Source organism: Populus trichocarpa, chromosome 19 (assembly GCF_000002775.5).
Source record: "Populus trichocarpa isolate Nisqually-1 chromosome 19, P.trichocarpa_v4.1, whole genome shotgun sequence".
Classification (NCBI taxonomy): domain Eukaryota; kingdom Viridiplantae; phylum Streptophyta; class Magnoliopsida; order Malpighiales; family Salicaceae; genus Populus; species Populus trichocarpa.
The window spans coordinates 6822369-6894457 of record NC_037303.2 but is presented as its reverse complement, the minus strand read 5'-3'; the positions used below and the strand labels follow the sequence as shown (position 1 = coordinate 6894457).

The following is a 72089-nucleotide window of genomic DNA, read 5'->3' as shown; positions in this document are numbered from 1 at the left end:
GATGTTTACTTGCAACCAAGGTTTGTTCTCTTGATAATTTTCTGATTTTATTTAATTTTGCTTCATAGTTTTCTATTTTCTTTTGTTTTAGTCTAGATAACATCCAACCCCCCCCAAATTGCATATCATCTAGCATAAAAATTTGACTTGAACCTTCCTCGTGGGATCGACCCCTTGCTTGCTCTATACTATCTTGTGTGTTGTGTTTTAAGCTAGGGTAATTAATTTGGTGAGTACAACAATAGCCACCCTCTCCAAGGAGAAGACACACCTACACCAGCTGCATGTCCCCTGCCTTGAGTGTTTGAAGAAGAAGAAAGCTAGGGAGTAACGTTGATGACTGAAACCATGAGAGGAGAGGGAGTGTGACAAACTTGTTGTACAACAGAGATGGAAGAGAAGGAAAACCGAGATTGAGGAAAGAACCATGTCACTAAAACTTGCTCTAAAGTTGTCCAAAAACATGAGGTAAGAGAAGTATTTTTCCTTGGCTGGTTGCTGCCTCACGATTTCAGAACAAGGAGGGGATGAAAACCCTAAAGTAGAAGGTTTAGTGTTCATGCACTCATAGTTTCAGAAATAATTAAATGGAAGATCTAAGGGGAATGAGATGAAGAAATGTAGAGATTATGAGCTCAAATTTTAACATGAGTTTTCGGAGGCCGTTTTCCTTGAAGTAGCCATGGAATCGCTACTCGATGACAAGGATGTCCGGTCGGACTAGACTAGAGTAACGGCTCAAAAGGGCCATAACTTTTGATCCGACTGTTGGATTGAGCTCAAATTTTTACAGTACTTTCGGGGGCCATTTTCCTTGGAGTAGCTATAGAATCGTTACTCGGTGACAAGGAGGTCTTGTCAGCAAGACCTGAGTAACGACTCGAAAGAGCCATAACTTTTGATCCGGTCGTTGGATCACCCTCAAATTTTTACAGGAGTTTTCGGAGGCTGTTTTCCTTGGAGTAGGTTTGGAATTGCTACTCGATGACGAGGAGGTCTGGTGGGGCCATACCTGAGTAATGGCTCAAAAGGGCTATAACTTTTGATCTGACCTTTGGATCGCGCTCAATGTTTTATAGTAGTTTTCGGAGCCCGTTTTCCTTGGAGTAGCTATGGAATCGCTACTTTGTGACGAGTAGGTCTTGTCAGCGAGACTTGAGTAACGGGTCAAAAGGACCAAAACTTTTGATCCGACCGTTGGATTGCTCAACATTTTTTACAGGAGTTTTCAAAGGTTGTTTTTTGGTGTACCTATGGAATCAGTACTTATTGACGAGGAGGTGTGGTTGAGCCATACAAGAATAATGGCTCAGATGGGCCAGAACTTTTGAACCGACCGTTGGATCGACCTTAAATTTTTATAGGAGTTTTCGGAGGCTATTTTCTGTTGAGTAACTATGGAATCGCAACTCGGTGACAAAGACGTCTAGTCGGGCCAAACTAGAGTAACGACTAAAAAGGGCCATAACTTTTCATCCGACCGTTTGATTGCGCTCAAATTTTAAGAGTTTCTGCAGGCCATTTTTTTTGGAGTAGCTATTGAAACGCTACTTGATAACAAGGAGGTCCGGTTGGGCCAGACAAGAGTGACTACTCCAAAGGACCATACCTTTTGATCCGTCCGTTGGATCGCGCAAAAATATTTACAGTAGTTTTTGGAGGCCATTTGCCTTGTAGTAGTTGTGGAATAGCTGCTCGGTGACGAGGAGGCTGGTCTAGCCAAACTTGAATAACAGCTCAAAGGGGCCATAACTTTTGATCTGACTGTTGGATCGCTCTCAAATTTTTACAGGAGTTTCCGGAGGCTGTTTTCCTTGGAGTACCTATGGAATCGCTACTCGATGACGAGGATGTAACATCCCCATATCCAGGATAAAGCAACGATTTCATGTTAACTGATGAACATAGTGATTAAATTTTTTTTTCTATATCTATTCATGGTGTTTGTATTAAAGTCTAGAAAATTTCGACGAAGTCTCCCCTATACCAGAGGTCCCAAGTTATTGACATACGACCTGTTTACACTTCTAATATACCGCATCTCCTAACTCAATTCAACCCAATCATCCTGGGTCTCAATCCCACAAACATCATCATTCATATCAACCATAATGTTTATGATATACATTGTACAACAATTATCATTGTCGCACATCACCCGCGCGACGTCATTTCATGATTTTCTGTTTCGTTGATTGATTTCTTCTTGGGAGTCGCCACCTAGTATTTCATTAAAGGGTTACTAGGAAACCCGAGTATACTGGTCTTGTCAAAGATTCATGGGTAAGGGACTGGTTGTGGTTAGGAAAGGCATTAGCACCCCTAACGCACCCTGCCTAAGGTAAGCTGCTTCATGGCTTTGATGTGTTAAAGAATTTTTTAAATTTTTGTATTTTCATCGAATATTAGAAATAGGACTTACGTATAAGTTCGTAATCCTTTATCGTGAACAAATCAAAATATTAAATTCTTCTTTTTGCCTTTGCGATTTTATCATAAAATAAAATAAAAATAAATAAAAAAATCCATAAAACAAATACAAACACACACATTCACTTTTACAATATTTTTTTCTTTTTTTACATACACACTACAAATTATAAAAATTCAAAAACTAAACAAAAATTACATTAAACAATTTTAAAATTACAAAAACAGCTCCTAAAAAATCCTGGAATTGTCGGGGGAACGGTTCTGTGAAACCTTAGGGACAACAGGAATAGTGGCGCCACGTCGCGAGAAATGCCGGAAAATGGGTTGGTCTGGCTCAACTTCTTGTCCCTTTCCCTTCCCTGCCAGTGGTGACACCCACCGTCACCTACAAAAGAAGAATAAAAACACAGGCAGTCGATTTTATTTGGTTATTTTTTTAGATCTGTTCAAAACCTTTTGTTCTTTTTTCCTCCCGGTTTGTTTTTCTTTTGCCGATGGCAAATCTAGCGGTGGCGGTCTTCTGCGGACGCTGCTGGGTTGTTGTTGACGGGCGGATCTGTGGTGTGCAGAGGGCGACGGTGAATCTATGGCCAGGTGTGGACGGCGCTGTTGTGGATGACGGTGTGGACAACGCTGATGGCTTTGTGGGCGTGCTGCTAGATGGTCTTCACTCTTGTTGGTGTCTGCGGTGGTTGGCCTTGCTGCTATTGTCCGGCTGCCTCTAGAAGGCTGGTCGATGGAGACGGGGAAAACGGTTCTGTGGTGTGTTGGTGTCGTGGGGAACGATTGGTGATGGAAGGGAACGACTGGGATGTTGTGGTTCTGTGAGGGGGAATTTGGTGATGGTTGCGGGACTGTTGGATGGAGGAGCTGGGTCTGCTCGGGTTAAATGAAGGGGAGAGGTTTGGCTGGTTTTGGGGGATGGGGGAAGGAGAAGAGTGAGACGCGGCTGGGAAAGGGCAGCCTGGTGAGGGGGATGGCTGTGTTTGGGCTGATGGTTGAGGGGAAATGGCGCTGGGCAGGGGGAAATGTGGGAGGAGAGAGATGGTCGGGGCTAGCTTTGTTTCTCTGGTTTCGGCTGGGGAAGGGAGCGGCTGCTTGGGTGAGAGTTGAGGGGGCGGCTGAAAGGGAAGAAGAGGAACAGGCTGCTGGATGGGTGGGGGGCGGCTGGTTGGGTAGTGATGGATTTAGGTTTAGGGTTTTGTTTGTGTTGCCTCCCCAAATGTGCAAAATTGCCCCCCCTTTTTGTGTGTATTGAAGGTTACTATTTATAGGCAAAAATATTGCTAGGTTTCCAAACTTGTCCCTCAACTTCTTTCTTTTTTTATAAATTTAATTTTTCTTATTTTTTTGGATTTTTCTTATCAACATCGACTCGAATGAGGAAAATCAGTGATTTTAAAAATAACGCGTTAAAAGTCGAACGCGTTCTAAAAACCTTTGAAAATTTAAATTCTTTTGAGACGATGCTAAAAATGATGCAAATATATTAAAAAACATATTTTTTGGATTTTCGTTGTTTTTCGCTATTTTTGGATTTTTTTGAAAATTTATCAAAACATGAGTCAAAAATTGGGTAGCAACAGATGCCCCCTCTTTACAATGCTTACGAAGCAAAACTCCTCAATGTTTTGCATAGGAAGCTTTGTAAAGAAAACTTGTCTTCTTGTCTTCCTAACTTGCTGAATAACCACTCATCTAAAGACCTTACTTTTTTTTTGTTTCTTTATCTTTTCCTTCTCTTTTCTTTCTCTTCTTTCTCTCTCTTTTTTTTTCTCGTTTTCTTTTTTCTCTCTTTTTCTTTTCCGTTAACCTGAGATCCCATCTAGCGACCTCCTTTAACCAAAACCAAAGAATGTGTGTAGCTCGGTCAACCTGAAATCCCATATGGCGATTCCCTTTAACCAAAGCCACCTGAGATCCCATCTGGCGATCTCTTTTAACCACAACCAAAACCAAAGAAAATGTGTAACTCGGTCAACCTGAAATCCCATCTGGCGATTCCCTTTAACCAAAGCTACCTGAGATCCCTTCTGGCGACCTCTTTTAACCAAAACCAAAGAATGTGTGTAAATCCCATCTGGCGATTCCCTTTAACCAAAGCTACCTGAGATCCCTTCTGGCGACCTCTTTTAACCAAAACCAAAGAATGTGTGTCGCTTGGTCAACCTGAAATCCCATCTGGCAATTCCCTTTAACCCAAGCTACCTGTAACAACCTCAAAAAAAATTTCAATCAATATATATATTCGTTTAACTCCTACATAAAGGGCAAATGGAGCAATTTTTTTTTGGTTAAATTCACCGAAATTTCTAATGAAATTTCGGCAGAGTCTCCCCTATACCGGGAGATCCCAAGTTATCGACAATTTTTCCTGCACACAATTATAATCACATCCCACCCATAATCACATCCATGATTGGTACATTCAATCATTTTATTCATTCGAGAATATACTTAGGACAAATCTTCATTCTCAATCTCCATCTCATATCACATGCATAAATTATTAATTAAGAGGACCATCCAAGCACTGAAATTTCATATATAAGCACAACACAGTTTAACATTCTGAACATAAGCTATTACGCTATAATTTTTCCAAGTATAGATTAATACATTAATATTCCAAAAACAAAATAATATAAGGAGTATACTATTCTGTTCAGGTTACATGTTTGCTGCATAACAAAATTACATGAAAATCCCTAAGCTCCTATCTTATACAAAAGGGATAAGGAACCTAAATTCTACTCCTGACGTGAATGGGAGGGACCTGCAAAACATAAATTTTCCATACAATTAAAAATAACTAAAATACAAACAATTCACGGAAGAAAATTTATACAGCACGTCCACCTACTTAAGTCATATGCAATTTCAATACACCACCACCATCCCTTTTGAGGATTATCCAGTTTATTTCCTTTAACTACTTCTCCCCGCATTAGGAAGACTATACCGGCACTAACGACCTCCATTAGTGTCTTTAGTTGTCCATCCTGGGGTCAACTAATCAGATTCATGAAAATGCCGACACTAACACGACCGTTGGTGTCATTAAATATTTTTTTTTAACCGAAATAGTTAATCACTGTTCTATGCTACGTTAGGAGGTCCTCGGGTATGCCTATGCTGCTCAACTCATTTAGTTCCAATCAATTCCACATTTCCCCAAATTTTACTCAAGGACCCTAATCTTTCAAACTTCAAATTAATGCACAATTCTTGCATGAATTTAATTTGGCTTTCCCAATTGGTTTAGAACTTCATACCTGGAGGAAAATTTAGGTTTGATTTCTGATTTGATTAAAGTTTCCTAACCCCTTTCTTCTCTACAAGCAGCCGGCCTCCCACTCCCTCTTCTCTTAGAAATTCTATCACTTTTTCTTCTTGCAAATCTCCTGCCCCAGTTTGTCTCCCCACGTAGAAAATCTAAGGTTTGTGTAGATAGAAATTTAGGTGTTTTCTCTTAGGCTTGGTGAAGGAAAATCTGAAAATTTTCCCTCCCCTTTTCCTTTTGTTACCTCCCCGGTCATGAATGAGAGAAGGGATGGGTATTTATAGTCCCATCTCTTCTTAATTCATTTTGGTCCCATCTTTCTCCCTTTTTCTTATTTTAGCCCCTTCTATATATATATATATATATATATATATAACCACATTTTTTAAAAAATTATTATAAACTCCCCCCTTTTTTTGCATACTTTATTCTTAGGCTTCACACTACCTGAGATTCCTTCTGGCGACCTCCTTTAACCAAAACCAAAGAAAATGTGTAAAAAGTGGTCTCATTGTAATGGGTGACCTACCCAGGTGGAAAGAATGTGAAAAGCGGTCTCTTTGTAATGGGTGACCTACCTAGATGGAAAAAATGTGAAGTGCGGTCTCATTGTAATGGGTGACCTACCCAGGTGGCAAGAATGTGAAGTATGGTTTCATTGTAATGGGTGACCTACCCAGATGAAAAGAATGTGAAGTGGCAAGTGTGAAAAAAAATAGGACTTACCTAGCGAAGTCCTGAAGAGATGACAGGAGAAGGGCTGGAAAACTTGGTGCTTCTTGATAATTCCCGATCGCAGGGTTTGAAAACTCAGGGCTTCCTGATTGGAAGGTTGATCTTTTCATTTCTTTGAGATTTTCCTAATGGTAGGGTTCATCTCATCTTCTTTTTATTCCATGATCAAAACCGATTCTTTGTTATCATCAACGCAATGCTTCTTTCTTTTTCCACAATCTTGCTGGACCTCATTGAGGATTTTTCTTGTAACAATTCAAAAACAATTGTGCAATGTTTTGAGGTTAAATGACATGCATGCATTCTTACCTAATTTGGAATATAGGTCCCCCTTCTTTGATGTTCCATCGTCATAAGGTGCCTTTGTTTGCATTTCAAAGCCTTATTTGTCCTTCTGATTTACCGGCTTATCCGTGTGCTAGCCATCCACTCAGCTGTAAGTGTCGTGCCTATCCTGAGCTCTCTGCGATGATTACTCCTCTCGTTGTTTATCAAACATGAGTGTGCCCCCAAGTGCGGTGTTGCTTGATTCATTATGAATGAGCTTAACTGATCTTCTGGATTATCCTGACAATTGTTCTCTCATTGATTGTGCGCATCGTGCCAACACCCATCAAGATTGTCAATCAGTCCTGAACTTGCCTCAAGTTGAAACAATACTCTTCAAGTATATGTTATCACTAGTCTTCTTGGAAACTATCTAGTTGTCCAGACATGCATCTCATAGCTTGTAATACAAGGCTCTTTGTTGAATACTCAATGTTCTTCTCAAGGGATTCCTCTCAGCTTGTCAAATCATATCATGAAAAGAAATGCATTGGCATAATCAATGATGTTCAATTTATCACTCATATTCATGCAGTGAAGTGCGCCTTTGATCTTCAAAACAGATGGTCTCACAGTCAATCTTGATGGTGTGCATCCTTTCAATGTTCATTCAAATGCACTCACACGATAACATCTGTCAGGAGTCATAGCCATGTTTCAGAGGGTAACCCAAGATGAAGATATAAAGATGTCCTTCAAGTGCAACATTGTTCCACAATCAGTATTGGTGGTATGCATCTTTTCAACATTCATTTACATTCAATCGTGTGTCCACATCGGTCGACAATCATGTTTAAAAGGTTAAACCCAGATACAGATGTCCTTCAAGTGCAGCACCACTCTCATTTGCTGCTAGAGTTCACTAGATCTTGACTATCTTTGAACAATATTGCCCCTGGTGTGATCTGAATGTGCTCGTTTATTGATTATCTTTCTTTGAACTACATTGTCCTCCGTTCACCGATTCTTTATTTAATCATCTTTTTTTGCCCCCCACTGATATGAATATTGTTTGTTTTCCTTCTCGGGGTCCACTGTATTGCCCCAAGGTGTCTCAACTTTTCAAGGAGTGTTGAGAAGAGTTGATGTCATTTCTGTCGAGGATTTCACAGACTCAATCGATGTTCTTCTTTGTTCGACAATCTTTCTTGTTTTGGAATCAAATCTCATATTTCAAAGGTCATGTCTATTCAAGTCTAATTGTTGAAATGAAATGAGAGAGGTATCAGTTTTGGAAAAGATCTTTTGAAAATCAAGCTTTTTGGTCAAAGACCCAACACACGTCATTTAAAAAATGTAATCCTTTCATTGTCTTGTATTTTGAAAACAGAACTTGACCCGTTGCAAGATTAAAATGGCTTTTTTTTCATGGTTCTTTGTATCCATTTTAAACTCTAATTTTGGGTATATCTTTTTGATGGTTTGTGATGAGGTGATATTTTTATGAATTTCAAAAACAAGATGCTCAGGCTTTATCAAGAAAGGTTGCTTCTTTTCTTAGCATTTATTTTATCAACATGCATAATAACCAGTAGCTTAATTCATGAAGTCACGACCCTTATAGAAAAGCTCTTCCAGTTTTGAGAGTGCCATTTATCAGTTCAGATTACTTACTTGATCGAAAAGGGCTTTTAAAAGCACGTAATGCAGGCTATGGTTCATGGCTATGAAAGAAAGGGAAATTCACAAGCTCAAAAAGGTGTTTGAGGGTTTCAAAGACTTAGGATCAACATTAACTATTCATCAATTCTCTTTCTCTTGTTGTCTTTGTAGAGAAAGTGACATATAACCTTGTTAACCTCAAATATCAGAATTCTCTTAACATAGGTCATAAAGAAAATCCAACTTCTTCCTTGATGAATAACCAATCTAATCATTAGAGGCTTTATCATTGATACCAAAAGACAATGTTTGTAAATCGGTATTTTTTCTGGTATTGACTTTTGGCGTTTGCTATCTCTTTCCTTTATTGAAACTTCTTTTGCCTTTCCTAGGCTTGATAGGCGTTCTCCTTCCTTAATCTTGTGGATTTTATTGTCTTGGACACACAACCTGTTGAAGCATGTAATTCATTTCCTGTTATTTTAGGACGTCCGTTTCTTGCAACTTCTAATGCATTGATTAATTGTAGGAATGGACTGATGAAGCTATCATTTGGAAACATGACATTGGAGATGAATATTTTCAACATTTGCAACCAACCTGGAAATGATAATGATTCAAAAGAAGTAGATTTTATTGAAGAATTAGTTTATGATCAATTTGAATCTACCTTGAGTAAAACTGAGTTTGATGAATCTGAAGAATTGCAAATGATTTATTCTCAAGAAGAAATCGAGGACAAGAAAGGCACCGAAAATGTTGATACGGATCATTTGTCAAGATTGATAATAGATTCGACATCTGAGATCACACCAATCTATGCTTACTTCCTGACGAATCCTTACTTTCTCTTAGTTCAATGCCTTGGTTTGCTAAAAATATCAATTTTCTTGCTTCAGAAGATTTGCCAGCTCATTGGAGTACCCAAGACAAAAAAAAGTTTTTGAACGAAGTGAAGAACTTTTATTGGGATGACCCCTACTTATTCAAATATTGTCCTGATCAAATATTTCAAAGATGCATTGCAGACAATGAGGTAAGTAGTGACATTAAACTTTGTCATTCTGAGACATGTGGGAGTCATTTCTCGTCAAAAAAGACGACTGCAAAATCTTACAAAATAGATTTTATTGGCCTACCATGTTCAAGGACACGCGTGCATTCTGCAAAACTTGTGAAAATTGTCAAAAAGTTGATACTGGTAAAAAAGTTTTGCTTTATAATTCTCGACTCCATTTATTTCCTGAAAAGCTAAGATCAAGATGGAGTGGTCCATTTATTGTGAAACATGTGTATCCTTATAGGGCCTTTGATATTGAGAATCCAAAGAATGACAGTGTTTTTAAGGTAAATGGACATCGCTTGAAAGCTTACTTTGATAATTTTCCTAATGAAAATGAATCCATTGGTTTGAATGATCCTGTAGATAAAGGTTGATTATTTTGTTTTTCTCACATTGTTTTTGTGTTTCTTTTTTGTGTGACTCTTCTTTTGCTAATCTCTCTCACCCCGGTCAAATGGCGGATAACGGTACTCTGTGACTCTCAAGTCAGTTCTTTCAGTTTCGCATGATAACTGATATCTATGTATATATTTGTTCAATTTCTTGCTCCTTCTCTTTGCATCTCTTTCCACTTCTCATTAAAAAAAATGGACACCACTCTTGAAAAATTAAAAAAGTATTTTCCCGCTCTCAAAATGAGATTACAAAAATTTACCGAGCTAGGTGTGCAAGATTGAGGTTGTAAATGAATCATGGAATTCTTGAAGATATTCGCTGGATGATTGAGGCAAAGGTCCGATTATCAGGTGAGTCTTTTAATTCTTTTATTTCATACATGCCTGGGACAGGTAAAAGCACTTTTGCAAAGAAACATCATGCAAAACAACTGAAAGTCTGTCATCGATGTGCCAGATGGACTTGTAATGCACAATGTCATTCTTTAGGAATGGTATCTATAAACCATGAAGATAAAATACAATTCATTAAGGATGGCCTGAGTAAGGGGTCTTTAGATAATCTTCTATTGACTCTTGAGACACATCCTTGTGGAGATATACATCATGCAATTCATGATTTATGGCCCCATTTTCATAAAGAACATGATCAACTTAGTCTTGGGAATCTGACTATAAAAGACCCTGTTTGCCAGTTTTTAAGAAAACTGGATGGGAAGCCTATCCTGGACCCATAGAGGGCGTTTAAGCCGTTCTTGAACGTAAAACCAAGGAAAGATGTGAGCCACAATCACAACTACGATTTGAGTCTTAGTTTGTAAAAATTTGTGTCTTTTGGTTTTATTAATAGCATAATATTTTTCTATTTTGTTATCTCTTATATTTGTTTTAGTGTGTTTCAGGATTGTCAGTGTTCGCTGCTTCAGGTGATGACTTCTATACTCTATCTTTCTACCTTAGGACATTGAGGACAATGTCTCGTTTTGGTTGGGGGGAAAGGGTAGTAGTTGACATTAAAAAAAAACTAAGCAACTAACTACTTTTATTTTTAATAAAACCATTTGACAAAACTGTTATTAGGATGGCAGAGTAAGGAGGAATTTTATTGACTCTTGAGACGCATCTTAGTAAATATTCTTAGCAAGGTCTATTAGAATACTTCTTGAAAATTCAAGTTTACAAAATCTCGCATTATTATCACTTAATTCTGCTCATATACTCATTTAACAAGTATTCTTAAACCTTCATTTTCACAGACACACTTTAATATATGATATGATTGTGAGTTGCACATTGGATTATTACAGTATTTATGTTCTTTTGTTAAAGGTAACAACTAAGGGAAATGGACAGTATATAATTTGCAAAAACAAACCAATAAAAAAACAAAAAACAAAAAAATGATGATAATAAAAACATAGATAAGTTTGGTTTCGTAGCCTCCCTAATCTAAGCAATTAAGCCCGAAGGGGTGTTTTAACACCTAATACCCTAAAGTCAACTGACTTGGGAGCTATAGGTCAGTGCTTGTTACATGGGTTGAGGAGAAAAGCTTAAGGGAATCAAACATTGCACTATCTATGTATCAGTATCTACAACCCGAGTTACTAAGCTCGTAGGGATGTCTCAACACCTAATGCCCTAAGATCAACTGGTCTAGGAGTCATTAGCCGAAAGCTCGTTACATGAGTTAAAGATGCATTGTATTTTAAGTTATATGTATATATATTCAGAAAAAAAAAAGAAAAAAAAAGATAATAATCCCAATCCAAGGAAGTTAACCTTAAACATTAGAATAAAATGGTGTTTTTGTCCAAGTACAGCCCCATAATTATGTGTTGATATATTGAGCACAAAAGAAAGGTTTATTAATATCTTGGTAAAGAGGTATTGAGCAGATATATAAATTTAATGAGAGTTTGTTTATCTGGATAGATTAATGGAAGTTGAATGATGAATGCCTTGATTTGTGGAATTTGCAAATTGTTTTTCTATTTTAACGCTTTGATTACTAGGGACTAGTAATAAGCTTGTTGGGGGGTGTGATTAGTACTTAAAAGTGCATTTTTATCAAGGTTTTATATCATCATTTTGCACTTGAAGTATCAATAACTCCTTAACCTGAGCATGTTTTATAATAACAAGTCTGGTAAATGTTCATCTTAAATGCATGCCTATCACATAAAATGAAAGGATTGATTGATGAGTTTAACTACTGAAATTGAGAAGACAAAGAGAGGGCCAAACTTAGAAAAGAGATGTTGGTTCAGTCCAAACTGGAACACTGTTCAGTCATTGGGTCATATCTGGAGCTGTAGATCTTGGATTTAGGTCTGCTCTATATGGATGGAAAGCTAAGACATAGGCCTAAAACTTTCATGATTTAATTCTGTTCAAATTCTGACATTATCAATGATGTTTTCTTCAGACAAGAAGATAAGGATTGTCACCAAGTCAAGATGTGGCCACCCACTCAACAATTATTCATCAAATCAATAGTTCCAAATTTTGGCCTATAAAAGGAGGCATTTGCCATGCATTTACGCATCTTGCTTTTCATATCAAGATTATGTTCTTGCTCTCTCTCTTTATATTTTTGTATTGCTTAAATTTTGTTTATATTATTCTCTTGTTTATGCTTTTCATTTCCTTTCCTTTACTTAGTTAATTTATATCTTATTTATGTTCTTATCTTGTTTATTTATGTTTCTCTTTTTTATTATGTTTAGCTAAGTTTATTATGTCAAGGTGAAAAGGTTACACTAATGGTGTAAGAATAAGTATAGTATAAACTCAACATGGACTTTAATGTTTGATACTAACATGTTTTGTATTTGTTATCTTGTTCACTCTTAATACTTTGCTTGTTAAATGGTTAATCTAGATTTATGTTGTATAACCCTTGCTACAACAAATACTTGGCACTTTCATAGCCCAACCGTATGGTATAACCGACATCTGTGCTATGAAAGGAACTTGATTTGTTGTTAACATAAGTTATAATCATGAATACCTGACAACATTTACAAGTATTAGCATTATTCGAATAAGATAACTAATGTAATCATGTTAGCAATTTATAATCCGATTGGAACCTCCTTTGTGTGTCGTTTCCAGTTGAGTAATAAAAATAGTTTATACTATACTTGTTTGAAATACCATTAGCGGATCCTCTAACCTTGATAATTATTTTATCATTGTTTAATCCTTATATCAATATCACATCTCGAAGCTCTCTTTAACTCCTTTTCTGTTATTATCTATTTTTTTATATGTAGTTTATACAGTTAACCTCCCTGTGGTTCGACCCTGGTCTTGTCGGGTTATTTATTACTTCGACACTCCTACACTTGGGAGAAGACATCAACTCTTTGGTCGTGTCAGTTGACAATTTCCACTTTTTTTTTGTGCTTTCTCATAGCCTTCCTCAAAGTTTTCTTAAATGCCCCCAGTCCATGTCTTTTTTCTTTTAGCCTTTTCTCAATTATTGGACTTTTGTTCTTAGCCTTCCCCTTATCCATTGATTCTAACATTGTCTTCATCTTTGCTAATAAAAATCTCTTATTTGCCCCCAGTGTGGGGTGTGATCCTGGTCAAGGTTTCTTTTGAAAAGAAATATTATATCAGACTCAAAATGGGTTTGCAAAGGATAAGTATCTTTAGAAAGTGAGGGGATATCAAAGATGGCCTTTTCTCACTTCAAGCAAGGTCGATTAGAACCGATAAATTTTGACCTCATCCAGTGTAATGATTTGGACTTGTAAGAATCATGATTCGCGGTCCATAACTACTAAATCTACTACATGTCATTATGCACATACTAAAATTTAGTTACACGGTGTGTGGTTCAATTTCATGTGTGAGTTCAAAATTGTTTGGTCGCCTCATATTGCTTATCTTGCCATGTTAACAAATATCGAGTCATTTCTGCAATCAAAACACTTTTAATCTTTTAGGATTGACTAGCCTTAATTTTGCATGTTGGAGTTTGATCAAAATATTTTGTCAAAATACCCTTTGAAAGAAGCATCTTTTGATTTCAAAACAACATGAAGACAAAGGAAAGACATGTTTCGTTCAAGGATGAGATGTGACCCCAAAACAAAATGCAAAATGGTAAAATCCACAACAAAATGATTGACAATTCAGCACCATTCTTGGATAAGCTTTTCTGGCAATATTTGTGCTTGGCCAAGCATTTTTTATCTTTTGTCAATATGAGGATGTTCTAGTGACAATGTGGTTGATGATATCATCTTTCACAAACTCAACTTGCTTATTGCACACCATTATCCGGTCTCGATTCTTGAAAATTTTGCAGCTATTTAAATGAATGGCCCAAGACCCCACCATGATATTCACATCTCTTGTCTGGATCATACCACCTAGAAATAGTGGTTGTATGGGATTTAACGGAGTTGAGGCAACAAGTTTGGAGTCTGACATATGCTGGTAGACAAAGTCGAGTGGCGGAGGTATGTCAATATTAGCAAAGACATTTGAGTAGTTGATGCTACAGTGAGACATGGCTAGACCACATAAATAAGGTTTTCCAACTTCAAAGTAATCTTCCGATTCATCTCTCATCATTGTTCTGGAATCCATGGTAGAACCTTCAATCTTTCCCATCATTATAGCTTGTTCAACTCTTATAGCAATCCTCACAATCTCATGTCAATCTTTTATGCTTGTTGTGGTTGTTTGAAGATTGGTGGAAACCTTTCAAGGTTGTTAGGTATCCTTGGTAGCGCGCAGCACCGCCACTGCCAACGCGTGGAATCATGTATTGTCTCTACTAGAAGAGAAACTGATGAATATGAAACTCTCATGTCTCCTTCTTTGATTCCTTACTGGTGGTGCAGCAAACAAGCACCAATAGAAGGAGTTATGCTCTGTTGAAGTTTTAGTCTTCTTCATGTTTTTCAGTCTAGGCATGTCTCTTCTCTTTACTTCTGCGTTTTAATTCTGACACTGGTAGGAGAAATTATAGATGATCTAAAACTACTGTATTCCTTCTTGGATTCTCCACTGGCAGATCCACAAACAGATCTCTGCAAAGAGAGCTCTACTACATTGAAGTTTAATGCCAAATCATGTTTTCCAGATCAACATCATGTGTTGTTGGACTGGAAAATGGAGTTCACAACAGATGTGACTGGAAAGAAGGCCTCTACTCATGGCCTGAAAGGTTGACAGCTATTGGGTGCCATTGAAAAATATAGAGGCAGTGAACAATTAACAGTGTGGCTGAACCAGAAAGGAGATTATCTTCCATTGATGACTGAAGGCGTTGTTGTTGTTCATGATTGAAATGATGGAGAGGTGGTGCCACTTCAGTGTTTATGGTCACTACTGGTGGAGTGCTGAGAAAAAGAGTTCATTATTTTTCCTTGTGTGGGACATGGACTGACAGTGCTTCCACAAAAGGCTGTACAGATATTCCCTTTCCACTCTTGAAGTTCAACATTTGTTCAAGCAGATCGAGTTTAGCTACTTCACATTTGATGCTCTCAATTTCCTTTTGACAAAGAGCCTTATCGGACCCCATTCTTTATTTTCCAACTTTTCTTAGTCCAATATAGTAGATCTCGAGTGAGGGAACCTACTTTTCATCCCGGTACATGCATGACAAATGTATGAACATGTAATCTATATGATGAACTCGCCTTTCGAGGGGTGACATATGATCGTAACTCTTGCATGATGAAACAAGAATCTTGATTCTTGCCCAAACTCTATAATGAAAATTTTCTGAGTGACGGTCATTGTGTCACCCACAATTCTTGAGTTCAAGATGCTTTAAGAAGGGTTTGCCCTGATGCAAATAACGATAGCACATACAACCTAAGGACAAGATCTATTCATTATGTGAACATGGGTAGGCTTTCTACTTTGTCTCAAAAGGGTCTCATATCTGCCTAGTGACGATCTTCGTAAAGACAGTATAGGGGCATTGCAAGAACTGGTTAAGGTACGTATACCCACCATTACCAAGAAGGCACTCGGATATGAGTTGGGTGTTTCACGCATCTGAACCCTGACCAATAGTCATAGAGTAGATCATTAATTCCCCACCTAACTTAGAAGCTTGTGTGTGCTTTCACAAATAAATACATGTGATGCATGAGACAGTTCTATAAAATGCATAGATAAAACAAAAATAAAATAAGACAAAAATACAAAAACTTAAACACATCAAAAACACAAAGCTTAGTCCAATATTGTTAGAAACAGTACCTTCTCCAGTAGAGTCGCCATTCTGTCGCAAGTCACCCGCGCGGCGTCGTTTGGTGATTTTTCGTTTCGTTGATTGATTTGTTCTTGGGAGTCGCCACCTAGTATTTCATTGAAGGGTTACTAGGAAACCTGAGTATACTGGTCTTGTCAGAGATTCACGGGTAAAGTACTGGTTATGGTTAGGGAGGGTATTAGCACCCTAACGCATCCTACCTGAAGTAAGCTGCTTCGTGGCTTTGATGTGTTAAAGAAGTTTTAAAATTTTTGTAATTTCATCGAATATTAGAAATACGACTTACGTATAAGTTCGTAATCCTCTATCGTGAACAATTCAAAATATTAAATTCTTCTTTTTGCCTTTGCGATTTTATCATAAAATAAAATAAAAAAAAACATCCATAAAACAAATACAAACACACACATTCACTTTTACTATATTTTTTTTCTTTTTTTTACATACACACTACAAATTATAAAAATTCAAAAACTAAACAAAAATTACATTAAACAATTTAAAAATTACAAAAACAGCTCCTAAAAAATCCTGGAATTGCCGGGAACGGTTCTGTGAAGCCTCAGGGAAAGCAGGAACAGTGGTGACGTGTCTTCTCCACGCGCCGCTGGAGAACGTCGTTTCCCTTCAGGAAACAAAAGACCGATTCCTAATTCCACCAAAAAATTGTTTTGAACAGTACCGCTGCCGTAATGAACAGTTCCGCAGCAAGAAAAAATTCTGTTTTTTTTTTCAGAAAAAGAAATAACAATCACAGCAAATAAAAATAATAGCACAAGAATCAACTAAAATTACTTCCCCGGCAACGGCGCCAAAATTTGTTGCGATGTCGCGGTCGCACAAATTAATTACCCTAACTTCAAACACAACACACAAGATAGTATAGAGCAAGCAAGGGATCGATCCCACGAGGAAGGTTCAAGTCAGATTTTTATGCTAGATGTTATGCAATTTGGGGGGGTTTGGACGTTATCTAGGCTAAAGCAAAAGAAAATAGAAAACTATCAAACGAAATTTAATAAGATCAGAAAATTATCAAGAGAACAAACCTTGGTCGCAAGCACACATTCACCTACAGAAATCAGAACTGATCATGGAAACAAAACATCAATTTATATTCTGAATATTTATCTCTTCTTAACATTGGTTAGTTAACGGATCCGCCGTATAACTAACCCTAACCATCAAACAACCACAGTGTCCGCACTAGTAATTTAATTCAATGGCAGCCTTAAGAACTAGATAAGTTTATTAATCAAGAGAACATAACTGTCCGCAGTCTATGTTTGATTTGATTGAATGTTCTCCCTAAGATTAATAACGTAGATCCACCACAATTATTAAACTCAGTTGCTTCACAAGTTCATATACCACAACTCCGGTTTTGATATCAAACTTAGCAATAGATTGTCTACAATAATAACTTAGAGTCCGCTCTAGCAATTAAAATAAACAATCATAGGAAAATAAGCATAGGAGAACAAACATAGTCATCATATAAACTGAAAAGAAAAGGTAAAATAAATCTCACAGTTCTTGAAATCCGAAGGTTTCCGTGTCCTTGCAACCAAGAAAAAGTGTTTAGCCTTGCATGTTTGTTGAACAACTAATCAAAAAGAAGGAAGAATGCATAATTTAGGGTTTCTTAGAGGAAGGGGGCGTTTTTCTCTTCTTGGATGGCTGCCCCCCTTCTCTTCTCTCATTCTTTTTATATCCTAGGAAACCCTAGGTCTCTATTTTACAAAATAGTCCTCCATTAAGTAGACTGTTTACATTTAAGTACTTCAGTAACTATTTTCCTAAAAAAAGAGAAATAGCCTTGCATGAAATCTTCAATCTTTGACTTAGAGGAGCTAAATTGCTGAAATAAAAACTTGGATATCGGTTTAGATGCTTCGGAACGTAATTTGGAATCGTTTCTTCACGAAACCTGTTTGCTGGCAGAATTCAGATGTCATCTTTGAAAAATCATATCTCCCTCATATGACATCTTTTTTGGCTGAAATTTGGAGCTTTTATATAAATTTGAGTCATGAATCCAAAACAATTGAGTTTGCATGAATTGAACTTCTGTAGCGCCATATATACAAGTTGGAATGGCCAAAGGTCAACACTAGCAGATTGCGAGATTTGACTTTGAAGGCTGTGATTTCCATGCTCTTCCTTATTTTATTTTCTTGCCTTAGATTTCCAGAAAGGTATGGATGTTACCTTTTTAATGCCACTGGAATCACTTCATTTAGACCTCTAGAGCTCACGCTCTGCACAAAACATCGACTGAAGGTCAAATCTGCCAATTATCTCCAATTTACTCCTTTTTGCATCTTTCATCCAAAAGTGCCTTCAAAACATAAAACAAAGAATATCAAGGCATTTTATATATAAAACATAGGCAAAACACTAGTTAAATGTGGGTGAAACTATTGAATAATATAGTTGCATCAGGGGATCACCCTGTATTGGCTAGCATACATTTAGTGTATGTTAGGATCCCGGGTAAGGGGATCGACACAAATGGACTAGCATACATTTAGTGTATGTTAGGATCCCGGGTAAGGGGATCACCATGTATTGGCCAGCATACATTTAGTGTATGTTAGGATCCCGGGTAAAGGGATCGCCTTATATCGACTCCTATGGGGTGGTGATGACGATACCAGTGAAATTGGTATCGGTAATGTGATAAGCAAAAGTAATCACGTTGATCTTATAAGGTATGGAATGAAGGTTGATAGTGGCAGAGGGAACGGTTATTAATAGTTTGAATAAGGAAGAGATTTTAATATAAAAAAAACTAGAAGGGAGAAGTAAAAGAAATATGAATGCATGTTACCCTGTTGAAATTATTAGATATTCATATTGTTATATTTATTGTGATATTCACCTTGCAATAATATGTATTTTGTTTCAGGGTCATCACATGCACGACAGGAGTAGATCCTAGCTTATGTTCCCTTCTTGAAATCTAGGTTCTAGGGAGTATACCCTTGTATTTTGTAAACATGAAAATGTTTGTATAACTTAATTTGTATAATAAATGTTTAAACTTGATTGGATGAATTTAACGCTGTAGTTTATATAACCATATTTCATGTCTATGTATTTATATTTATTTAAATTATCCATCCATAATGATATTTTTGTTATATAATGCATATCATAAATATTATGGTTGATAGGTGTGAGTATAATTGTGGAATTGAAACCCAGGATGATTGGGTCAGGAATTAAGTTATGAGATGCGAACTGTTAGAAGTGTAAACAGGTTACATGTCGGTAACTTGGGACCTTCCGGTATAGGGGGGACTTCGTCGAAATTCCGGTAGATGTTAATACGAAGACCATGAATATGTATATACAAAAAAAAAAATTACTCTGTTTTTCTATTGACATGAGATTGTTGTTTTATCCCAGAAATGGGGGATGTTACATGAACGGTTGGTGATGGAAGGGAACGGCTGGGATGTTGTGGTTCTGTGAGGAGGAATTTGGTTATGGCTACAGGGCTGTTGGATGGAGGAGCTGGGTCTGCTCGGGTTAGATGGAAGAGCAGAGTGAGTCGCGGCTAGGAGAGGGCAGCCTGGTGAGGGGGACGATTGTGTTTGGGCTGAGGGTTGAGGGGAAATGGCGTTGGGCAGGGGGAAATGTGGGAGGAGAGAGATGGTCAGGGCTGGCTTTGTTTCTCTGGTTTCGGCTGGGGAAGGGAGCGGCTGCTTGGGTGAGAGTTGAGGGGACGGCTGAAAGGGAAGAAGAGGAACAGGCCGTCGGATGGGTGGGGGGTGGCTGGTTGGGTTTTGTTTGTGTTGTCTCCCCAAATGTGCAAAATTGCCCCCCTTTTTGTGTGTGTTGAAGGCTCTATTTATAGGCAAAAATATTGCTAGGTTTCCAAACTTGGTCCCTCAACTTCTTTCTTTTTTTGTAAATTTAATTTTTCTTATTTTTTTGGATTTTTTTTATTAACATCGACTCGAATAAGGAAAATCGGTGATTTTAAAAATAACGCGTTAAAAGTCAAACGCGTTCTAAAAACCTTTGAAAATTTAAATTCTTTTGAGACAATGCTAAAAATGATGCAAATATATCAAAAAACATATTTTTTGGATTTTCGTTGTTTTTCGCTATAATTGGATTTTTTTTGAAAATTTATAAAAACATGGGTCAAAAATTGGGTAGCAACAATCATTATGGATGGATAAAGATATAAACATGCATGCATGGAACATGGTTATACAAAGTACATAATTAAATTCATCTATTCCAGTTTAAACATCAATTATACAAATTGAGTTATAAAAAAGTTGTCATATTACCAAAATACAAGGGTATACTCCCTAGGACCTAAATTACAAAAAGTGAACTTAAGCTAGAATCTACTTCTGTCGTGCATGTGATGGTCCTGAAAACAAAATACATATTATTGAAATATGAATATCACAATAATAAAGCAATACAAATAACCAGCAATTTAAAAAAAAAGCAAACATGCATTCATATTTTATTCACTTCTCCCTTTTGGTTGTCATTGGAAATTCTTTCTCCTTCAACTACTAAAAACCAATTCCTCTTCCATTATCAACCTCCATTCAAGATCTCATAAGACCATCCATGATTATTTTTGCTTAACACATTACCGATACCAATTTCACTGTTATCATCATCACCCTGTAGGAGTCGATGCAAGGTGATGCCCTTACCTAGGATCCTAACATACACTAAATGTATATTAGTCAATACATGGTGATCCCCTTACCCGGGATCCTAACATACATTAAATGTATGCTAGTCAATACATGGCGATCCCCTTACCCGGGATCCTAACATACACTAAATGTATGCTAGTTCATGCCCCAAATCACACTTCTCATATTTCCTTTGTCAACGGTAATTTCATCACTTGGAAAATCACACAACAACCATTTACCTTGAATACACATACATTCAGAATACTATCCAAAATATTGACATCATTAAGCAAACTTTCCTCATTTCTCCTAATATCCAACGTTCGGTACTTCACATCTCACATCAATAACATATTAAATCATAGAATTTAAGTAAAAAGTATAGGTGCGGATCACCTACCTACAATAGATGCTCTACTCGTGCTCCCTTCTGCAAATCACTGGTTTATCTCATAAATTTTCCTCACCCAAGGATATGTTTTATAATAACCATATCAACAACCAATAAGTCTTTCTTTCAGTCATTTCTTAATATTTTATGTTTTTCTCATTTCACCCATTAATATTGTCGTTTCTTTGTCCAACCACAATTATCATTCCTTTCTTTATATTTGGATTGTTACAGTCCAACTGTTACTGTCTCGTTTTTTAACTGTTACTGTCTGACCTCTCCTCAGATTTTTAACAATATCTGGAGTTATATAACTCCGATTCAAGCGAGATTAGTCTCCTTGGAAAGCTAAGACATGAGGCTACAAGTTCTCTATAGAAAGGAGAACCCAGTTCTGCCTCTAAGACAGTCAAAATTGCTCATCAACAAACATTTGGATTGTTACTGTCTCGTTTTTGAACTGTTACTGTTTGCCTCTTCTCATATTTTTAACTATATCTGGAGTTATAGAACTCCGATTCAAGCGAGATTAGTCTCGTTGGAAAGCTAAGACATGAGGCTACAAGTTCTCTAAAGAAAGGAGAACCCAGTTCTGCCTCTAAGACAGTCAAAATTGCTTATCAACAAACATTTAGACTGTTACTGTCTGACCTTTCCTAAGATTTTTAACTATATCTGGAGTTATAGAACTCCGATTCAAGCGAGATTAGTCTCGTTGGAAAGCTAAGACATGAGGCTACAAGTTCTCTAAAGAAAGGAGAACCCAGTTCTGCCTCTAAGACAGTCAAAATTGCTTATCAACAAACATTTAGACTGTTACTGTCTGACCTTTCCTAAGATTTTTAACTATATCTGGAGTTATAGAACTCCGATTCAAGTGAGATTAGTCTCATTGGAAAGCTAAGACATGAAGCTACAAGTTCTATATAGAAAGGAGAACCCAGTTCTGCCTCTAAGATAGTCAAAATTGCTCATCAACAAACATTTAGACTGTTACTGTCCAATTGTTACTGTCTCGTTTTTGAACTGTTACTGTCTGACATCTCCTCAAATTTTTAACTATATCTGGTGTTATAGAACTTTAATTCAAGCGAGATTAGTCTCGTTGGAAAGCTAAGACATGAGGCTACAAGTTCTCTGAAGAAAGGAGAACTCAGTTCTACCTCTAAGACGGTCAAAATTGCTTATCAACAAATCAGAGTTACACCCAAAACTACAATTTCTATGAAGGAACCTGATTCTAATTCCCTCATCCTCCTATCCAAAATCTTATCGAAAGTCAAGAGACGAGTCTGTCCAGATTCGTTACCCCCCTTTCCTTCACACATAACTTTCACAAACTACATTTTCTAGGTAAATTATCATGGTTTCACGTCCCCAATCACATACCATACATGAATTACCTTAATTTTAACAACAAATATTCCCCCCCCCAATTCAAGTCTAAGAACTCTAATCTATAATTCACATCAAGGCATTAATTCATTATCGAATTTGAAATAACTTATAAGCTCATTTTTAGAACACCTTACCCCGGTAAGAATAAAGGTTTCGATCTTTAACCAGTTGAAGATTTTTGAATCTCTTCTTCTTCTTTTTCTAATGACAACCGGCCCTTCTTCTTCTCTTCTTGTTCAAATTTTCTTTTTAATCCCTTGCCCACAAGTGTTTATTCCATCTATAAACCCTTAATCTTGGATGGGTTCTTGAAATTTTTGTGTTTCTCTCTTGATTTTGCAAGAATGGATACAAAAACTCCCTCTTTTCTTTCCTTACGATTGCTGCAGATTTTTTATGAGAAAAGGAGTATTCATGCTCTATATTTTTTCTTATTTGCATTTAGCCCCCCACATCTTCTTCTTATCTTTTTTTTCTTCTTATAATTAAGTTATACCTCTTTCCATTTCTTATAATTTCACCCCACATCTTTTAGTTTAGTTTATTTTCTTTAATTTAATTTAATCCAACCCTCAACATTTTCGGGTTGATTTATAATGTCTCGAAATATTTCGTCCATAAACTTTTATCCAAAAAATTCTGAATTCCTGTTTTTATTTAACCATATGCATTAATTTCTTCACTTTTATATCTCATTTAGTTAGTTTGCAATCTAAGCAACCTTTATTTTTCCCCGGGGTTTACAGAGGATGTCTGGTTGATCCGACAGTTGGGTCGAGCTTAAAGTTTTACAAAAGTTTCGGGAGGTTGTTTTCCTTAGAGTGGCTATGGAATCGATACTCGGTGACGAGGAGGTCTTGTCGACCTGACTTGAGTAATGGCTCAAAAGGACCAATACTTTAGATCAGATGGTTGGATCGTGCAAAAAGTGTTACAAGAGTTTCCGGAGGCCGTTTTCCTTGGTGTAGCTATGGAATCGCTACTTAGTGACGAGGAGGTCTTGTCGGCAAATGAGACTAACAGCTCAAAAGGGCCAGAACTTTTGATCCGACCGTTGGATAGCCCTCACATTTTTACAGATATTTCCAGAGACCGTTTTCCTTACTGTACCTTTGGAATCGCTACTCAGTGACGAGGATGTCTTGGTGGCCAAACTTGAGTAACAACTCAACATGGCCATAACTTTTTATCCGACCGTTGGATCGCCCTCAAATTTTTACAGGGTCATAATCTTTTGGTCGTGGACGAGGAGGTCTTGTCGGCGAGTGACACGACCAAAAGATTGATGTCTTCTCCCAAGTGCAAGAGTGTCGAAGTAATAAATATCCCGGCAAGACTAGGGTCGAACCACAAGGAGGTTAACTATATAAATTATAAACAACAACAACAACAATAATAATAACAAGAAGAAGAAGAAGAAGTTGATGAGAATTTTGAGATGAAAGATTAATGTGAGGATTAAACAATAATAAAAGCAATTGTCAAGGTTAGAGGATCCACTAATGGTATTTCAAACAAGTATAGTATAAACTTTTATTATTCAACTGGAAACCACACACAAAAGAGGTTCCAATCGGATTATAAATTGTTAACATGATTACATTAGTTATCTTATTCGAATAATGCTAATACTTGTAAATGTTGTCAGGTTTCATGATTATAACTTATGTTAACAACAAATCAAGTTCCTTTCATAGCACAGGTGTCGGTTATACCATACGATTTGGGCTATGAAAGTACCAAGTATTTGTTGTACCAAGGGTTATACAACATAAATCTAGATTAACCATTTAACAAGCAAAGTATTAAAAGTGAACAAGATAACAAATATAAAACATGTTAGTATCAAACATTAAGGTCCATATTGAGTTTATACTATACTTATTCTTACACCTTTAATGTAACCTTTTCACCTTGACATAATAAACTTAGCTAAACATAATGAAGAAGAGAAACATAAATAAACAAGATAAGAACATAAATAAGATATAAGTTAACTAAGTAAAGGAAAGGAAACGAAATGAAAAGCATAAACAAGAGATTAATATAAACAAAACTTCAGTATTAAAAAAACTATAAAGAAAAAGAGCAAGAACATGATCTTGATCTGAAAACCAAGATGCCTAAATGCATGGCAAATGCTTCCTTTTATAGGCCAAAATTTGAAACTATTGATTTGATGACTAATTGTTGAGTGGGTGACCACATCTTGACTTGGTGACAATCCTTATCTTCTTGTCTGAACAAAACGTCATTGCTAATGTCAGAATTTGAACAGAATTTCCTCATGGAAGTTCTAGGAAATTGTCTCAGCTTTCCAACAAAAAATGAATCAGTGCATTTAGACTTCTAGAACTCGAGATATGGGCTGAACACTGAACAGTGTCTGGGTTGTAGGACAGATTCTGACTTCTCCGTTGTTGCTAAGATTTGGACCTCCAAATAGTAGAATTGAGTCTTTCACTCCTCATGAATGTTTTAGGCTTATATCTTAGCTTTCTAGCCATATAAACCAAATTGAAATCCAAGATCTACAGCTTCATATATGACCCAATGACTGAACAGTGTTCCAGTTTGGACTGAACCAACATCTCTTTTCTAAGCTTAACCCTCTTTTTGTCTCCTCAATTTCAGTAGTTAAACTCATCAATCAATCCTTTGATTTATGTGACAGACCTACATTTAAGATGAACATTTACCATAAATTAAAGGTATCTTATAGTATCAGACTTGTTATTATAAAACATGCTTTAGTTAAGGAGTTATTGATGCTTTAAGTGCAAAATGATGATATAAAACCTTGATAAAAATGTACTTTTAAGTACTAATCAGCGAGACTTGAGTAACGGCTCAAAAGGGCATAAATTGTTATCCGACCGTTGGATCACCTTCAAATTTTTACAGGAGTTTCTGGAGGCTGTTTTCCTTGAAGTAGCAATGGAATCGCTACTCGGTGACGAGGAGGTCTTGTTGGCCAGACTTTGAGTAACGGCTCAAAAGGGTCATAAATTTTGACCCTATCGTTGGATTGCCCTCAAATTTTTACAGGAGTTTCTGGCGGATGTTTTCCTTGGACTAGGTATGGAATTGCTACTCGGTGACGATGAGATATGGGCGGGCCAGACCAAATTAACGGCTAAAAAAGGCCATAACTTTTGATCCGACCGTTGGATCGCGCTCAAATTTTAACAGGAATTTCCGGAGGTCATTTTCCTTGGAGAAACCATGGAATCGGTACTCGGTGATGAGGAGATGTGGTCGCCAGACAAAAGTAACAACTCAAACGGGTCATAACTTTTGATCCGACCATTTAATCGTTCCAATTTTTTTACAAGACTTTCTAAAGACCGTTCTCCTTGGAGTAGTTATAGAATCGCTACTCGGTGACGAAAAGGCCTTGTCGGCTAGACCTGAGTAACGACTCAAAATGACCATTACTTTTGATCCGATCGTTGGATCACGCAAAAGTTTTTACAAGAGTTTTCAGAGGTCGTTTACCTTGTTGTAGCTATGGAATCGCTACTTGATGATGAGGAGGTCTGGTCGGCAGACGAGAGTAATGACTCAAAAGGGTCATAACTTTTGATCCGACTGTTGGATCGTCCTCAAATTTTTACAGAAGTTTTTGGTGGCCAATTTCTTTTGAGTAGCTATGAAATTGCTATTTGGTGACAAGAATGTCTTGGTAATGCTATTTCACAATATAGTAAAAAAACAAAGTTGTATATCTAAAAGTACAATGAAAGCAGAATATACAACGTTTATAGCACTTCAACATCAAAGGGTGTCTAGATAAAAAAAAATCATTGAAAAAAGAAGTAATGAGCCTCTTGAAATCTAATGTGACAATCAAGAACATACAATTAAAAATGGTGAAATTGGTTTATAGTAAACATATATATACCGCTAATATCATTATAGTTTTGATTTATTTCAAAAGAAATCAAGGTGGATGAAGATCAAGGGGTGTTAATGATAAGTAATTTCAGCCCTAATTGGACAAGTGGGAGATGTTAGAATAGTGGCCAAAAGAGTCATCAATTAATTGCAATGGTCAAATAACCTTACATGTGATGTGTAGTTTAGCGCAAAGGTCAAATAACCTTGCAAGTATAATATGGCAAAGGTGATAACTTTACCTAGCAATTGTCAAATAACCTTTTTATTTTTTATTAATGAATTTTATTATTTTAATATATCAAGTGACAATAAAAGTGTTTAAATATGTTGGCTAAATGGGGTTTGACATGGTCAACTCACTAATAAGATATAACTAATTTATTATGAATAAAAGTTTAGCTCTTTATTAAAAATACCATAACCGGACAAAAATCCACTACATGGCACCATAGCCTTTTGCAATTATAATCATTATATTCATATTTAAAATCCCACAAAAAATTCTAAGACAAGAAAGCTATATGATTTTGAATCATCCCATTGAAGAACAAAGCAGTCTCAGTCTCGTCTCGCCATGCGACCATGTATATATATGCTCCGTCTGTCCAACATCTATATCTGCTCAGTTCTCTGATTCAGCATCCTGCTTACAATTCTCTCATGAGGCAGTGTGTCTGGGCCAGTCTTGTCCTGTTGTTGAACATTTAACAATGGACATGGCCCCACATAAGCACGAATGGTAGGCGAGCTTGAAAATTCTTGAAAAATAAATAAATTAGGAGAGAACCTTTGTGTCATTATATTCTCCACTGTACTTGTTGTTGGCTATCTGTAGTTTTTCTCTCATCATCTTCCTCAGCTGCCTTAGGCTTAATTCATCCGATATCTTCTCATCAATGGTCTTATTATATGCATTTTCTTTCTTAGGTTCCACTTTTTTTCCATTGTCGTCAATGCTCTCCTTGTTAATTTCTGATGCATAAGATTTCCTTGGTGTCAACTCACTTGGACGAGGAAACTGACCTTGAAGAGTGTCAGCTGCGAAGGGTAATAAGCATGTTGTTTGACCTGACATTGCGCCACCAGCAACCCAGGGTTGATAAATTTCCCTTTTGGAAGTTGGAGAGCCCACTGCTGGAGCTGCCGCCAGGGCGAATTTTTCTGGTGACATTACAGTAATATGAATCGAAGTCTCTGAACTGCTATGCTCGTGAACCTTATGCAAAGGGATTTCACTTGAGGCATTATCAGATGCCAGAGTACAGGAAGAAGTAATCTGATTTATGGATCCTGGAGTCTCACGTGAAACCCAAGATGGGTGGCATTCGTGGGATATCAAGTCAAGTTCTCCAGCTTCCATCACATCGATTTCAACAAGTGCTTCATCATTATACTCAACTGAGATATCCTTGGAGGGTGCCACAAGATTACCAGTGACAAAGTGATTGGTTGAAAAAGACCCGATTAATGACTGGAGACTTTCAGTTTCATGTATGCTTTCTGACATCTGGTTGCTAGCATCTTCAAGAACTCTTTCTGCATTTCCATTTTCTTTAGCTTCATCTGATTGATTGCTAACAGACTCACCCACAATTGCAAAGTTTGATTGGAGGTCATTATTGTCATGCCGCTTATCTTCCACAAATTCAGATACTACGGTTGGTGAATCTGACAATAAATTAACAAAACATTTAGTCGTCCTGCAAGACTCTTACCATTTAAGAAAGTTCAAAGAAGCATAGAACAAAAAAATGACCATCAACATCAAAATTGTTAATAAGAGATGAACGGATGTTTTTATATTGAAGAAATATAAAGTCAGATTACCGTTGTTGTAAATCAGTTCCTGAGTCGCCGGTAATGCCTTCTCTGATCTTTCAACTATAATAGGATTTGATTCATCCTGTCCATTTAAGCCTTCCGATTTTGGATTGTAACGATCCATTTCATAGTCATTTCTCATGTCATTCTCTTCAAGTTCGTTGTTCATTTCACTTTCATTATCCAATGAAACGACTTCAGAATAAACACCTTTCTGGCCTATTTCCTGTTTTGCATTGCAATCTTCCACTTCATACTCGTCATTGTTGCTCTCTTCTTGAATTTCACGCTTGATTTCCCTTCTCTCCTCCGGTAAATGATCAAGGTTTTGGCATGCCACCGCTTCTGCATCAATGGTTTTCTTAAAACTCTTTTCGGATTTTGTAAGCAAATCATCTCCTGTATCACATGATGACTGATGTTAAGGCTCAAAGGAAACCAAAATCCAGCAAAATAGTTTCTAGTCGAAGTTCAGTTCTAACTCCTTGTTTCTTGTTTTTGTATTGCATTCAATTTGTTCAGTTCTAACTCTGACCAGACCACCACAGATTCAAATGAACAGCTTTTAACTTATATATATATATATATATATATAGTGCAATCACACACGTAAAACAAAAGTACTTACCAGTCTCATCCTTCGTTTCAACATCCTCAATTTCCCAGCACAATCCATCCATCTTCAATGGCCTAACCCTCTCTTTCTCCTTTAAGCCCAATCCTTCCATACCCTTCTCCAACAACCTCACTGAATGCCTCGTGCTGTACACCCTCTGAACAGATTTTTCTTCGTTCTGAGCCTCTAATTTCCCCCGAGCTGAAACTGCTGGAGCCCTCCTCCGGCTACTCCGTGCTGCTGGTGTCTTCGGCACATTGTTTTTCTCTTGATTCTCAACACTTTCCATCGATTTACTCTCCATTTTGTGGCGAGCAGAAGCTGTTGAAGTCCTTATTCGCCTGGCTAGCATTATTGGAGTCTCTGAGAGATTTGCAGTTTTATTCTCTTGATCACCCTCCCCGACAACTGTTCCTCTTGTTGTGCATCGAGTACGAGTCAAGGGTTTTGAGCTTTCAGGCTCAATACGAAGGGGCTTTCTTCGAGTCAAGGTTCTAACAGAAGTTTGAGGAACTTCTGGTGATCCACTTATAGCTTTCTCTGGGGATTGCTGTGGATCGGGTTCGGGCACATTGGTGAACTCCTCACGTCCTTCCACCTGAAAAAATTAAGTAAATTTTTTGGAGACAGAAAAACTATTTAAAGGTTTGAATTCCTACAGTTTCCTTTCAATTTGTGAACTAATAATAAGATTAAAGGGGTTGTGGACTAAAGGAAAAATTACATGATAATTCAACTGGGTACTGGGCTTGATAAAAAAATTAATTTGTTAAAGCATTCTTTGATTTCTGTGAAATATAAATGGCATCATTTTACTAAATATTTGATTAGATTTCTTCTGTGTGGTCGCTAGAAACCAATATATATATATATATATATTGAAATGCAGTATTCAAAATTATTTGACAACCAAAATAATTGCACAAATATCTAATAGTATAACATAATATTTTTTTTCAATGGTTCACTCAAAGTGGCCAATCGGTCTGCATGAGACTAATCCATGGCAATAAAATCAAGAAAATATCAACGGATTTTATTGAATATTTCAAGAAAGGCTGCTCGTTCATTGATAGAAAATTGGATCCGGAAGATTAAATCTTAATTTCATTGAATACAGGCAAGAATATTAAATGGTTGGTTAATCATTTCAAAGAAAAGATTATATTTCGTTCGTACCTTGTCAAGAACTTTGAGGGCATCGGCCATGGCGATATTGGTCATGTTAGCAGGGATCTTGTTCTTCTTGCATAGATCTTGGAGCTCTTTCCTCGAAAGACTGTGGAAATCCATCTTTGAATTGATAATGAAAACGAAAAACAAGATGTTTTTGCTTTGCTTTGGCTGCGAAAGCTGGAGCAGGTGCTGGTGCAGTTTCTGTGGTTGCTTTTGAGAGTGAAGAGCTGTGGCTATATAGTTGTCTTGAGGGGTTCGGGTGAAAAAACCCTAAAGCATATGACCGTTGGAGCATGAATTTGAAATTTGAATTATGTCTCTTTCTTTTCTTCTTTTCTTTTCTTTTTTTTTTAAATTTTGTTAAGATAATTTATCCCAAATTAAAAATTATACTAAAAAAGTTTTTTTATAATAAAACATGGTATCATTCCATAATAATTTCATTTTTGTTTTAATTTTCATCCTTGTAATTTTTTCAATTGCAACTTTTTATGCCAGATTAATTGTAAATTTCTTAAAATTATTAAAAATAAAAAAAATCAACAAAAAAATATGAAATAAATTTGAATTATGTCTCTTTCTTTTCTTCTTTTCTTTTCTTTTTTTTTAAATTTTGTTAAGATAATTTATCCCAAATTAAAAATTATACTAAAAAAGTTTTTTTATAATAAAACATGGTATCATTCCATAATAATTTCATTTTTGTTTTAATTTTCATCCTTGTAATTTTTTCAATTGCAACTTTTTATGCCAGATTAATTGTAAATTTCTTAAAATTATTAAAAATGAAAAAAATCAACAAAAAAAGATGAAAGTATATATGTATAAAAAATACATATATACTGGCTCAGGTTAGAAACCAAACAAGGAATGGATCTCAATAATTTATAAAGCATCGTGAAAACCATGCAAAGACCTATATGCTGGCTCAAGTAGGTTAGAAACCAAATAAACAAAAGGGTTCAAGAAGTTGACAAAAAAGAGGAGATCTATATTTCAAAACAAGAAAAATGTATATATACATAAATATCATAAACATATTTTTAGAAATTTTCAAGGAAGATTTTTAAAAGCAACCTGAAAGGTTCAAGAAATGTTGATGCGAACCTCTTGAACACGCGGTCAAGCAACCTATGCGCAAAGATACCAATTTCTAGAAAGCCAAGTAAATCAGGTTTGATAGGAGTGTAAAACAAAGATAACTTATACCTAGGCACTAACACTATTGGAAATGGAAACCCCCACCCAATGAATATTGATTCACGAATGAGAAGTATAAGGATGACGCCATGAAGTCAGTTATTCTTTGATAAGTCGTTTTTCAGTTTTTTAGAGAACTAAAGAAGGGAGATTATCCCACCAAGACATAACAAGTGCGGCAAAAGAAGTTTATTGATCTGAAAATTGCGTAACCCTTACATGTCTAATTATACCTTTATTTATATTGACTCTAAACTAAAACAAACCCTAATGAATCCTTTATGTGGACTTATATGATGCCCACTTACAATTAAACCCAAATAATATAAAAAAACCCTAAACTAAGGAGAAAATAATAATAACAATAATAAATCCAAATTTAATATCCTAAATATAATAGTATCAGATTTGTTGCCCTTTAGAAATCTCATATAAGCTAGGAGAATCAAATCTCAAGTTGCCTCCTCTTTAGTTTCCTTATTTGCAAAGTATTCTTAGCTGAGTTGAAAACTTATTTAATGATAGATTTCTACTATAATAATGATAGAATAATTGTTTCCATACACCATAAGGATTCCACATTAATATGGAGTCCATACCACATATGAAAACTATGTTGTTTCCCATTAAATATCCTTGCAAGACTAGGAAATTCCCAAAACTAGCTGCCACATCCTTGTAGGAAACGAATCATAGCCAAATAGGAAGTCCACAAGTTAAAAGGAAGTAAATAACAAAATTTGTACAGCCTATGTTGACCAGTATTGTGATGCCTTCCCAAACTCCGATTGACCTGAAATTTTAACCCAAGGTAGGACAACATGTCAGGAGACTCCACATACATTTCAGCTTGATCCAACAGTCGGATTGAGAATTATGACTGTTGCTGTGAAACTGGACAGTTGCGCATTTTACGTCAAAATCTGAATCTGATTGTTTTTTCGTTACCCAGACCGTATCATTCCCTCTCTCTTCAAGATGATTCGTCCTCGAATCATTAATAAGGATAAGGGACAAATTTTTAGCCTCTTTTTAAAGCATTTGGAGTCCTTTTCTTGTCAACAATTGTCGCCAACAACTTTGGATGAAGGTAGCAGCCCTTCTCTTTTGTCTATCATCATTGCAGCATTTTTGCTCCTCTCTTTCTTAAGCTTGCTGGGCATCGACTAATGTCGTTAACACATCAAGTTGTTGGGCATCTCCCCTAGAATACGGGATAGACTCTTGGTTTCTTTTTTGAGAACACTAATCTCTTTATTTCTCTCCCTTTGATACCACCTCTTCTTTTGAATCCTCCTCTTCTTTTGCCATAATACCTCATCAGAATACATGAAATCATAATGGTAATACTCCCTTTGCATTTTTTTTATATCAGAAACTAAAACAAAAGCTAATGATAGTAAAGAAAGTAAGAAGACACTGAGGACTGAAAACTGACCCAAAATTACATGGACTTTTAATTGACGACATAACAAATCCCTTAAAAGTTTAGACCCAAATCTAGACCCTAAACCAAACGACTTCCAAATGGTCTGAAATTTGATATTTAGAGCAAATTCATCCTAAACAACCAGAATATCAAGTTTGATTTAATTCCGAATGGATTTGATATATGGACGCGAAACTGATGCGAATCAGCCCCTTTAAAACCCGAATTTGGAACCTAAACCAAACGATGTCCAAATGAGTTGAAAATGGATATATTGTGCGATTTCACCCTAAATAACCAGAATATCAATTTTGACACAATTACAATATGGTTTGATAAGTGGATGCAAAACAGAAGCAAAACAAACCCCTTTGTTCTAAATAACATTTTTTGAAATTATTATTTTTTTACTCTAAAAAGAAATTCTGGATAGAAAGAATAATATGACACCTTTTGTTTTTAATCCCAAAAGACTCAATTCAACGCAACTAATCAAGAATAACGTAGGAAGAAGACAATCTGATCGAAATTGATTTGAAACAAGATCAGACCCGAAACAAAGACAACACAAAGAAAAACTGATGTGGAAGATAAAAAAAAATACAAGAAATAAAAAGATATAACATGATTGATGGACCCAAGCTCTGATACCAAATGATGCGAACCTCTTGAACACGTGGTCAAGTAACCCACACGCAAAGACACCAATTCCTGGAAAGCCAAGTAAATTAGGTTTGATAGGAGTGTGACACAAAGATAACTTGTACCTAGGCATGAACACTATTAGAAATGAAAAACCCCACCTAATGAATTTTGTTTCGCAAATGAGAAGTATAAGGATGACGCCACGAAGTCAGTTGTTCTATGATAAGTTGTTTTTCAGTTCTTTAGATAACCAAGAAAGAGAATTTATCCCACCAACACACAACAAGTGCGGCAAAAGAAGTTTACTAATTTGAAACTTGCATAACCCTTATATGTCTAGTTATACCTTTATTTATACTGACTCTAAACTGAAACAAACCCTAATGAACCCCTTATGTGGACTTATATGATGCCCACTTACAATTAAACCCAAATAATATAAATAAACCCTAAACTAAGAAGAAAATAATAATAACAATAACAAATCCGAATTTAATATCCTAAATATGATAGTATCAGATTTGATGCCCTTTAGAACTCCCATATAAGCTAGGAGAATCAAATCTCAAGTTGCCTCCTCTTTAGTTTCCTTGTTTGCAAAGTATTCTTAGTTGAGTTGGAAACTTATTTAATGATAGATTACTACTATAATAAGGATAGAATAATTGTTTCCATACACCATAAGGATACCACATTAATATGGAGTCCATACCACACATGGAAAATATGTTGTTGCCCATTGGTGTGTTTGGGATTATGATAATGGTGGCGGTTCAAAGTGCTTTTCATTTAAAAATGCATCAAAATAAAGTTTTTTCATTTTTTTAAAAATCATTTTTGACATCAGCACATCAAAATGATCTGAAAACATAAAAAAAATTATTTGAAGAAAAAAAAATCAAAATTTGAGGGAACGAGGTTTGCACCGCGTTCCTAAACACACCCTAAATATCCTTGCAAGACTAGGGAATTCCCAAAATCAGCTACCACATCCTTGCAGGAAAAGAATCCTAGCCAAATAGGAAGCCTACAAGTCAAAAGGAAGTAAATAACAAAATTCATATAGCCTTTGTTGACCAGTATTGCGATGCCTTCCCGAACTCCGATTGACTTAAAAGTTTAACCCAAGGTAGTAAAACATGTCAGAAGACACTACGTCAAATTTCATCCCGATCCAACGGTCAGAGTGAGAATTATGACTATTGCCGTAAAACTGGACAGTTGCGCATTTTACAACTGAATCTGAATCTAATTGTTCACTATGTAAACACCTAAAATAAACAACTCCACCGTCGCTGCTGATTTTTTAATCGGAGCGACACAGTTTTTGCTGTTGATTTCTGAATAGGCAGCGACGCAGTTTTATTAAAAGTTAGGGAAACAAATCGGATTGTCTTAAGAAGCTGGGACGGAGGGGTTAAACCGATTTTGGAGAGACCAAAACAAGGATAAGAACACATCTAAACCAACCCCAAACACCTCATCTCATTTAATGGGGAGTTTAAATACAAGGAGGAGAGTGAAGATGACCCTTCCTCTTCCCAAAGTTGTTTGCAACAACTGCATGTTGCTCTTCTCTTCCTCCTTCCCAACGAAAACCTCAACCAAACCAGCAGAGAGTGCCTTGTGAACGTGTGAGGGAGAGTTGAGATCTTAAGAGAAGATTGAACAACTGCCTAGAGGGAAGGGAAAGGGGGCTAGAAAACGTGAGAGGAAGAAGGAGGAGGAGAACCAGCAGGAGAAGAGAAAGAATATTGTCAAACCTTCCCTAAACTTACTTAGATTCGAAAGGTATGGGTCATGAAACTCCCTTCCTCTTGTTATTAAGACCCAAAACCAAAAATGAAGAAGAGGACCCTAAGAAAATTAACCTAAAACCTAAGCTAGCTGTAAAGGAAACTGAAATTAAGTAAAAGGACAAGGAAACAGAAATGAAATGAGGCCAATTTCAAGAACATCTAACAAAGAAAATTGAATAAAATGGAAAGAAGAAGTCATGGTAGAGTGTAAACCCCGGGAAAAATAAAGGTTGCTTAAATTGCAAACTAACTACATGGGAAATAAAAGTGAAGAAATTCATGCATAGGGTTAAATAAAAACAGGAATTTAGAAATTTCTAGATATAAATTTCCGGGCGAAATAATTCGAGACATTATAAATTAACCCGGTAATATTGAGAGTTGGATTTAATTGAACAAAATAAACTAAACAGAAAGTTCTGGGGTGGAGTTATAAGAAATGAAAAGAGGTATAACTTGATTATAAGAAGAAAAAGATGTGGGGGCAAAAATAATACACTTAAAGGAAATGAGGCATAAGTACAAATAAGAGAAATTATAGAGCATAAATACTCTCCTCACCAAAAATCTGCAGCAACCAAAAAGAAAGAAAAGAGAGTTTTTGTATCCATTCTTGCAAAATCAAGAGAGAAACACCAAAATTTCAAGAACCCATCCAAGATTAAGGGTTTATAGATGGAATAAACACTTGTGGGCAAGGGATTAAAAAGAAAATTTGAACAAGAAGAGAAGAAGGAGGGCCGGTTGTCATTAGAAAAAGAAGAAGAAGAAAGTCAAAAATCTTCAACTGGTTAAAGATCGAAACCTTTATTCTTACCGGGTAAGGTGTTCTAAACATGATCTTATAATTCATTTCAAATTTGATTATGAATTGATGCTTTGATGTTGAATTATAGATTAGGGTTCTTAGACTTGAATTGGGGAAAAAGTAATAGATGTTAAAATTAAGTTAATTCATGTGTTGTATATGATTGGGGGCATGAAACCATGATAATGTACCCAGAAAATGTAATTTGTGAATGTTATGTGTGAATAGAAGGGGTGACGAATCTGGACAGCCTCATCTCCTAACTTTCGGTGAGATTTCGGATGAGAGGATGAGGGAATTAGGATCAGGTTCCTTCATAGAAATTATAGTTTTAGATGTTTGATTAGTACTTAAAAGTGCATTTTTATCAAGGTTCTATATCATCATTTTGCACTTGAAGTATCAATAACTCCTTAACTAAAGCATGTTTTATACTAACATATCTAATAATATAAGATACCTTTAATTTATGGTAAATGTTCATCTTAAATGCAGGCCTATCACATAAATGAAAGAATTGATTGATGAGTTGAAGTACTGCAATTGAAAGGACAAAGAGATGGGCAAACTTAGAAAAGAGATGATTGGTGTAGTCCAAACTTGAACACTGTTCGGTAATCGGGTGATATCTGGAGCTGCAGATCTTGGATTTAGGTTCATCTTATATGGATGGAAAGCTAAGACATAGGCCTACAACTTTCATGTGGAGTCCAAGATTTAATAAGGCCGTTTTCAAGTCCAAATTGTAGCAACAACGAAGAAGTCCGAATCTGTCCTGCAGCCCAGACACTGTTCAGTGTTCAGCCCATATCTCGAGTTCTAGAAGTCCAAATGATCTCAAATTTTTACCCTGGAAAGATGAGACAATTCCCTAGAACTTTCATGATTGAAGTCTGTTCAAATAATGACGTTATCAATGATTTGTTTGGCAGACAAGAAGATAAGAATTGTCACCAAGTCAAGATGTGGCCACTCACTCATCAATTAGTCAACAAATCAATAGTTCCGAATTTTGGCCTATAAAAGGAGGCATTTGCCATGTATTTAGGCATCTTGGTTTTCAGATCAAGATCATGCTCTTGCTCTCTCTTTATATTTTGTAATGCTTAAGTTTTGCTTATATTAATTTCTTGCTTATGCTTTTCATTTCCTTTCCTTGTTTATTTATGTTTCTTTCTTTCATTATGTTTAACTAAGTTAATTATGTCAAGGTGAAAAGGGTACACTAATGGTGTAAGAATAAGTATAATATAAACTTAACATGGACCTTAATGTTGGATACTAACATGCTTTATATTTGTTATCTTGTTCACTTTTAATACTTTGCTTGTTAAATGGTTAATCTAGATTTATGTTGTATAACACTTGGTATAACAAATACTTGGCACTTTCATAGCCCATACTGTATGGTATAACCGACACCTGAGCTATGAAAGGAACTTGATTTGTTGTTAACATAAGTTATAATCATGAATGCCTGACAACATTTACAAGTATCAGCATTATTCGAATAAGATAACTAATGTAATCATGTTAACAATTTATAATCTGATTGGAACCTCCTTTGTGTGTGGTTTCCAATTGAATAATAAGAGTTTATACTATACTTATTTGAAATACCATTAGTGGATCCTCTAACCTTGACATTTGTTGTTATCATTGTTTAATCCTTACGTTAATCTTGCATCTCAAAGTTCTCATCAACTTCTTCTTCTTCTTCTTCTTCATTATTATTATTATTATTATTATTACTATTATTGTTGTTGTTATTGTGTTGCTGTTAACTATAATTTATACAATTAACCTCCCTGTGGTTCGACCCCGGTCTTGCCGGGTTATTTATTACTTCGACACTCCTACACTTGGGAGAAGACATCAATCTTTTGGTCGTGTCAATGTTGACTAACTAAGGAAATTTGTCTTGCTTAATTTGGAGCTATAGAACTCCAGTTATGGGTTACCAACCGAGACTGGGTCACGACAAATGTTATAGGGCAGTAAGTCTGATTTGTTGATGAGCAAATTTGACTGTCTTGGGAGCAGAACTTGATTCTCCTCCTTCAGGAGACTTGTAGCCCCATGTCTTAGCTTTCAATGTGACCAACCTCGCTTGAAACAGAGTCCTAGGACTCTAGATAGAGTTAAAAATCTGAGAGGAGGTTGAAATGTGACCTCTGCAGACAGTAATGGTTCAAAAAAGTAATAGTTTAAAACAGTAACAGTTCAAAACAGTAACGGCTCGAAAGAGTAACAGTTCAAAAGAGTATCGGTTTAAAAGAGTAACGGTTCAAAACAATAACAGTTCGAGATTTAAACAGTAATAGTCCAAATATAAATAAAGGAATGATTGAAAGAAAGACCTATTGGTTGTTGATATGGTTATTATAAAATGTATCCTTGAATGAAGAAAATTTACGAGATAAGCCTGTGGTTGCAAGAGGGACCGCCAAAGTGGTGCAACAGCAACAGGGGAGCACAAGTAGAGCTTCTACTGCAGGTAGGTGATCCGTACCTATACTTTCTAGTTAAATTCCATGATTTAATATGTTATTGATGTGAAATGTGAATTACCAAATGTTGGATATTATGTGAAAGGAGGAAAGTTTGCGTAATGATGTCGATATTTTGGATAATATTCTGAATGTATGTGTATTCAAGGTGAAAGGTTGTTGTGTGAATTGCCAAGTGATGAAATTATCGCTGACAACGGAAATATGAGAAGTGTGATATGGGGCGTGGACTAGCATACATTTAGTGTATGTTAGGATCCCGGGTAAGGGGATCGCCATGTTTTGACTAGCATACATTTAGTGTATGTTAGGATCTCGGGGAAGGGGGTCGCCATGTATTTGGCTAGCATATATTTAGTGTATGTTATGATCCCGGGGAAGGGGATCCCCATGTATTTGGCTAGCATACATTTAATGTATGTTAGGATCCCGGGGAAGAGGGTTACCTTGCATTGACTCCTACGGGGTGATGATGATACCAGTGAAACTGGTATCGGTAATGTGTTAAGCGGAAATAATTATGGTTGATCTTATGAAATCTTGAATGGAGGTTGATAATGGAAGAGGAAACAGTTTTTAGTAGTTGAATGAGAAAGAGTTTTCAATGAAAACCAGAAGGGAGAAGTGAATAAAATATGAATGCATGTTTGCCTTTTTAAATTGTTGGATATTTGTGTTGTTATATTTATTGTGATATTCATGTTTTAATAATATGTATTTTGTTTTCAGGACCATCGCATGCATGACAGGAGTAGATCCTAGCTTATGTCACTTTTTGTAATTCTAGGTTCTAGGGAGTATATCCTTGTATTTTGTAATATTACAACTTGTATATAACTTAATTTGTATAATCAATGTTTAAACTTGAATAGATAATCTTAACTCTGAATTTCATATGATTGTGTCCATGTATACATATTTATCTCATTTATTCCTCTATAATGATATTTGTTATCCAATGTATGTTATAAATATTATGGTTTTGATGACGATGATGTTTGTAGGATTGAGACCCAGGACGATTGGGTCGTGTAAATCCCGAGATAATCAAGGCTGGATTAAATTAAAGAAAATAAACTAAACTAAAAAGAAGTGGGGGCAAAACGAATACACTTAAAGAAAATGGGGCCTAAATGCAAATAAGAATAATTATAGAGTATAAATACTACTCTTCTTACCAAAAACAAATCTGCAACTATCGTGAAGAAAGAAGAGAGGGAGTTTTGGTATCTATTTTTATAGATCAAGAGAAAAAACACCAAATTTCAAGAACCCATCTAAGATTGAGGGTTATAGGTAAAAATAAACACTGGTGGGCAAGGGATTAACAAGAAAAATTAAACAAGAAGAGAAGAGGGGAGGGTCGGCTGTCATTAGAAAGAAAAGGAGGGATCGAGACCTTGATTCGTATCGGGTAAGATATTCTAAACATGGTCTTATGAGTTGTTTTAAAGTCGATTATGAATCGATGCCTGGATGTTAAATTATAGATTTGAGTTCTATAACTCCAGATATAGTTAAAAATCTGAGGAGAGGTCAGACAGTAACAGTTAAAAAACGAGACAGTAACAGTTGGACAGTAACAGTCCAAGTGTTTGTTGATGAGCGATTTTGACTATCTTAGAGGCAGAACTGGGTTCTCCTTAAATCATAGAACTTGTAGCCTCATGTCTTAGTTTTCCAAAGACACTAATTGTGCTTGAATCAGAGTTCTATAACTCCAGATATAGTTAAAAATCTGAGGAGAGGTCAAACAGTAACAGTTCAAAAACGAGACAGTAACAGTTGGACAGTGACAGTCCAAATATAAAGAAAGGAATGATAACTGAGGTTGGACAAAGAACGACAATAATAATGAGTGAAATGAGAAAAACATAAAATATTAAGAAATGACTAAAAGAAAGACTTGTTGGTTGTTGATATGGTTATTATATAACATATCCTTGAGTGAGGAAAATTTATGAGATAAACCTATGATTTGCAGGAGGGACCAAAGGCGTGGTGCAACAGTAGCAGTAGGGGAGCACGAGTAGAGCTTCTATTGCAGGTAGGTGAATCACACCTTTACCTTCTAGGTAAATTCCATGTTTTAATATATATTACTGATGTGAAATGTGAATTACTGAATGTATGTGTGTACTCAAGGGGAAAGGTTGTTGTGTGAATTTCTAAGTGATGAAATTATCACTGACAAATGAAATATGGGAAGTGTGATTTGAGGCGTAAACTAGCATACATTTAGTGTATGTTAGGATCCCGGGTAAGGAGATCGCCACATTTGGACTACCATACATTTAGTGTATGTTAGGATCCCGGGTAAGGGGATCACCATGTTTTGGCTAGCATACATTTAGTGTATGTTAGGATCCCGGGTAAGGGGATCACCTTGCATCCACTCCTATGGGATGATGATGATGATATCAGTGAAAGGGGTATCGGTAATGGGTTAAATAAAGATAATCATGTTTGATCTTATAAAGTCTGGAATGGAGGTTAATAGTGAAAGAGGGAACGGTTATTAATAGTTTGAATAAGGAAGAGATTCTAATGAAAACCAGAAAGGAGAAGTGAACAAAATATGAATGCATGTTACCCTGTTGAAATTGTTTGATATTCGTGTTGTTATTTTTATGTGATATTCACCTTTCAATAATATGTATTTTGTTTCAGGAACATCACATGCACGACAGGAGTAGATCCTAACTTATATTCCCTTCTTGTAATTTAGGTTATAGGGGGTATACCCTTATATTTTGTAAACATGAAAATATTTGTATAACTTAATTTGTATAATTAATGTTTAAACTTGATTGAATGAACTTAATCTCTGTAGTTCATGTAACCATTTTTCATGTCTAAGTATTTACTTTTTATCCCTCCATAATAATATTTTGTTATATAATGTATATCATAATATTGTGGGTAATAGGTGTGAGAATATTGTGGAAATTGAAACCCAAGATGATTAGGTTAGGATTAAGTTATGATATGCGAGTTATTAGAAGTGTAAACAGGTTACATGTCGATAACTTGGGACCTTCCGGTATAGAGGGGGACTCCTTTAAAATTTCGGTAGATTTTAATATGAAAACCATGAATATATATAAGGAAAGAAAAAAAAATTTACTCTGTTTTCGGTTGACATGAGAGTGTTATTTTTATCCCGGAATGGGAGATGTTACAGTTGGTATCAGAGCCCAGGTTGCTATTCCGGGGATAGGAATGATTATATGATTTTGAAATGTGTTTCAGGATGGTGAGAACAAGGCAAGGAGCCAGGACTGATCCATCCCCAGTTCGGGGAAGTGACTAGAGTTTTCAAAATGAAAGTGATCCAGACTGGGATCCCTTGGCAGACACCTCCTCTCATATACCTGCAACATTAGTGTACTCTGAAGCTGGTGAGTCAGTGAGACTTTGAGATGATTTGTTGTCCCGTCAGGCAGATGTGTCCATGCCCGAGGTATCAGACAGACGGGGGGGAGATAATATACCCCCACTAATGGAACCGGTAGCTGGATCAAACCCATTTTTAGACCCTGCTTTTATGGAACATATAGTGAGAGCTGTAGCAGCAGGAATGGTAGCGGGAGCCTCCGGTACAGCTCCTAGATCAGGGGGAGTAGTCACTATAGTGCAATGGGTGAGGGGTATGAGAGAGATGGGTTGTATGACTTACGGTGGTGAAGAGGATGCTAAAGTTGCTGGGCATTGGCTGAGGAAAGTGGAAAGAGTTATAAATCAGATGCATGTGCTAGAGGAGCTACGGGTGGATTGCGTGACTCAGTTATTGGTTGATAGTGCCCACTCTTGGTGGGAAACCATTAGAGAGAGGAGATCAGGGGAGGTATTGAGATGGAGGGACTTTCGTGAAGAGTTTGAGGAGAGGTACTATTCCTAGGAACATAGGAGGGAGAATGAACAGGAGTTCTTGGATTTGAGGTAGGGAGATTAGACAGTTCTGGAGTATGAGAGGAGATTTCAGGACTTAGCAACTTTTGCCTCCACCTACCTTCCCACAAAGCGCCACAGGGTGGAGAGGTTCCGTGATGGACTGAGGCGGGAACTGAGGATGATATTGATAGCCATGCAGTTTCAGTCTGTGCGGGAATTGGTACGGGCAGCTCAGGGTATGGAGAGGGTAATGAGGGATACCCCGAGACCAGTGGTCGAGCAGAGTTAGGTAATTGGAGCTAAGAGGAGAGATTTTGAGTTTTTAACTGGGAGACCTCCTCTCCCAAAGAAAGAGAAGAGCGAGCAATCATCAAGTTAGTTCCAGAAAAGGGGCGGGAGTTTCATCCCAGGAGGGAGCTTAGGAGGATCTAGACGGGTCAGTGGAAGAGGAGCTTGGGGAGGACAGTCTAGACAGGGAGTCAAAACTGCTGGAGGCTCTACAGAGCAAAAGGGACCAGTATATCCATTTTGTCAAAGGTGTGAGCAGCGACACCCTGGAGATTGCTCTGCGATGCCGGGGGAGATGCTATATTTGTAGAGGTGAGGGGCATCGATGGAAAGAGTGCCCACATGTAGGAAGAGACTATTACTATTATGGGGACACGAGTCATAGGAAGAAGGATTGTCCTCGTAGAACTACCGAGGGAGCCCATGGTCAGAGGATTGAGGTTCAGAGCCAGCAGCAATCGGTGACAGTCAATCGTCCTATCAGGCCTACCCAGTCAGGGACAAGTGCTACTTATGGGAGGCCCAGAAATCAGGAGGGGAGGACTCAGGGTCGGGTATACCACATGACCTACGAGGATGTGGGAGTTGTACCTGATGTGGTGGCAGGTACCTTACAGTTAGATACGATGCAAGTTTATGCTTTAATTGACCCTGGAGCTAGTCATTCATTTGTATCTTATAGAATTGTGAATAACTCGCATGTGTTATCTAGTAACTTGGGTGTAGGAGTGACAGTTAGTACATCTCTAGGGGAGAATATACATATTGATGATATTTATAGAGGGGTAAAACTATATATTGGAGGGTTAGAATTGCGGGTAGATCTTATGTTGTTAGAGCTATATAATTTTGATGTAATTCTGGGCATGGATTGGCTAAGTAAACATAAGGCACAAGTGGATTGTTTCACCAAGACGGTGACAATCCAAGGAATAGGTGATAAAAGAATAGTGTTTAAAGGGGAAAGAAAAGTAATTCCAAGTTGTGTGATCTCAGTCTTGGTGGCTAGAAAATTACTGAGGAAGAGTTGTTCTGCTTGGTTAGTGTTGCGATGTCGCGGTCACACAAATTAATTACCCTAGCTTCAAACACAACACACAAGATAGTATAGAGCAAGCAAGGGGTTGATCCCACGAGGAAGATTCAAGTCAGATTTTTATGCTAGATGATATGCAATTTTAGGGGGGGGGTGGACGTTATCTAGGCTAAAGCAAAAGAAAACAGAAAACTAACAAAATTTAATAAAATCAGAAAATTATCAAGAGAACAAACCTTGGTTGCAAGCACACATCTACCTACAGAAATCAGAACTGATCATGGAAATGAATCATCAATTTATATTCTGAATATTTATCTCTTCTTAACATTGGTTAGTTAACGGATCCGCCGTATAACTAACCCTAACCATCAAACAACCACAGTGTCCATACTAGTAATTTAATTCAATGGCAGCCTTAAGAACTAGATAAGTTGATTAATCAAGAAAACATAACTGTCCGCATTCTATGTTTGATTTGATTGAATGTTCTCCCTAAGATTAATAATGTAGATCCGCCACAATTATTAAACTCAGTTGCTTCACAAGTTCATATACCACAACTCCGGTTTTGATATCCAACTTAGCATTAGATTGTCTACAATAATAACTTAGAGTCCGCTCTAGCAATTAAAATAAACAATCATAGGAAAAATAAGCATAGGAGAACAAACATATTCATCATATAAACTGAAAAGAAAAGGTAAAATAAATCTCACAGTTCTTGAAATCCGAAGGTTTTCGTGTCCTTGCAACCAAGAAAAAGTGTTTAGCCTTGCATGTTTGTTGAACAACTAATCAAAAAGAAGGAAGAATGCATAATTTTGAGTTTCTTAGAGGAGGGGGGCGTTTTTCTCCTTTTGGCTGGCTACTACCTCCTTCTGCTATCCCTCTTTTCTGCTTTCTTTTTATATGCTAAGAAACCCTAGTCCCTATTTTACAAAATAGTCCTCTCTTAAGTTGACAATTTACATTTAAGTACTTCAATAACTATTTTCCTAAAAAGGAGAAATAGCCTTACATTAAATCTTCAAGCTTTGACTTAGAGGAGCTAAATTTCTGAAATAAAAACTTGGACGCCGGTTTAGATGCTTCGAAATGTAATTTGGACATGTTCCTTTACGAAACCTGTTTGCTGGCAGAATTCAGCTGTCATTTTGGAAAATCATATCTCCCTCATATGACATCTTTGTTGGCTGAATTTTTGAGTGTTTATAGTACTGTTAGTCAGGAATCCAACAAAATTGAGTTTGCATCAATTGGACTTCTGTAGCTCCAGATATTCCATAAAAGCACATAAATTTTTCATCTTTAATCACCAATGCTTAACTTCTTTTGATTTCAAGCTCTTTCAACATAAAATCTTAAGAACATAAAGGAACACTTTTTTCTTTTTTCCTTTTTTTTTCTCTTTTTCCTTTTTTTTTCTTTTTTTTACCTTTGGCAACTTTGCCCATCTTTTCATCAAGCATCACTTCTTCTTTCTTTTCACATAATTTCCAACCATAATTCCATGAGATATCACAAGTATATGCTCTACTAATCCTTGGCCAGGGGAAAAGGAAAACATATAAAAAGTTAAGGTTTATACATGGATAAAACAAAGAAAAGATAAACAAACTCAAAAGGGGTTTACTAAGGATAATTTGCTTTAGGTTGGCTTTTTGGTTCATGTGGTTAAAATTTCTAATGCCTTTATCATCTTCATGTATATATGTAATGCGAATGTAATCTCAACAAGATATGAAGCAAGTTCTAGAGATACATATCATTGAAAGAATGCACAATCAAAGAATATAATGTTGAAGGCTCAAAAGTTTGCATTGGTACAACACTATAAAGTCAACATGGTATATTCTCAAAGTCAATCCCTAAACCAATTAAACCTTAAAACTTGCATGCACACTCATTCATTTGATTTATATCTTTATCTATCTCAACTAATTCTCATACATAATACTCATATTCTTAAAAACCAATGGGAGTTCAAAAGATCAAACATAATTTTTTTTTTGAAAAATAACAAAGAAAACCAAAATTAGAAAACCAACATTCTCCCAATACCCCCACACTTAAAACACAACATTTTCCTCAATATTGAAATAAAAGAAAAGGAATATTGGAGAATGAAAAAAATAAAGTAAAATGCGAAAAATAAAAGATAAGGGAAAAAGAAAGCAAATCTATTTTTTTTTCTTTTTGTGTTGGGTTGCCTCCCAGTAAGCGCTTTTGTTTTATGTCATTGGCTCGACATGTTGCATGCTCATTCTTCATAGATTGGTTCAGCTAACTCCACAGAAACGGTGAGTTCTGCTGTCCAATCTTCATAAAAAGGTTTCAAGCGATGCCCATTGACCTTGAGTACTTTGTTGGTTTCTAAACTTCTAATTTTAACTGCACCATAAGGAAAAACATTAGAAACAACAAATGGTCCAATCCAACAAGAGCGTAACTTTCCAAGAAAAAGTTTCAAACGTGAATGATAAAGAAGGACTTTGTCTCCAACATTAAACTCTTTTCTTGTAATCATTCGGTCATGGAGACTCTTAGTTTTTTCTTTGTAAATCCTTGCATTCTCGTAAGCATCATTTCGAATCTCTTCCAACTCTTGCAATTACAACTTTCTTGCAATCCCAGCAGCATCATAATCCATGTTACATTTTTTTATGGCCCAAAAAGCTTTGTGTTCAAGCTCCACCGGTAGATGACATGCTTTTCCATAAATCATCCTATAAGGTGACATTCCTATAGGTGATTTGTAAGCAGTCTGATAAGCCCAAAGTGCATCACCAAGTCGTAGACTCTAATCTCGCCGGTTAGGTTGCACTGTCTTCTCCAAAATGAACTTGATTTCTCGATTTGAAATTTCAGCTTGGCCATTCGTTTGAGGATGGTATGATGTGGAAGTCCGATGAGTCACATGATATTTGCGTAACAATGCTTCCATTGAAGGATTGCAAAAATGAGTGCCACGATCACTAATGATAACTTTAGGGATTCCAAACATGTCAAATATGTGAGTCCTGACAAAATCTAAAACAACCTTAGCATCGTTAGTTCGTGTGGCTTTCACCTCAATCCACTTGGACACATAATAAACAACAAGAAGGATATAAAGATTGCCAAAAGAAGAAGGAAATGGACCTATAAAATCAATACCCCAAACATCAAAAATTTCACTTACAAGAATATTCGTTGAAGGCATTTGATTCTTATGATTGATATTACCTGTTCTTTGGCATTTCTCACATGATTTGCAGAAGTGATATGCATCTTTAAAAATAGAAGGCCAATAGAAACCACTTTCAAGTACCTTATGGACCGTTCTTTTTGCTCCAAAATGCCCACCACAAGAATGAGAATGACAAAAAGTGAGAATGGAATGAAATTCATCCTGTGGTACACATCTCCTTACTACTTGATCCACACAAAATTTCCACAAGTAAGGAGTATCCCAAAAATAATATTTAGCATCAGCTCGTAACTTGTCCTTTTGGGATGTAGACAAACCTGGAGGGAATTCTTTGGTGACTAAATAGTTCACCAAATCAGCATACCATGGTCTTGTAGAGGAATGTAGCACATACAACTGTTCATCGGGGAATGTTTCTCTTATTGTTTCGGTTTGTATATCCTCGGTCCTCAGTCGACTCAAGTGATCAGCCACATGGTTTTCGGCACCTTTTTTGTCTTTGATCTCAAGATCAAATTCTTGCAAAAGCAAGATCCACCTAATCAATCTTGGTTTGGACTCTTTTTTCTTCAAAAGATACCTTAAAGCTGCATGGTCAGTAAAAACAATGACTTTGTACCAAGTAGATATGACCTGAATTTTTCAAGAGCAAATACCACTGCAAAAAGTTCCTTTTCAATTGTATGGTAATTGCATTGCGCTCCGTCCAACACGCGGGAAGCATAGGCGATAACATGCAAAATTTTCCCTATTCTTTGCCTAAGCACAGCGCCTACTGCATAGTCACTCGCATCACACATTATCTCAAAAGGCTCATCCCAGTTTGGTGGTTGGATTATAGGGGCAGATGTGACATGCCTCTTAATCTCATCATGGGCATCTTTACATGCTTGATCAAACACAAAATCCACTTCTTTGGCTAATAGTTTGCACAAGGGTGCTGTAATCTTCGAGAAATCTTTGATAAAGCGTCGATAGAAACCTGCATGACCTAGAAAAGAACAAATTTCCCTCACGCATGAGGGGTAAGGCAATGATGAAATAACATCTATTTTAGCTTTATCAACCTCTAATCCACTTGAAGACACAACATGCCCAAGAACTATTCCTTGTTCTACCATAAAATAACATTTTTCATAGTTCAAGACAAGGTTAGTTTCAATGCACCTTTTTAAGATCAAAGATAAATTTTCTAGAAACTTATCAAAAGAATCACCATATACCGTGAAATCATCCATGAAAACCTCAATTATTCTTTCAACATAGTCAGAAAAAATACTCATCATGCATCTTTGAAAAGTTGCGGGTGCATTACAGAGACCAAAGGGCATTCTCCTATATGCATATGTACCAAATGGACATGTAAATGTAGTCTTTTCTTGATCATCAGGATTAATAACAATCTGATTGTATCCACTATGTCCATCAAGAAAGCAATAAAAAGACTTACCTGCTAGGCGTTCAAGCATTTGATCCATGAATGGTAATGGGAAATGATCTTTGCGTGTAGCAAGATTTAGCTTTCTGTAATCAACACACATTCTCCATCCACTTGAGATGCGAGTAGGAATGAGTTCATCATTTTTGTTTTTCACCAACGTGATTCCGGTCTTTTTGGGCACCACATGGATTGGCGCCACCCATTTACTGTCTGTGATGAGATAAATGACACCTGCATCTAACAATTTCAAAATTTCAGCTTTCACTACCTCCATCATAGGCGGGTTCAACCTCCTTTGCATTTCCCTTGTTGGTTTTGCATTGTCCTCCAATAGTATGTGATGCATACACATTGAGGGACTAATGCCCTTGATGTCGGCTAAAGTCTATCCAATGGCCGTCTTGTGATCACACAACAACTTCACAAGTTTTTCCTCTTGCGTATTTGTCAAACCTGTTGCTATAATAACGGGAAGTGTATTGTTGTCGCCAATGAATACATACTTCAAATTATCGGGCAAAGGTTTCAATTCTAACTCGGGGGCCTGTAAAATAGATGGCAAAATCTTTTTATGTGAAAGTACTAAATCAACAAAGACATTACCATGGAGAACAGTTTGCAACGATTGCAAAGCCAATGCTGATTCATGCATGTTTTGGGGAACACATATATGCCTCTCCATCTCTTCTATCATGGTAAAATCATAGCCATAGCTCAAAGCTACGCTTAATCCATCCTCACAATCAAAATAAAAAACTTGCTGCACACACTTATCAACTTGGTCATAGCATGTGATAGAATAAACATTGCTATAAGGATATTTCATTGCATCATGAAAATTAAATTCAATCTTTTCATCTCCTACTTTCATAGACAAAGTATCATTACCACAATCAATCTTTGTATTGGCAGTTTTCAAGAATGGTCTCCCAAACAATATAGGAGTGCTGTTTGATGAATCATAAGAATCATGTTCCATATCAAGAATATAAAAGTCGCATGGAATGACCAAACTATCAATCTTGACTAGGACATCTTCTATCACACCAAGTGGGTAAACTAAACTATGATTCGCAAGTTGTATTACAATGCTAGTTTTATTCAAAGGCTCAAGACTAAGAGAATCATAAACATGTTTGGGCATAACACTAATGGATGCACCGAAATCGCACAAGGCCCTTTTGAAACTAGCATTACCAATAACACATGGGATAGTAAACGCACCTGGGTCTTTTTGCTTCAAAGGCATATTCTTTTGAACAACAGCAGATACAACTTCACCCATACTTACCATTTCATGACCTTTTAGTTTGAAAGCTCTCTTGGTAGTACACAACTTCTTTAAAAATTTGGCATACTTGGGAATTTGCTTGATAGCATCAAGCAAAGGAATGTTGAGTTCTACTTTCTTGAAAACCTCTAAAATCTCTTTTTCTTTATCTTCTTTCTTTGACCTAGAAGAACTCACAAGAAAGGATGGAATTGTTTTAAAATTGGAATTCATTGAGTGAGGAATCACCTTTGGAGTGTTGGTCGTTATTTCAGTTTGGGAAGGAGAAGGATGTTTCTTCTTTGTACTCAATTCAGTTTCTATCTCTTCTTCTTCCTCCATCTCAATCTGTTTCGACCTTTGTCTTTCAAGTTCTTTCCCACTTCGCAGCATTATTGCACTAACATTCTCTTTTGGATTCAAAGCTTGGGTGGGTAAATTTCCATTCATTTGTGCCTCTAATTTCCCTCCATTTGAAGCTACTTGCCCCATTTGCTTTTCCAAGTTGTGAATACTTGACCTTGTTTCCTGTTGAAAAGACATGACATTTTGTTGCAAGGTCACAGTGTTAGAAGCCAAAGTTTTCTTCATCTCATGAAGATCATCACTAGATGACGACCCCATAACATTGGAGTTTGTGAATGGAGGGGGTTGTCTTGCTTGATAATTCTGTTAGGATTCAAATCCATAGAGATGGAACTGTCGGCCTTGATTGCCTTGTTGAGGTGGGTTCCCATAGCGTAAGTTGGGATGATCTCTCCATCCAGGATTGTACATGTTGGAAAAGGGATCATATTTATGCTAGGGTTGTCCGTTGAATTCTCCATCAACTGCATTAGCATGTTCAATGTAATCTTCTTACATTGTTGGGCACATATTCGAAGCATGTCCCTGTAAGGAGCACATGCTACAAACTTTCACCTGCTGTACATTTCCACAAGCCAAAGAACGCACAAGAGAAGTAAGATCATTAACTTTATTTTCAAGGTTAGAAATACTTACCTCATTTACTCGTTTGTTTGAGAAGTCTCCACGAGTGCCAAACTATTTTGAGTTGGCTGCCATGTTTGAGATTAATTGGCGTGCAGCCTCGGGTGTCTTATCTACCAATGCCCCTCCACTTGCAGCATCAATGATACTACGGTCAGTAGGCATCAATCCTTCATAGAAATATTGAATGAGTAGCTGATTGGGTATTTGAAGATGAGGACATTGAATGCAGAGTTGCTCAAATCTTTCCCAATATTCGGAGAGTGTCTCTCCATGAGATTGTTGAATCCCATATATTTCTTTCCTTATGTTGGCAACTCGAGATGCTAGAAAATACTTTTCAAGGAAGATCTTCTTCATGCCATTCCAAGTTCCAATTGAACCTGGGAGAATGGAGAAAAGCCATGCCTTTGCTGCCCCTTTTAAAGAGAAAGGGAAAGCTTTCAACTTAACCTGTTCTTCATCAACTCCGTTCGGTTTCATGCCAACACAAACCATATGGAACTCCTTGAGATGAGTATGAGGATCTTCTCCTGCAAGACCATTAAATGTTGGTAGCAAATGTATAAAACCAGATTTGAGCTCAAAGTTTACATTATTGTCGATGTTTATGCACAGTGGCTGATTTCCCACGTTAGGAGCTGCAGCAGCAAGCTCCTTGAGTGGTTGTTGTCGTGCAATAGCCATGGTGTTGAGGCGAGCTTCCTTTCGTAACCTGCGTAAAGTTTTTTTTATTTCGAGATCCAACTGCACTTGAATTTGATTAGTAGAATGGGTTACTGGCATAAATCATCAAGAAAACTCAAAAGAAACCAACAACACAAGAGATCGAAAACAATGCAAATTGTACGAAAATCCAATGGTAGAAAACTAAAACTACCTAAAAACACTAGAAAACAACGTAATTTGGCCTCGATAGGGTGGGGCTAGTGATACATCACTAGTCCTGTTCAGAACGTCGTTTCCCTTCAGAAAACAAAAGACCGATACCTAATTCCACCAAAAAATCTGTTTTGAACAGTACCGCAGCAAACAAAAATTCTGTCTCTTTTTTTTTTCCAGAAAAATAAACAACAATCACAGCAAATAAAAATAATAGCACAAGAATCAACTAAAATTACTTCCCCGGCAACGGCGCCAAAATTTGTTGCGATGTCGCGGTCACACAAATTAATTACCCTAGCTTCAAACACAACACACAAGATAATATAGAGCAAGCAAGGGGTCGATCTCATGAGGAAGATTCAAGTCAGATTTTTATGCTAGATGATATGCAATTTTGGGGGGGGGGATTTGGACGTTATCTAGGCTAAAGCAAAAAAAAACAGAAAACTAACAAAATTTAATAAAATCAGAAAATTATCAAGAGAACAAACCTTGGTTACAAGCACACATCCACCTACAGAAATCAGAACTGGTCATGGAAATGAAACATCAATTTATATTCTGAATATTTATCTCTTCTTAACATTGGTTGGTTAACGGATCCGCCATATAACTAACCTTAACCATCAAACAACCACAGTGTCCGCACTAATAATTTAATTCAATGGTAGCCTTAAGAACTAGATAAGTTGATTAATCAAGAAAATATAACTGTCCGTAGTCTATGTTTGATTTGATTGAATGTTCTCCCTAAGATTAATAACGTAGATCTGCCATAATTATTAAACTCAGTTGCTTCACAAGTTCATATACCACAACTCCGGTTTTGATATCCAACTTAGCAATAGATTGTCTACAATAATAACTTAGAGTCCGCTCTAGCAATTAAAATAAACAATCATAGGAAAAATAAGTATAGGAGAACAAACATATTCATCATATAAACTGAAAAGAAAAGGTAAAATAAATCTCACAGTTCTTGAAATCCGAAGGTTCCCGTGTCCTTGCAACCAAGAAAAAGTGTTTAGCCTTGCATGTTTGTTGAACAACTAATCAAAAAGAAGGAAGAATGCATAATTTCGAGTTTCTTAGAGGAGGGGGGCGTTTTTCTCCTCTTGGCTGGCTGCTGCCTCCTTCTGCTATCCCTCTTTTCTGCTTTCTTTTTATATGCTAAGAAACCCTAGTCCCTATTTTACGAAATAGTCCTCTCTTAAGTTGACAGTTTACATTTAAGTACTTCAATAACTATTTTCCTAAAAAGAAGAAATAACCTTCCATTAAATCTTCAAGCTTTGACTTAGAGGAGCTAAATTGTTGAAATAAAAACTTGGACGCCAGTTTAGATGCTTCGAAATGTAATTTGGACATCTTTCATCCAAAAGTACCTTCAAAACATAAAACAAAGAATTTCAAGGTATTTTATATATATAACATAGGCAAAACATTAGTTAAATGTGGGTGAAACTATCGAATAATATGGTTGCATCAGTTAGCCCATGTAAGAGAGCTGAAAAAGGGTAACATAGATTTGACTAGTATTCCTGTTATAAGAGAGTTTCGAGATGTATTCCCAGAAGAGTTGCCGGGATTACCTCCAGTTAGAGAAATTGAAGTTTCCATAGAAACTATTCCAGGAGTTTCTCCTATAGCCCAGTCTCCTTATAGGATGGCACCTATGGAATTGGTTGAACTGAAGGTCCAGCTGCAGGAATTGTTAGATAAAGGCTTCATCCGGCCTAGTAACTCGCCTTGGGGAGCTCCGGTATTGTTTGTAAAGAAGAAGGATGGCACCCTTCATTTGTGCATCGATTATCGTCAATTGAATAAAGTGACGGTGAAGAACAGATACCCACTTCCACGAATAGATGACTTGTTTGATCAGTTGAAGGGTGCTAGGGTGTTCTCTAAGATAGATCTGAGATCTGGATACCACCAGTTGAGAATCAAGGAACAAGACATACAAAAAACTGCATTCCGAACCCGTTATGGGCATTACGAGTTTTTAGTGATGCCTTTCGGGTTAACCAATGCTCTGGCCATGTTTACGAACTTGATGAATCGGGTGTTTCGGCCTTATGTGGACCAATATGTGGTTGTATTTATTGATGATATCTTGGTGTATTCAAACTCTCACTTGGAGCATGAACAACATCTAAGGGTTGTGCTACAGACCTTAAGGGAGAATTAATTATATGCCAAGCTGGATAAGTGTGAGTTTTGGCTTCAGGAAGTGGTATTTTTAGGCCTGTAATATCCGCAGAAGGAATACTTGTGGATCCAAGAAAGGTTAAGGCCGTATTAAAATGGGAAAGGCCTACTAATGTGACAGAAATCCGGAGCTTCTTGGGCCTTGCGGGATATTACCAGAGGTTTATCGAGGGGTTCTCCACCATAGCATCACCTTTAACTAAGCTGACCCGTAAGGAAGTCAGGTTTGTTTGGTCGGAAGAGTGTGATGCAAGCTTTCAAGAACTAAAGGAGAGGCTCACTTTTGCTCCTGTGCTGGCCCTTCCATCGGGGACAGAAGGGTTTGTGGTATATAGTGATGCCTCAAAAAGGGGTCTGGGATGTGTATTGATGCAACACGGGCGTGTGATTGCTTATGCATCAAGACAGCTAAAGTCGCATGAGGTGAATTACCCGGTTCATGACCTAGAACTTGCAACGGTGGTGTTTGCCTTAAAAGTATGGAGACATTACTTGTATGGGACACAAGTTCAAATCTTTACAGACTATAAAATTTTGAAGTATTTGATGTCACAGAAGGAGTTGAACATGCGGTAGAGAAGATGGGTAGAGTTAATAAAAGATTACGATTGCGTTATTGACTACCATCCTGGTAAGGCTAATGTAGTAGCCGATGCCTTAAGTAGGAAGGGAAAAACAGTGATGAATGATATGGAGCTGAAGGAACAGGAAAGTATAGTGGAATTAAAAAAATGGGTTTGCGGCTAAGTGTAGGGCCCGAGGGGTCACTGTTAGCTCAGTTAAAGATCCGATCTGTGCTTCGAGACAAGATCTTGGTGGCTCAACAAACAGATGGGAAAGTAAAAGAGATCAAGGGAAGGGTAAACAAGGGTATAGAGACATCATTTCAAATGTTATCCGATGGGCTAATAGCTATGGGAAGGCGAATTTATTTGCCTGAGGATAAGACTTTGAAAGATGAAGTATTAAGAGAAACGCATGAATCTCGATTTGCTACTCATCCTGGAAGTACAAAGATGTATAGGGATTTAAAGGAATACTACTGGTGGCCAAATATGAAGAGGGAAATAGCAACATTTGTGTCAAACTGTGGGATCTGTCAACAAGTAAAGATAGAACACCAGAAACCTACAGGGAAATTATAATCATTATCAATTTTGGAATGGAAATGGGAGGATATTTCTATGGATTTTGTGACGGGATTACCCAGGGGAAAGAAGGGGAATGACGCCATATGGGTGGTCGTGGATCAACTAACGAAATCTGCTTTGTTTTTGCCTATGAAGATGACTGATTCGGTGGATAAGCTGGCAAAATTGTATGTAAATGAAGTAATCAGACTTCATGGAGTGCTAGTTTCAATTATATCGGATCGGGATCCAAGGTTCACATCGAGGTTGTGGCCTAGCTTACAATAGGCAATGGGGACAAAGTTGAATCTGAGCACGACATTTCATCCTCAGACGAATGGCCAATCTGAAAGGACCATTCAAACTCTAGAGGATCTCCTGAGGTCTTGTGTGCTGGAGTTTGGAGGGAATTGGGAGGATCTTCTGCCCTTGGTGGAGTTTACTTATAATAATAGCCACCAAACTACTATTGGTATGGCTCCATATGAAGCATTGTATGGGAGGAAATGTCGTACCCCAATTTGTTGGGAGGAAGTAGGAGAAAGGAAGCTTTTGGGACCTGAAATGGTGCAACTGACAACTGACAAGGTGAAGGTGATCAAAAAGAGGATGAAGGAAGCCTAGGATAGACAAAAAAGTTACGTAGATCACCGAAGAAGGCCCTTGGAATTCCAAGTGGGGGATAAAGTATTTTTGAAGGTGGCTCCTTGGAAAGGCATCATTCGATTTGGAGTAAAAGGGAAATTAGCCCCGAGATATATTGGCCCTTTTAAGATCAAGGAAAGAATCGGGCCCGTTGCTTATCAATTAGAATTGCCTGTATATTTGGATAAGATTCATAATGTGTTCCATGTGTCATTGTTGCGAAAGGCCAAGATAGACCCCTCACGGGTATTGCCATAGGTTCCTTTGAAGATTAAAGGGGATCTAACCATGAAAACTAAGCCCGTCAAGATCTTAGATCGAGATGAGAAGTTGTTGAGGAATAATAGAGTTCCCTTGGTGAGAGTATTATGGAGAAGCTCTCGAATAGAAGAAGAAACATGGGAAAGAGAATTCGAGATGAAGGAGAAGTTTCCGCACTTATTCTCCGACATAGGTACGTAACTTGAATTTCGAGGATGAAATTTTGTTATTAGGAGGGGAGAATGTAAATCTCGAGATAATCAAGGCTGGATTATATTAAAGAAAATAAACTAAACTAAAAAGAAGTGGGGGCAAAACGAATACACTTAAAGAAAATGGGGCCTAAATGCAAATAAGAATAATTATAGAGCATAAATACTACTCTTCTTACCAAAAACAAATCTGCAACTATCGTGAAGAAAGAAGAGAGGGAGTTTTTGTATCTATTTTTATAGATCAAGAGAGAAACACCAAATTTCAAGAACCCATCCAAGATTGAGGGTTATAGGTAAAAATAAACACTGGTGGGCAAAGGATTAACAAGAAAAATTGAACAAGAAGAGAAGAGGGGAGGGTCGGCTGTCATTAGAAAGAAAATGAGGGATCGAGACCTTGATTCGTATCGGGTAAGATATTCTAAACATGGTCTTATAAGTTGTTTTAAAGTCGATTATGAATCGATGCCTAGATGTTAAATTATAGATTTGAGTTCTATAACTCCAGATATAGTTAAAAATCTGAGGAGAGGTCAAACAATAACAACTCAAAAACGAGACAATAACAGTTGGATAGTAGCAGTCCAAGTGTTTGTTGATGAGCGATTTTGACTATCTTAGAGGCAGAACTGGGTTCTCCTTAAATCATAGAACTTGTAGCCTCATGTCTTAGCTTTCCAACGACACTAATTTCCCTTGAATTGGAGTTCTATAACTCCAGATATAGTTAAAAATCTGAGGAGAGGTCAGACAGTAACAATTCAAAAACGAGACAGTAACAGTTGGACAGTGACAGTCCAAGTGTTTGTTGATGAGCGATTTTGACTATCTTAGAGGCAGAATTGGGTTCTCCTTAAATCATAGAACTTGTAGCCTCATGTCTTAGCTTTCCAACGACACTAATTTCGCTTGAATCGGAGTTCTATAACTTCAGATATAGTTAAAAATCCGAGGAGAGGTCAAATAGTAACAGTTAAAAAACGAGACAGTAACAGTTGGACAGTGACAGTCCAAATATAAAGAAAGGAATGATAACTGGGGTTGGACAAAGAACGACAATAATAATGAGTGAAATGAGAAAAACATAAAATATTAAGAAATGACTGAAAGAAAGACTTTTTGGTTGTTGATATGGTTATTATAAAACATATCCTTGAGTGAGGAAAATTTATGAGATAAACCTGTGATTTGCAGGAGGGACCATAGGCGTGGTGTAACAGTAGCAGGAGGGGAGCACGAGTAGAGCTTCTATTGCAGGTAGGTGAATCACACCTTTACCGTTTAGGTAAATTCCATGTTTTAATATATATTACTAATGTGAAATGTGAATTACTGAATGTATGTGTACTCAAGGGGAAAGGTTGTTGTGTGAATTGCTAAGTGATGAAATTATCACTGACAAATGAAATATGAGAAGTGTGATTTGAGGCGTAAACAAGCATACATTTAGTATATGTTAGGATCCCGGGTAAGGGGATCACCACGTTTGGACTAGCATACATTTAGTGTATGTTAGGATCCCGGGTAAGGGGATCACCATGTATTGACTAGCATACATTTAGTGTATGTTAGGATCCTGGGTAAGGGGATCACCTTGCATTGACTCCTATGGGATGATGATGATGATACCAGTGAAAGGGGTATCGGTAATGGGTTAAACAAAGATAATCATGTTTGATCTTATAAAGTCTAGAATGGAGGTTAATAGTGAAAGAGGGAACGAGTATTAATAGTTTGAATAAGGAAGAGATTCTAATGAAAACCAGAAAGGAGAATATTGTGGAAATTGAAACCCAAGATGATTGGGTCGGGATTAATTTATGAGATGCGAGTTATTAGAAGTGTAAACAAGTTACATGTCGATAACTTGGGACCTTCCGGTATAGGGGGGACTCCTTTGAAATTTTGGTAGATTTTAATATGAAAACCATGTATATATATACACACACACAAGGAAAGAAAAAAAATTACTATGTTTTCGGTTGACATGAGAGTGTTGTTTTTATCCCGGAATGGGGGATGTTACAGGTCGTGATTAAGTTATGAGATGTGGAATATTAGAAGTGTAAACAGGTTAAATGTCGATAACTTGGGACCTCTCGATATAGGGGAGACTCTGCCGAAATTTTAGTGAAAATTTCGGTAAAATTTAATATGAACACCTTGCACATATACATATATATAAAAACAAAATTAATTACTCTGTGTATCAGTTGACATGAGATTGTTGCTTAATCCCGGATATGGGGATGTAACATTTTGGTATCAAAGCTCAGGTTGCTATTCCAAGGACAGGAATATTGATATGGTTTTGAAATTTGTTTTAGGATGGTTAGAACAAGGCAAGGAGCCAGGACTGATCCATCCCCAGTTCGGGGAAGTGATCAGAGTCTTCATTATGAAAGTGATCCAGACTGGGATCCCATGGCAGACACCTCCTCTCATGTACATGCAACATCAGTATACTCTAAAAGAGACGAGTCAGTGAGACTTCGAGATGATTCGGTGTCCCATCAGGCAGGGGTATCAATGTCCGAGGTATCAGACAGACAGGGAGGAGATCATGTACCCCCACTAGTGGCGCCGACAGCTGTGTCAAACCCCTTTTTAGATCCTGCTTTTATGGATCATATGGTGAGAGCTGTAGTAGCAAGAATGGCAGTAGGAGCCTCTGGTACAGCTCTTAGATCAGGGGGAGTAGTCACCATAGTGCAGTGGGTGAAGGGTATGAGAGAGATGGGTTGTATGACTTACTGTGGCGAAGAGGATGCTGAGGTTGTTAGGCACTGGCTGAGGGAAGTGGAAAGAGTTATAAGTCAGATGCAGGTGGAATGTGTGACTCAATTATTGATTGAAAGTGCCCACTCTTGGTGGGAGACCATTAGAGAGAAAAGATCGGGGGAGGTATTGAGATGGAGGGACTTTCGTGAAGAGTTTGAGGAGAGTTACTATTCTTGGGAGCATAGGAGGGAGAAAGAACAAGAGTTTTTAGATTTGAGGCAGGGAGATTTGACAGTTCTGGAGTATGAGAGGACATTCCAGGATTTAGTAGCTTTTGCCTCCACTTACCTTCCCACAGAGCGCCACAGGGTAGAGAGGTTCCGTGATGGACTGAGGCAAGAGCTAATGATGATATTGATAGCCATGCAGTTTTAGTCTGTTCGGGAATTGGTACAGGCTATTCAGGGTATGGAGAGGGTAATAAGAGATGCCCCGAAGCCAGTGGTCAAGCAGAGTCAGGTGATTGGAGCTAAAAGGAGAGATTTTGGGTCTTTGATTGGGAGAACTCCTTTCTCAAAGAAAGGAAAGAGTGGGCAATCCTCAGGACAGTTCTAGAGGAGAGGTGGGAGTTTCACCCCAGGAGGTAGTCAGGAGGATCTAGGTAAGTGGGTGGAGGAGGATCTTGGGGAGGACAGGCTAGACAGGGAGTCGTGACTTCGGGAGGGTCTACAAAGCAAAAGGGACCCATGTATCCATTCTGTTAGAGGTGTGAGCAGCGACACCCTGGAGATTGCTCCGCGATGCCGGGGAGATGTTATATTTGTAAAGGAGAGGGGCATCGATAGAGAGAGTGCCCGTATGTAGGCAGAGGCTGTTACTATTGTGGGACACGAGTCACAGGAAGAAGGATTGTCCCCGTATAATGACACGATCAAAAGATTAATGTCTTATCCGAATTGCAGCAGTGTCAAAGTAATAAATAACCCGGCAAGACCGAGGTCGAACTACATGGAGGTGAACTATATAAAATTATAAACAATAAATGAAAAGGTAGTTGAAGAGAACTTTTGAGATGTGATATTGATGTGAGGATTAAACAAGGATAAAACAATTGTCAAGGTTAGAGGATCCACTAATGGTATTTCAAATAAGTATAGTATAAATTCTTTTTATTACTCAATTGGAAACCACACACAAAGGAGGTTCCAATTGGCTTATAAATTATTAACATGATTATATTAATTATCTTATTTGAGTAATGCCAATAATTGCAAATGTGGTCAGGTATTCATGGTGATAACTTATGTTAACAACAAATCAAGTTCCTTTCATAGCACAAGTGTCGGTTATACCATACAGTAGGCTATGAAAGTGTCGAGTATTTGTTGTACCAAGGGTTGTACAACACAAATGTAGATTAACCATTTAACAAGCAAGGTATTAAGAGTGAGTAAGATAACAAATACAAAACATGTTAGTATCAAACATTAAAGTCCATGTTGAGTTTATATTATACTTATTCTTACACCATTAGTGTACCCTTTTCACCTTGACAAAATTAACTTAGCTAAACATAATGAAGATGAGAAACATAAATAAACAGAATAAAAACATAATAATGATATACATTAACTAAGTAAAGTAAAGGAAATGAAAAGCATAAACAAGAGATAACAAAACATGAAATAAAACTTGAACATTACAATATACAAAGAAAGAGAGTCATCTTGATCTGAACACCAAGATGTCTAAATGTATGACAAATGCCTCCTTTTATAGGCTAAAATTCAGAACTATTGATTTGATGACTAATTATTGAGTGGGTGGCCACCTCTTGACTTGGTGACAACCATTATCTTCTTATCTGAACAAACCATCATTGTTAACGTCATAATTTGAACAAATAGTCTTCATGAAAGTTCTGGGAATCTGTCTCAACTTTCCAACAAAACAAGAATGAGATCAGTTGGACTTCTAGAACTCGAGATATGGGCTGAACACTGAACAGTGTCTGGTTTGTAGGACAGATTCTGACTTCTCTTTTGTTACTACAATTTGAACTTGAAAACGACCGTTTTGAATCTTGGACTCTTCATGAAGGTTTTAGGCCTATGTCTTAGCTTTCCATCCATATAAACTAGACCTAAATCCATGTTCTATAGCTCCAGTTATGATCCAATAACCGAATGATGTTCTAGTTTGAATTGAACCAGCATCTCTTCTTTAAGCTTAGCCCTCTCTTTGTCTTTTCACATTTAATAGTTAAACACATCAATTAATCCTTTAAATTGTGAGATATGCCTGCATTTAAAATGAGCATTTACCATAAATTAAAGATATCTTATGTTATCAGACTTGTTATTATAAAACATGCTTAAGTTAGGGAATTTAATGATACTTTAAGTGCAATATGATGATATAAAACTTTGATAAAAATGCACTTTTAAGTACTAATCACACCCCCTAACCAGCTTATTACTAGTCCCTAGTAATCAAAGTGTTAAAACAATTTGCGACATTCAAAAGCAAGGCATTCATCATTCAACTTCCATTAATCTATTCAAATAAACAAGCTCTCATTAAATTTATATATCTGCTTCAATATATCAACATATAGTTATGGGGCTTTGCTTGGATGAAAACACAATCTTGTTCTAGTGTTTTTCTAAGGTTAACTTCCTTGGGTCGGGATTATTATCTTCTTTTTTTCTTCTTTCTTTTTTTTTTCTTTACACACACACACACACACATATAACTTAAAACACAATGCATCTTTAACCCATGTAACGAGCTTTAGGCTGATGACTCCTAGACCAATTGGTCTTAGGGCATTAAGTGTTGAAACATCCCTATGAGCTTAGTAACTCGGGTTGCAGATACTGATACGTAGATAGTGCAATGTTTGATTCCCTTAAGCTTTTCTCCTTAACCCATGTAACAAGCACTGGGCCAACAGCTCCCAAGTCAGTTGACTTTAGGGTATTAGGTGTTAAAACACCCATTCGGGCTTAATTGCTTAGGTTAGGGAGGTTACAAAACCGAGCTTATCTACATTTTTATTATCATGAATATTATCAATTTGTTTTTGTTTTTTTTTTGGCAAATTATATACTATCCCTTTCCCTTAGTTGTTACCTTAAATAAAAGAACATAAATAATGTAATAATCCAATGTGCAACCCACAATTATATGTTAAAGTGTGTGTGTGAAAATGAAGGTTTAAGAATACTTGTTAAATGAGTATATGCAAGTGATAACAATGCGAGAGTTTATAAACCTGAATAATTCAAGAAGGTTATGATAGACCTTGATAAGAATATTTACTAAAATGCGTCTCAAAAGTCAATAGAATTCCTCCTTACTCTGTCATCCTAATAACAGTTCTGTCAAATGGTTTTAATAATAGGAAAAATAGTTAGTTAGTTAGTTTTTTTTTTAATGTCAACTATTACCCTCTCCCCCTAACCAAAGTGAGACATTGTCTTCAATATCCTAAGGTAGAAAGATAGAGTATAGAAGACATCACCTGAAATAGCGACACTGACAAACCTAAAACATACTTAAACAAATATAAGAAATAACAAAACAAAATAATATGCTATTAATAAAACCAAAAGACACAAGGTTTCACAAATGAAGGCTTAAATCCAATCTAAGCTTTTTACGGCTGTCCATGGTTGACCAGTTTATGCAACTCATGGAGGGATCAATTACAAGGATGAAAGATTGTAGTTGATCAAGCAGTTGTTCAACAGTAGCAGCAGAGATTATGATTTGCCGTGCCAAAGATGTTAGAAAATTCTGTTCCGCAGCATGATCAAGAAAAGACAACAAATTATCATAAAAACCATTAACATTGAGCAAACCTATAGGTTTGTGGTGAATATTCAGTTGGGCCCAAGAGGAAATATGAAATATCTCTTCTAATGTGCCCAGACCACCTGGTAAGGCAATGAAGGCGTCAGCATGAACAAACATTGCATTCATTCATTTAGACATTATGGAGACCTGTAGTTCCTCTCCAACTATTTTTCCGATGATATCCACTTTGGCTAAAGCTTTTTGAACAATACCAAAACTTGACTGCCTCCTAAAAATGCAGTTGTTGACACACTCCCTATTAACCCAAGGCTGCCTCCCCCATACACTAAATGAATCTTTCTCTCAACTAGTACCCGACCAAGATGATTTGCTGATTCTAAAAACTCCTCTCCTTTCCCAGGATTGGATCCACCAAAAACACAAATATTTTTTATTTGATGACCTGAGGAACCTACCATTTCTACAAACTTCTATATTTGTTAAATGTACGGGTTGAGTAGAAATAAAGGGAAGGAAGAGAAGATTTTATAGATGAGAAATTGAAAATGCAATCATACCACCTATATGTAGGCCAGCTGGACTCTCTCTCTCTCTCTCTCTCTTAAGCATAAACATGTGTATGTACAGGTAGTTGTGATTGTGGCTCACATCTTCCCTTGGTTTTATGTCCAAGAATGGCTTAAACACCCTCTATGGGTCGGGGATAGGCTTCCCATCCAGTTTTCTTAAAAACTGGCAAACATGGTCTTTTTTAGTCAGATTCCCAAGACTATGTTGAGCATGTTCTTTATGAAAATAGGGCTATAAATCATGAATTGCATGATGCACATCTCCACCAGGATATGTCTCAAGAGTCAATAAAAGATTATCTAAAGACTCTCTATGTTTTGAAATAAATCCTACATTTTGACAATTTTCACAGGTTTTGCAGAATGCATGTGTGTCCTTGAACATGGTGGGCCACAAAAATCCATATTGTAAGATTTTTACAGTTGTCTTTTTTGACGAGAAATGACCCCCACATGCCTCGAAATGACAAAATTTAATGATACTACTTACCTCATTGTCGGGAATGCTTCTTTAAAATATTTGATCAGGATAATATTTAAATAGGTAAGGGTCATCCCAATAAAAGTTTTTCACTTCGCTCAAAAAATTTCTTTTGTCTTGGGTATTCTAATGAGCTGACAAAAATTATGAAGTAAGAAAATTGTCAATATTAGCAGACCAAGGTATTGAAGCAAATGAAAGTGAAGATTCATTAGGAAAGTAATCATCAATTGGTGTGATCTCAGATGTCGAATATATTGTCAATTTTGACAAATGATCTACAACAACATTTTCGGTGCCTTTTTTGTCCTCGATTTCTTCCTGTTTGAAAGTTTCAAAAATTTCAAAATTGTGATAGAATTCCCTTTGTTTGGTCATGGCATGAGGAAATAAAAGTGCTGGTGGGGAATCAGTCTTTTCTTTGCAATGTTCAGGTTTAACCCCTTCCTTACCCTCAAAGATTAACTCATGATCTTTCCTACAAGGTTCAAGAATGGGTTTTTCAATAACCTTACCACTGCGGAGAGTAATGACTGATTGGACTTGATCCAGGTGTTGGCTTCCGGAGTTACTTGCACTTGAATTGTATTGCTCTTTGGGATTTTGCTGTGGTTGAGATGGAAACTTACCTTCTCCTGAAAACTGAGAGTAGATGTGAATTTTGCAAGAGTATCTTTAAAATATATCATGGTTTGAGCAAGTTGAGTGTTGATTGCCTCTTTCTTTTCAATGAATGCATGCAATGTGTCCTCAAGATTTCTTCTAGGATGGGGAGCATAAGGAGGCGCATATCCATGAGAATTTTAAAAATTATGGTGTGCTTGAAATGGTGGCTATAAAGTTTGTGCGTTATTGTTATTACTCTTCCAGCTAAAATTTGGGTGATTCCTCCAATCAGGGTTGTATGTTTGCGAGTATGGGTTATGATTGGGCCTTTGGAAACTATTTAAAGCATTGGCTTGCTCATGGAGACATTCCTTGAAAGAAGGCAAAGTTGGACAATCATTGGTTGAGTGTTCATTAGTTTCACAGATTTGACATACAATTTCTTGAATAGATTTCAATTGACCACTCCTTTTTCAATTCTAGTGCCTCGACTTTTCTAGCTAAAGATGCAAATTTGGCTTGGAGGTCATGATCTTCCCTAAGGTTGTACATACCTCCACTAGATGTATGAGGTTGAGTTTTACCCAGTGCCTCATAAGTACCTGACGCAACCATATTATTCGATAGTTTCATCCACATTTAACTAGTGTTTTCCGTATGTTTTATACATAAAATGCTTTGATATTCTTTGTTTTATGTTTTGAAGGCACTTTTGGATGAAAGATGCAAAAAAGAGTAAATTGGAGGTAATTGGCAGATTTGACCTTCAGTTGATGTTTTGTGCAGAACGTGAGCTCTATAGGTCGAAATGAAGTGATTCTAGTGGAATTAAAAAGCCAACATCCATACCTTTCTGGAAATCTAAGGCAAGAAAATAAAATAAGTAAGAGCATGGAAATCGCAGCCTTCAAAGTCAAATCTCGCAATCTACCAATGTTGACCTTTGTCCATTCCGACTTCAATATTTAGAGCTACAGAAGTCCAATTGATGCAAACTCAATTGTTTTGGATTCCTGACTTAAAGGACTATCAGTGCTCCAAATTGCAGCAAAAAAAGATGTCATATGAGGGAGATATGATTTTTCAAAGATGACAACTGAATTCTGCTAGTAAACATGTTTCGTGAATAAACGAGTCCAAATTACGGTTCCGAAGCATCTAAACAGATATCCAAGTTTTTATTCCAGTAATTTAGCTCCTCTAAGTCAAAGCTTGAAGATTTCATGTAAGGCTATTTCTCTTTTTTTAGAAAAATAGTTATTGAAGTACTTAATTGTAAACTGTCTACTTAAGGGATGACTATTTTATAAAATAGAGACTAGGGTTTCCTAGGATATAAAAAGAATGAGAGAAGAGAAGGGGGGCAGCTAGCCAAGAAGAGAAAAATGCCCCCTTCCTCTAAGAAACCCAAAAGCATGCATTCCTCCTTCTTTTTGATTAGTTGTTCAATAAACATGCAAGGCTAAACTCTTTTTCTTGGTTGCAAGGACACGGAAACCTTTGGATTTCAAGAACTGTGAGATTTATTTTACCTTTTATTTTCAGTTTATATGATGAATATGTTTGTTCTCCTATGCTTATTTTTCCTATGATTGTTTATTTTAATTGCTAGAGCAGACTCTAAGTTATTATTGTAGACAATCTATTGCTAAGTTTGATATCAAAACTGTAGTTGTGGTATATGAACTTGTAAAGCAACTGAGTTTAATAATTGTGGCGGATCCACGTTATTAATCTTAGGGAGAACATTCAATCAAATCAAACATAGACTGCAGACAGTTATGTTTTCTTTATTAATCAACTTATCTAGTTCTTAAGGCTGTCATTGAATTAAATTACTAGTGCGGACACTGTGGTTGTTTGATGGTTAGGGTTAGTTATATGACGGATCCATTAACTAACCAATGTTAAGAAGAGATAAATATTCACAATATAAATTGATGTTTCGTTTCCATGATCAGTTCTGATTTCTATAGGTGGATGTGTGCTTGCGACCAAGGTTTGTTCTCTTGATAATTTTCTGATTTTATTTAATTTCGCTTGATAGTTTTCTATTTTCTTTTGCTTTAGCCTAGATAACATCCAACCCCCCCCTCAAATTGCATATCATCTAGCATAAAAATCTGACTTGAACCTTCCTCGTGGGATCAACCCTTTGCTTGCTCTATACTATCTTGTGTGTTGTGTTTGAAGCTAGGGTAATTAATTTGTGCGACCATGACATCGCAACAAATTTTGGCGCCATTGCCGGGGAAGTAATTTTAGTTGATTCTTGTGCTATTATTTTTATTTTATGTGATTGTTATTTATTTTTCAGAAAAAAAACTGAAGTTTTACTTGCTGTGGTACTGTTCATTTACGACAGCGGTACTGTTCAAAACAAATTTTTTGGTGGAATTAGGTATCGGCCTTTTGTTTCCTGAAGCGAAACGACGTTCTAAACAAGACTAGTGGTAAGCAACTAGCCCCACCCTATCGAGGCCAAATTTTGCTGTTTTTTAGGGTTTTTAGGTAGTTTTAGTTTTCTAACGTAGGATTTTCGTACAATTTGCATTGTTTTCGATCTCTTGTGTGGTTGGTTTCTTTTAATTTTTCTTGACAATTTATCCTTGTAACCCGTTCTACTAACCAAAGTCAAGTGCAGGTGGATCTCGAAATAGAAAACACTTTATGTAGGTTACGAAAGGAAGCTCGCGTCAACACCATGGTTGTTGCACGACAACAAACACTCAAGGAGCTTGCTGCTCCTAACATGGAAAATCAACCATTGTGAATAAACATCGACAATAATGCAAACTTTAAGCTCAAATTTGGTTTTATACATTTGCTACCAACATTCAATGGTCTTGCAGGAGAAGATCCTCATACTCATCTCAAGGAGTTCCATATGCTTTGCGTTGGCATGAAACCGAATGGAGTTGACGAAGAACAGGTTAAGTTGAAAGCTTTCCCTTTCTCTTTAAAAGGGTTGCAACAAAGGCATGGCTTTTCTCTATTCTCCCAGGTTCCATTGGAACTTGGAATGCCATGAAGAAGATTTTCCTTGAGAAGTATTTCCCAGCATCTCGAGTTGCCAACATAAGGAAAGAAATATGTGGGATTCGACAGTCTGATGGGAGACACTTTCCGAGTATTGGGAAAGATTTAAGCAACTATGTATTCAATGCCCTCATCATCAATTACCCGATCAGCTGCTCATTCAATATTTCTATGAAGGATTGATGCCTACTGACCGTAGTATCATTGATGCTGCAAGTGGAGGGGCATTGGTAGATAAGACACCCGAGGCTGCACGCCAATTGATCTCAAACATGGTAGCCAACTCGAAACAGTTTGGCACCCGTGGAGACTTCGCAAATAAACAAGTAAATGAGGTAAATATTTCTAACCTTGAGAATAAAGTTAATGATCTTACTTCTCTTGTGCGTTCTTTGGCTTGTGGAAATGTACAACAGGTGAAAGTTTGTAGCATATGCTCCTTACAAGGACATGCTTTGAATATGTGCCCAACAATGCAAGAAGATTACATTGAACAAGCTAATGCAGTTGATGGAGCATTCAATGGACATGTTTAGCGTAAGTATGATCCTTTTTCCCACACGTACAATCCTGAATGGAGAGATCATCCCAACCTACGTTATGGGAACCAGCCTCAACAAGGCAATCAAGGACGACAGTTTCGTCCCCATGGATTTCAGCCCTAATAGAATTATCAAGCAAGACAACCCCCTCCATTCACAAACTCCAATGTTTTGGGGTCATCATCCAGTGATGATCTTCGTGAGATGATGAAAACTTTGGCCTCTAACACTGTGACCTTGCAGCAAAATGTCATGTCTTTTCAAAAGGAAACAAGGTCAAGTATTCATAACATGAAGAAGCAAATGGGGCAAGTAGCTTCATGTGTGGGGAAATTGGAAGCACAAATGAATGGAAAATTGCCCTCCTAAGCATTAAATCCAATAGAGAATGTTAGTGCGATCATGCTGTGAAGTGGGAAAGAACTTGAAGAGAAAAGGTCGAAACAAATTGAGATGGAGGAAGAAGAAGAGATAGAAACCGAATTGAGTACAAAGAAGGAACATCCTCCTCCACAAACTGAAACATCGACCAACACTCCAAAGGTAACTCCTCACTCAATGAATTCCAGTTTTGAAACAATTCCACCCTTTCCTGTGAGTTCTTCTATGTCAAAGAAAGAGGACATAGAAAAAGAGATTTTAGAGGTTTTCAAGAAAGTAGAACTTAACATTCCTTTGCTTGATGCTATAAAGCAAATGCCCAAGTATGCCAAATTCTTGAAGGAGTTGTGTATACCAAGAGAGCTTTCAAACTAAAAGGTCATGAAATGGTACGTATGGGTGAAGTTGTATCTGCTGTTGTTCAAAAGAATATGCCTTTGAAGCAAAAAGACCCAGGTGCATTTACTATCCCATGTGTTATTGGTAATGCTAGTTTCAAAAGGGCCTTATGCGATTTAGGTGCATCCATTAGTGTTATGCCTAAACATGTTTATGAGACTCTTAGTCTTAAGCCTTTGAATAAAACTAGCATTGTAATACAACTTGCGGATCGTAGTTTTGTTTACCCACTTGGTGTGATAGAAGATGTCCTAGTCAAGATTGATAGTTTGGTCATTCCATGCGACTTTTATATTCTTGATATGGAACATGATTCTTGTGATTCATCAAACAACACTCTTATATTGTTTGGGAGACCATTCTTGAAAACTGCCAATACAAAGATTGATTGTGGTAAAGATACTTTGTCTATGGAAGTAGGAGATGAAAAGATTGAATTTAATTTTCATGATGCAATGACATATCCTTATAGCAATGTTTATTCTATCACATGCTATGACCAAGTTGATAAGTGTGTGCAACAAGTTTGTGATTTTGATTGTGAGGATGAATTAAGCATGGCTTTGAGCAATGACTATGATTTTACCAAGATAGAAGAGATGAAAAGACATATATGTGTTCCCCAAAACATGCATGAATCAGCATTGGATTTGCAAGCTTTGCAAACTGTCCTCCATGATGCAAGAGTCATTTACCCCATCACGGACAGTGAATGGGTGACGCTTATCCTTTTGGTGCCAAAAAAGATTGGAATTACATTGGAAGAAATACAAAATGATGCTTATGAGAATGCAAGGATTTACAAAGAAAAGACTAAGAGTCTTAACGACCAAATGATTACAAGAAAAGAATTTAATTTTGGAGATAAAGTCCTTGTTTATCATTCGCGTTTGAAACTTTTTCCTGTAAAGTTGTGCTCTCGTTGGATTGGACCCTTTGTTGTTTCTATTGTTTTTCCTTATGGTGCAGTTGAAATTACAAGTTTAGAAACCAACAAAGTACTCAAGGTCAATGGGCATCGCTTGAAACCTTTCTATGAAGGTTGGACAACAGAACTCACCGCTTCTGCGGAGTTAGCTGAACCAATCTATGAAGAATGAGCATGCAACATGTCGAGCCAATGACATAAAACAAAAGCGCTTATTGGGAGGCAACCCAGCACAAAAAGAAAAAAAATAGATTTGCTTTCTTTTTCACTTATCTTTTATTTTTCGCATTTTACTTTATTTTTGTCATTCTCCTATATTCCTTTTCTTTTATTTCAACATTGAGGACAATGTTGTGTTTTAAGTGTGGGGGTATTGAGAGAATGTTGGTTTTCTTATTTTGATTTTCTTTGTTGTTAAAAAAAAAACAAATTTCTATGTTTGATCTTTTGAACTTCTATTGGTTTATGAGAATGTGAGTATTACATATGAGAATTAATTGAGATAGATGACGATATAAATCAAATGAAGGAGTGTGCATGCAAGTTTTAAGGTTTAATTGGTTTAGGCATTAACTTTGAGAATATGCCATGTTGACTTTATAGTGTTATACCAATGCAAGCTTTTGAGCCTTCAACATTATATTCTTTGATTGTGCATTCTTTCAATGATATGTATCTCTAGAACTTGCTTCATATCTTGTTGAGATTACATTTGCATTACATATATACATGAAGATGATAAAGACATTAGAAATTTTAACCACTTGAGCCAAAAAGCCAACCTAAAGCATATTATTCTTAGTGAGCCCTTTTTGAGCTTGTTTATCTTTTCTTTGCTTTATTCATGTATGAGCCTTAACTTTATATATGTTTTCCTTTTCCCCTGGCCACGCATTAGTAGAGCATATACTTGTGATATCTCATGGAATTATGGTTGGAAATTATGTGAAAAGAAAGAAGAAGTGATGCTTAATGAAAGGATGGGCAAAGTTGCCAAAGGTAAAAAAGAAAAAAAAAGAAAAAAGTGTTCCTTTATGTTCTTAAGATTTTATGTTGAGAGAGCTTGAAATCAAAAGAAGTTAAGCATTGGTGATTAAAGATGGAAAATTTATGTGCTTTGATGGAATATCTTGTTTGAAATATCATTTTTTAGAATGCTCTACTTTTCTTGGTTTGAACCTTTTCTTTTACTCTCTTTTACCTCACCTTAACCTTAGCCCCATTACAACCGGAAAATAAGACCTTTTTATTCATGCATTGCTTGTAATATGTTAGTAATGGCGATGAGATTGAAGAGCAACTTATGGTAGAACATATTGATTGATTGAATTTGAGAGATTTAAACACATAAGCCCTAAACACATGAGTGTTGGAGTGTATCTAATGAGAGGACCTATCACTTTGGCATGGCATAGATTTCATTTAAATCTCAATAATCAATTGAGTTTTGAAGTTTGCATGTAAATAAATTCATGAAAATTTGTACTCTTTATCCTTCTTGATTGTATTCTTGTTTATAATGCATATATTCTTGGATATTGATGAGAGATTAGGACATTAGTCATGGTGATTTGATTTAATTTAATTTCAATTTGATTTTACCTATCATTTCTCGAAGATAAGCAAGAGCTAAGTGTAGGGGTATTTGATGCAACCATATTATTCGATAGTTTCACCCACATTTAACTAGTGTTTTGCCTATGTTTTATATATAAAATGCCTTGATATTCTTTGTTTTATGTTTTGAAGGCACTTTTGGATGAAAGATGCAAAAAGGAGTAAATTGGAGGTAATTGGCAGATTTGACCTTCAGTCGATGTTTTGTGTGAGCTCTAGAGGTCGAAATGAAGTGCTTCCAGTGGTATTAAAAAGCTAACATTCATACCTTTCTGGAAATCTAAGGCAAGAAAATAAAATAAGTAAGAGCATGGAAATTGCAGCCTTCAAAGTCAAATCTCGCAATCTGCCAATGTTGACCTTTGTCCATTCCGACTTGAATATCTAGAGCTACATAAGTTCAATTGATACAAACTCAATTGTTTTGGATTCCTGACTCAAAGGACTATCAGTGCATTGCAGCAAAAAAAAATGTCATATGAGGGAGATATGATTTTTCAAAGATGACAACTGAATTCTGCCAGTGAACAGGTTTCGTGAAAAAACTAGTCCAAATTACATTCCGAAGCATCTAAACCGATATCCAAGTTTTTATTCCAGCAATTTAGCTCCTCTAAGTCAAAGCTTGAAGATTTCATGCAAGGCTATTTCTCTTTTTTTAGGAAAATAGTTATTGAAGTACTTAATTGTAAACTGTCTACTTAAGGGATGACTATTTTGTAAAATAGAGACTAGGGTTTCCTAGGATATAAAAAGAATGAGAGAAGAGAAGGGGGGCAATAAGCCAAGAAGAGAAAAATGCCCCCTTCCTCTAATAAACCCAAAATCATGCATTCCTCCTTCTTTTTGATTAGTTGTTCAACAAACATGCAAGGCTAAACTCTTTTTCTTGGTTGCAAGGACACGGAAACCTTTGGATTTCAAGAACTGTGAGATTTATTTTACCTTTTATTTTCAGTTTATATGATGAATATGTTTGTTCTCCTATGCTTATTTTTCCTATGATTGTTTATTTTAATTGCTAGAGCAGACTCTAAGTTATTATTGTAGACAATCTATTGCTAA

The 72089-nt window shown here is 36.7% G+C and overlaps 1 protein-coding gene across 1 annotated transcript; it reads right to left on the bottom strand.

The window, feature by feature from the left end:
• Positions 1-26842: 26842 nt before the first annotated feature.
• LOC112325357 (uncharacterized) lies at positions 26843-30273 on the bottom strand. The gene is made up of 5 exons (XM_052449348.1): positions 30076-30273; positions 28909-29494; positions 28287-28679; positions 27247-28127; positions 26843-27149 (listed from the first exon to the last, which is right to left on the bottom strand). The coding sequence occupies exons 1-5, from the start codon at positions 30187-30189 to the stop codon at positions 27072-27074; spliced, it is 2052 nt and encodes a 683-aa protein (XP_052305308.1). The 5' UTR covers positions 30190-30273; the 3' UTR covers positions 26843-27071.
• Positions 30274-72089: the final 41816 nt, after the last annotated feature.

Excerpts from the sequence above, each read along its gene's own strand:
- LOC112325357 (XM_052449348.1), bottom strand. The coding sequence starts at position 30,189 with ATGGATTTCCACAGTCTTTCGAGGAAAGAGCTCCAAGATCTATGCAAG. Across the intron at positions 28,680-28,908 it reads TGAAACGAAGGATGAGACTG|GAGATGATTTGCTTACAAAA; the intron begins GTAAGTACTTTT and ends CATGTGATACAG. Across the intron at positions 27,150-27,246 it reads GAGAATATAATGACACAAAG|GACAAGACTGGCCCAGACAC; the intron begins GTTCTCTCCTAA and ends GTTCAACAACAG.